This window comes from Dendrobates tinctorius, unplaced genomic scaffold (genome assembly GCF_039654945.1).
Source record: "Dendrobates tinctorius isolate UK_male_01 unplaced genomic scaffold, ASM3965494v1 ptg000028l, whole genome shotgun sequence".
NCBI classification, from domain to species: Eukaryota; Metazoa; Chordata; class Amphibia; order Anura; family Dendrobatidae; genus Dendrobates; species Dendrobates tinctorius.
In genome coordinates, this window is record NW_027361696.1 from 33,549,016 (window position 1) to 33,621,104 (window position 72,089).

Here is a 72,089-nt window from a genome sequence, read left to right on the forward strand (position 1 = left end):
CTAGCTCCATCAGGGTACTACGAGTGAGTTCCAGCTGTAGACAGATGTTTTTACAGGTCTCTCCCTCCAAGGCAGTCAAAGCGATGTCCACTTCAAGAACTGTGCTGATGTTATAAATCTTCAGGGTGCTTTGCAGACGGGACACCCAGTCAGACAGGGGCATATTATTGCCATCAAACTTTGGTAGCACACTAAATATGGTGCCCATAGGGAGTGTTCAATGCCCACAGCATCTCCACTAACATTAGCATTCCCGCCGTTGCTGCCTGCTGCCTGCATCTTGGTGATAGTCACAATGCTCGCAGCGCCACGTGAAGCAATGGCTGAGAGACCACCACAATGCAGGGAGACTACAGTATGCAAGATGAGGTGCAAACAACAAAGGGTTAATTTATTTACAGGCAAGGAATTCAGTGTTAGGAAGGTGTAAACGGGTATGCAATGACATAAAACAATTTACAAAAGTGATATTCTCTAGCTGGGCTGTTGTGAATTCGCTATCTGGCCTACCTCTGGTTACTAGTGAAGGTAGTGGAGCTGGTTATATTGACAGAGGGGTCGCGAGTTCTCTTTCCGGGCTCCCTCTGGTGGATACTGGAGGTAATGGAGCTGATCTAATTAACAGAGGCCTGCCACCTGATAATGAGGAAGATGACTAGAGATCTGGAGTTTCTGACTGGATTTAAGACAGCCGACTCCCTCTATCCCTGCTGGTGATTTTTTCCTGCCTCCTGGGGTCTTAGTTTCCAGCTCAGTGCCTGCATGTTCAGGTAAGTGTTCTTTTGCTATTGTTCACATTTGATCTGGTTTTGTCTATTTCAGTTTTGTGTGGTCAGCCAACTCAGGCTGGGACTGTGCTGAATTTTCATCCTTATGTTACTGCTTGTGCCAGTTTGTTTTTGTCCCTTATTAGATTGGCCTCTTTTTGCTCTGCTCTCAGAATATACCAGAGTGCTGATATAGTGGGCGAAATCTAGTGACTTCAGTATTTTTCTATCAGACGTGTTGGGCATTGTTTGCAGGGTTTTTTGCGTGATTGCAGACAGAGTCTTTCATTTTCTGTCTAGTTAGTGTGGGCCCCATCGTTTGCTCAGTCTATTTTCCTACCTGTGTTTGTGTTTTCATCTTGTCTCACCGACAATATATGTTTGGGGGCTATCTATTCCTTTGGGGTGTGCTCTGGGGCAGTTTAGATTTCCCCTTTCTTGCTTTAGGCTTATTTAGTTCTCTGGCTGTGTCGAGGCGTCTAGGATCATTGTAGGTACACTCCACGGTTACTGCTAGTTGTGTGGATAGGATCAGGGGTCTGCAATCCGCTTAGTTACCAACCTCTCTGGTTTTCTGTGGCTTAGCTTGGTCTTGCTTTCCTCCTCGGTGACCCAATCATAACACTGGGCCATCAAATGGCACGGTGCACCAACTATTACAGATCAGTGTATTTTTCCAAAAGGCAAAACAATACAATAAAGTACAGTATGCTGCTACTCCAACCATAGCCTACCTGGCCTCTGCTACACTGGCCACACAGCTACCCTGCTCTATCTATTGCAGCCTATCCTAATCCTTAACATGTGTGCACACGGGGTTAGCACTCACAGTAGCGTTGGTGTCTCAGTTCCTTCCCGGGGGCCCCCTGTAGTTCTCTGCAAGATGGTGCGACATCCTCTTGGAAGCTCTTGTCCTTGTGTGAAGATTCCAAGCCTGTTCCTAGAAAAGGTGGATTCCCTCCTCTGGATTCCTTCCTTGTATTCCTTCGTGGCTACTCACAGCAACACAGGAAAGCCACCATTGTTATCCCCAGAAGGATCTACACAATCCCACAAGTTCAGTAAGTTTCAAGCTGCACGTTTTCTCCTCGCAGCTCCCAGCAGGTCAGCTTCCAGCAGACTCTCAGCTCAGAACACACACAGGAAAAACAGCCCCTCCCCTCTCCATTGCTGGCAGAACAAACCAAAACAGTCTTATTGCAGGCGAGATCCTAATGTCTATTGCTCTAGCCAAGGGTATGCTGTCTCTTAAAGTGGCAGTTTGTCTCTACTGTCCATAGCAACGCCACTCCCTTACATATTATCTAATATAGATTGGCAGGATGACTCTTCTTTAGTTTCTATAGAGGAGCTTTGCACGGCGAATAAGCCTCCTTACCTTGACAAGCCAGAGCTGGTATGTCACTCTCCACAAGAAGAAACCTTACCCCTTAGACTTCAGTCCAGAGCCTCTCACCTAGCCAAATCAGTTCTCATACTTTGCACTGACGAGGGCCAATAGCCCGAAACACCGTGTCTGCAAATTGAGATCCTGATTTGGCTTTTATCCTGTCATATTACAAGACTCGTTAAAGGGTTGACTGTGACTTGTAGGATCGCTACTACCAATAGGTGGCGCTATAGAGTTCAAGTCCTCTTTCTCTCTGAAGAGGCAATTTGCGTATTAGTTTCTATAGACGTTGAATACTTGCACACCAGAATTCCTCAAAAAGTAGGAATAGAGGCCATTAAAAACATCTTAAATAACACAAATAAAAGTTCAGACTATATTGCATTTCTGAATAAGCATTGGAATTTGTTTTATTCCATAATGCCTTTAAATTTATAGATAAATGGTACCTCCAATAGGTTGATACAGCCATGGGCACTCCCATTGTATGTGTTTTTGCAAACCTTTTTTTGGCAATATTTGAGGATAAATATATTACTTCCCATTTTAACCTCTACCTTAAATATATCCGTACTCTTAGATATGTGGATGATATATTTATGGTATGGGCTGGCTCAAAGGAACAATTCAAAGATTTCGTAGTCTATTTTAACACCTCTAATATAGAAAGCATGAAATTTACATCGTATTACGATGGCAATCAGATAGAATTTTTGGATGTAAAGGTAGATATTATTAATGGACAAATCATTACAAAAACATACCGCGAACCAACTTCTACTAATACACTCTTGCATTACAAAAGTGCACACCTAATAACTACCAAGCGCTCCCTGCCCTATAGCCAAATGTTAAGATTATGTAAAATTAATAAAAATGAGAACAACTTCCTGGATCAGGTAAACGAGTTAAAAAGTTGCTTCTTAAAAAGAGGATACCTCCCGTCTATCTTAGAAGAAGTGCAAATAAAAGTCTCTCAATTTCTACAAACACAACTACTTAATAGAAATAAAAACAAAAATAAAATTATTACAAATTCATCAGTGATAAAAACACAGAGGCTTATTTTCAACTTTAAACATAGCCCAATGGACAATGTAATCCATATGACTATCCGAAAAAAACTGGCTATGTTAAAGGGTGATAAAGATTTGCGGTTTATGAGTCTACAAAAGTCTATTTTTTCCTACAATAGGTGTCATAATTTAGGTGATATTCTTGTCCACAACAGACTATTATCTACATCAAATAACTGGTTAAGAAACCATAATTCAAGGGGAAGCTACAAATGTGGCAATTGTCCAAGTTACCCTTTGCATATTACAACTAACCTATTATGTATACGATCAGTCTCGCACAGTGTTACTGATTTTAGCTCTAGTAGGACAAAATTTGTTGTATACATCATTCACTGCTCATGTGTTTTTTATTACCGTACATTTTAAAACAATTAGTCCATTAAAAGCGAGTTTTCATGAGCATTATTGATCCATGAGCTCAGGAAAAGGTTCATTGAGGCTTATTAAGCATGTGCAAGAAAAACATAATTCTGATCCTGAAACCCTATGATTTGCAGGTCTTGAGATGGTTAATTCCCCACCCTAAGGTGGTAACCATAAAAGACTTCTATTAAGACATGAAGCAAAATGGATCTTGGATATTGTAACAACCCTGCTGGCATCATTGCATGGCCTCCCATCTCCCGCACACCAACTTACTCACTGCTACAGGTCATGCTGTGATTTCTCTCTGCTGCCAGCTCCTTGCCTTGTCTCCTGTCTGCTGGGTTCATGTTTCCTGACTGTGTGTATAGGGGGGTGGTGCCTGAACTTTCTGCTTCTTATGGAGTCAGGGTGCACCTGGCTAATGTGTGCCTGACCAATTACCTAGAGCTCTCTACTATTTAGGGCTGCCCCACCCACTGGAACATTGCCTGTGCAATGTCTAAACTCAGTTAGTGCTTTGCTGCTAAGTAAGCCAGGCCCTGTTCTGTGTTTCTCCTTCTCTGGAGGCCACATTCCTAGCTTTGTCTTGTGCCTGTCTGTCTGCCCTCCAGGAGGCTGAATATCCTGGTGTCTGTGCTATAGCGCCTGACCTTGTCTTGCCTAGTACCTCCGTCCACCTTCCAGGAGGCAGTATATCCTGGTCCTTGAGTCTTTGTCCCTGTACCTTGTCTGAACTCTGTCCTACCCCTGCCTCCTTTTCTTTGGCTTCTTTCCCTGTGTCCTCTCTATCTGTGCTCAGCACCCTTGCAGCTCTTCCTGCTCTGCACACTTGCAGCTCTGCCTGCTCTGCACCCTTGCAGCTCTGTCTGCTCTGCACCCTTGCAGCTCCGCCTGCTCTGCACCCTTGCAGCCCTGCCTGCTCTGCACCCTTGGAGCTCTGCCTGCTCTGCACCCTTTCAGCTCTGCCTGCTCTGCACCCTTGCAGCTCTGCCTGCTCCGCACTCCTGTGGCTCCGCCTGCTCTGCACTCCTATGGCTCTGCCTGCTCCGCACTCCTGCGGCTCCACCTACTCCACACTCCTGCGGCTCCGTCTGCTCCATTCTCCTGCGGCTCTGCCTGCTCCGCATTCCTGTGGCTCCGCCTACTCCACACTCCTGTGGCTCCGCCTACTCTGCACTCCTGCCTGTATCCATACCTGCTCCTCCCGTGTGAACAGGTCCAAACCTGTCCCGTCATATTCCTCTCCCTCCTATCAGTACTCGTACCTGCACCTCCTGTGTGAACAGGTCCCTACTAGTTCCTTCATACACCACACCGGCCATCTTGCCCTGTGTCTCGGCCGTGCCTGCTTGCCCTGTGTGTCAGCCATGCCTGCTTGCCCTGTGTCTCAGCCGTGCCTGCTTGCCCTGTGTCTCAGCCGTGCCTGCTTGCCCTGTGTCTCAGCCGTGCCTGCCTGGGTACCAGCCGTGCCTGCCGTGCCTACCTACCTGTCTGTCTGTAGCACCTGTCCAAGTGACTTGTCCCCGAGTGGGATCAGCAATCACAGCCAGACACCACCCTGAAGTGGCACCCGGCAGCTACCTGCCGCAGAAGCCTGACCCACCATCTAAAATATGTTTCTCTGCATAATATGATTCTATATAATTGTTTTTAACAATTTTTTTACCACTTGTTTTTGTATTACTTATCATTGGGCTGTAATGCCTATGAAAGGGAGTTACCCTTAGTGATTACACATCTGGACCTGTAGAAGCGTTGGACTAACGAGAAACGACCATCGTCCACACTTTTTATCCTTGCAATCCTGTTTCCCTGCAAACCCTGTCCATGTCCTGAAGAATGGAATAAAGGATTTGGTGAGTTCCACTCTCTTTACTCTTCTCCTATCTGCATCTGTTGGTAGACCTTTCACTAGCTACTCAACATAGCAGGTCCCAGAAAGCTGACCTTCTTAATGTAGTTTTCATTCTTGACTGGCCGGTGGAGCGAGTTGAGGAAAAGAACTAATGGTGTCAGAGCCATACAAAGATAAAAATTATTGGAGACAGGAACAAGAACAATATTTTAGGTAAAATGTACTTAATGAAAGCCAAGAAAAACTGAGAAATAGATTAGGAAGTAAGAATGAGCAGACAGGGTGGCTAAGTAGTCATTTTTAATCCCTTTACTCCCAAGGGTGGTTTGCACGTTCATGACCGGGCCAATTTTTACAATTCTGACCTCTTTCCCTTTATGAGGTAATAACTCTGGAGCGGTTCCATGGATCCCTGTGATTCTGACACTGTTTTCTCGTGACATATTGTACTTCATGTTAGTGGTAAAATTTCATTTATATAACTTGCGTTTATTTGTGAAAAAATGAAATGTTGAAAATTTCGCAATTTTCCAAATTTCAATTTTTATGCTCTTAAATCACAGAGATATGGCACTCAAAAAACTTAATAAGTAACATTTCCCACATGTTTGCTTTACATCAGCACAATTTGGGAACCAAAATTTTTTGTTGTTAGGAAGTTATAAGGGTTAAAAGTTGACCAGCGATTTCTCATTTTTACAACACCATTTTATTTTTACGGACCACATCACATTTGAAGTCACTTTGAGGGGTCTATATGATAGAAAATACCTCAAAGTGACACCATTCTAAAAACTGCACCCCTCAGGGTGCTCAAAACAACATTCAAGAAGTTTATTAACCCTTCAGGTACTTCACAGGAATTTTTTGAATGTTTAAAAAAAAAATGAACATTTAACTTTTTTTCACAAAAAAAATTACTTTAGGTTCAATTTTTTTTATTTTACCAAGGATAACAGGAGAGATTGGACTGGAAAAGTTATTGTGCAATTTGTCCTGAGTACGCCGATACCTGATATGTGGGGGGGGGGAACCACTGTTTGGGCGCATGGCAGAGCTTGGAAGGGAAGGAGCGCCGTTTGACTTTTTCACTGCAAAATTGGCTGGAATTCAGATCGGATGCCATGTCAAGTTTGGAGAGCTCCTGTTGGGCCTAAACAGTGGAAACCCCCCACAAGTGACCCCATTTTTGAAACTAGACCCCCAAAGGAACTTATCTAGATATGTGGTGAGAACTTTGAACCCCCAAGGGCTTCACAGAAGTTTATAACATACAGCCGTACAATTAAATAATCATATTTTTTTCCACAAAAAGGAACTTTTCACCCCCAATTGTTATTTTCCCAAGAGTAACAGGACCCCAAAAGTTATTGTGCAATTTGTCCTGAGTACACTGATATCTCATATGTGGGGGTAAACCACTATTTGGGTGCATGGCAGAGCTCGGAAGGGAAGCAGCGCCATTTGACTTTTTTCCTGGAATTGAGATCGGATGCCATGTCGCGTTTGGAAATTCCCTGATGTGCCAAAACAGTGGAAACCCCCCAATTCTAACTCCAACCCTAACCCCAACACACCCCTAGCCCTAACCCTAACCCTAGCCCTAATGGGAAAATGGAAATAAATATTTTTTTTTTAAAGTTTTACTATTTTTCTCTAACTAAGGGGGTGATAACAGGGGGTTTGATTTACTATTTATGTCGGGTTTTTATTCTTGGCAGCTGTTGCACGCTAAAAGGCGCTTTTTATTGTAAAAATAGTTTGTGCATCACCACATTTTGCGAGCTATAATTTTTCCATATTTTGACCTACTGAGTCATGTGGGGTCTTATTTTTTGCGGGACAAGTTGACATTTTTATTGGTACCATTTTTGGGCATGTGACTTTTTTGATCGCTTTTTTTCCGATTTTTGGGACGCAGAATGAACAAAAACCAGCATTTCAAGAATTTCTTTTGGGGGGTGCATTTACACTGTTCCGCGTGCGGAAAATTGTTAAAGTGGTTTTATTCTTCCAGTCAGTACGGTTACAGCGATACCTCATTTATGTCTTTTTTTATGTTTTGGCGCTTTTATGCAATAAAACAATTTTATATAAAAATTAATTATTTTTGCATCGCTTTATTCTGTGAGCTATAACTTTTTTATTTTTTCGCTGATGATGATGTGTGGCAGCTCGTTTTTTGCGGGACAAGATGACGTTTTCAGTGGTACCATGTTTATTTATTTATATATTTATATCTTTCTTTTTGATCGCACGTTATTGCACTTTTTGTTCGGCGGTATGATGATAAAGCTTTATTTTTTGCTTCGTTTTTTATTTTTATTTTTTAAGGGGTTCAATAAAGGGTTTAACTAGTGGGACAGTTTTATAGGGCGGGTCATTACGGACGTGGCAATACCAAATATGTGTACTTTTATTGTTTTTTTTATTTTCAAAAAATGAATTTACTAGGGAATATTTTTTTTTAAAATTTATTAAGCGATTTTTTATAAATGATTTTAACACTTTTTTTTTTTTACTTTATTACATTGTCCCAGGGGGACATAACTGTCATGTGACAGATCGCTGATCTGTCACATCACAGATCGCTGTGACAGATCAGCGATCTGTCACAGGCAGTGCTGCAGGCTTCCTCATGCCGACGCTTTGCAGGCATGAGGAAGCCACCTCCCTGCAGGCCCTCGAAGGTCCCTGCCACCATTTTGGATTCGGGGACTTGCAGGGAAGGAGACCCCCACAGCAGCACTGCACATCTCGCTGCTGTGGGGGTGTCAGGGAAGCATGGAGGGAGCCCCCTCCCTGCCGATGCTTCCCTAAACCCTAGTTCACTGTGATCGTGTTTGATCGCAATGTGCCAGGGGTTAAAATGTCAGGGGCGCCCCTGACACATAGTGTCGGGTGTCAGCTGTGATAATCATCTGACACCTGGCCGCGATCAGCTGCGCTCCCCCCGTGAGAGCAGCTGATCGTGCTAGACATACTATTCCGTCCTTGGGACTTAGGTCCCAGGACACATGGACGGAATAGTACGTCTAATGTAGGAAAGGGGTTAAAATTCCAAAATTTCCAATGGATGTGTGCCAACAAGAAGACAAAGAAGCACTCACCACATTCTGAAGTATAAAAGTCCTTTAATGCAGGTGATAGGACATAGAGGTGCTAAACAGGGTGAGAGTGAGGGTGCCCCCACCTGTATGTCCTATCACCTGGATTAAAGGACTTTTATACTTCAGAATGTGTTGAGTGCTGTGCTTCTTTTTTTTTCTTATTGGCAAACTTTTGGAGTTTATGCGAGCACCACCGTTATTTCTGTTGCACTGCACATAGTTCATTATAGATGGAGTTTCATCAATCAAGATAAATTCAACTGGTGCCTGTTCAGCTTAATCTTGTGATTTATTTCTGATGGATTTCTAATTCAAAGCCACTCTACATCTGAAATGGTAAATAAAAAATTGGTTTTGCAAATTTTCTTGAAATTTTTTTAGAACAACTTTAAGCATTAAAATATTTTAGTAGAATGTGCGACAGCAACATCCATCTTAGAAGCAGCAGTTTGCAAATTTAAATGGCTGAATTTTCCCCCCAAAACATATGATCCAAAAAGTATATTTTTTTCTGAAATAAAATTTCAGAATCGCTTTAATAGCAAAATTATTCCAAAGTCATTACCCCATATTACCAAAACTGGAAAATTTCAGCTCTTCAAAACATGGCAATATCAATAACCCTTTATAAAATGGCTACTTTGAGCTCTGAAAATACAATTGTTTCGTTTTTATCGCTGTGTTTTTAGAGCCGTAGCTGTTTGATTTTTTTTAGTGTAGCTTTATGAAAGCTTGTTTTTTTTACATAAATTGTATTTAGGCACATGATTGTGTTAATAAATTTTGGAAAGGAGAAACAGTAATTTTATATTTTCATATTCATTTTTTGTTTTATTTTAAATAGTTTACTATTGCTGGTGATTACAGTGATAAAAAAAATATATTTAATAATCTGCTACTTTTGCACAATAACATAAGTTAAAAAAAATAGTTTTTCTACAGCTATTTTCAGACATCCAAAACATTTTTTTCTCATTTTCAGAGGATAGAGCAGTGTGAAGGCTTGTTTTTGTCTGATAGGTTGAAGCTGTCATTGGTATTATTTTGGGTGTATATTTATTTTATTATTTATTCTCTCATTTTTACAGTATATTTTATTTTATTATTTATCACTTTAATAGTATTATTACTATTATTATCATTTATATATTATAATTTATTTGGCTCTTTATTTATTATTTTTTGAGGAGGTGTTTAGATGAAAGCAATTCTTTGTAACATATCATTTTATAGATGAAGGTGCAATACCAATTACATTTTTAGTTGTTGTAATCTTTTCTAAAAATAATAATAATAATAAAAAGGGTAAAAGGTGATTATTTCAAAATTTTATTTTTCCTTTTACCATTTATAGGTGTATATCTATTTACCTTCACATAGATTTAGCCACAATTTTTTTAAACTCTATTTTAGTGTCGGGCTTTTATCAGAAACATTGAGATCCAATCCCTCCCTACAAAGATATATTGTGAATAAATCAGACATTGAATAAAAATGGCATTTAGTGTTGGAAATTTATTTTAGCCTTCCTAGAAGAGACACAAACGATAAGAATCTTGTGCACACCGGCAACGTGAACAAACCCAAAAATTCCTCCGGGAAAGTAAATATATTTTCTTGAGATATTTTAAGACAATTAAATATATTCTTTTTGTGTTGATTAAATCAACAAATACTCTTAATGCCTCGTATTATACATAGAACAAGTATTCCAGGAACAGAATCTTCATAAAAAAACACTTTTATTATATCAGTATTAAAAACACATTTGCAGAAAAAATATGGATAGTATAAATGCGTCACAACCACCATGGGGGATGTTATGGGCAAACGAATTTCACACAGAATTCTTTAATCATTGCATACAAAACGAAGGTTGACGATTTATGTTACGTCCTGTTTGGACACATGACCAGCAAGCTCCAATCAGAGAAAAAGTTAAAAACAAACATAAGTAAGAAGTATATAAAAGCTAAATAGCAATGATAAAGATAGCATTTCATACATAATGGTAAATCAGATTGCGTCTGATATTCATACCGAAAAGCAACCTGATATTTAACTTTCAGATCCACAATGATTCCCGATGATGTAACATTCTTCTATGATCTCCTACTTTATAGGGTTTATTAACCTGTTCCATGCCTGTGATAATACAAGAAGTCCATCATGTTCAATGGAAAAATGGTTTGAGGCTGCGTAACATTTAGATGTGAGCCGATTAGTCGCATCAGACAAATGGCGTCTGATACGTGTTTTTAAAGAACTTGTTGTGCAGACCACATCTTGTATGTCACTAATTTTACAGGTGATAGGATAGACTAACGTAGGTAAGATGAATTGCAATAAATGAAATTCTTAATGTCATATGCTTTTTTAGTGACCGAGAACGTAAATCTGGTAGTATTTTCTACGCGTCTGCAAAAAGCAAACACAGCATGATCTCATTTGTAAAAACCTTTTATAAGTATTCAGGTATTTTTGAGAGTTAAATCATCATTTAAATATAGACTGTAGGAAAATAAATTATCCAAAGTCACGGATTTTTTACCTACATATCCCACTGGACTAGATAGAATATTTGTTAGGTTTTTTTTATCTTGGAGAGCATAGGTAAATGTTTTTTTAATAATTTTATGAACCATTGTATACTGGGGACTATAGCTGGAAAGAAAAGTAACATTGTTAATATAAGCCACAGGGCAAGTGGGAAGAGCAGGTCAAAGCATCAGAACTAGTAGATGTGCCTTTTCTGGGGCAGCGGCGGGCTGCTATTTTTAGGCTAGAGGAGGCACCATCAATGGCCACTTACCAACCTGAGAATACCAGACCCCAGCTGTCTGCTTTAGCTAGGCTGGTTGTCAAAAATGGGGGGGGACCAAGGCAATTTTTAATTATTTATTTAAATAATTAAAAAACATGGCATGGGGATCCCTCTATTCTATCACAAAAGAGAGAAAAAGACCACTGTATGATAATCACAAACCACTGTAATCATGAAATAAGCAAACTTTATTAACACATATGAAACAATTAAAACACAAGTAAAAACATATGTGTCCCCCCATAATGTATATAATTCTAATAAGGTGCAAAAGTTCATGAATCAGGAATTAACATATAATCTCAATGACAAAAACACCCAAAAAATTAACACAGCAGCACAATCAAGTAAGTATGAGGGTCCATATATCCTGTGCATAAAATAACTCTCGTCCTGCTTACAATACAGCCCGTATGTTTAGAGCCCAGGGAAAAGGGGTGTCAATGAGATCGCCCCATATCAGACCAGTAGTACAAATGGACCTAGAATCTACCATTCAATACCATGACCCTACAATAGTCTTCAATGAGCAGGTAAAAAAACTATAGTGTAAGTGCTGTACTGGCCCATGTACTGGGTCTCTAGGGATGAGCCCCGCAAACACCAATATCAAATAGAGGCGACATGTGACCCGTCCAGACCGGAGAACGTGAGAACATGTACACACTTCTACTGATCCCAGACCTATATGATCAGCTTACTAGAGCTAAATAGTTTTCTAAACTGGATGTTAGAAGGGCTTAAAATTTGATAAGCATCTGACAGAGTGATGGGCGGGAAACAGTGTTTTTAATATCTGAGGGTCTCTTTGAAAATCTTGTCATGCATTTTGGGTTAACCAATGTGCCAGCAGTCATTCAAAACATTGTGAATTGCATATTTTCTGCTTATATATGAAGGTTTATTGTGGTTTACCTTGACAACATACAAAAAAAATCAGTTTTGTCTTAAATAAACTCAGGGAAAATTCTTTGATGTTAGAGAAATGTACTTTTTCTGTTCAGGAAATTTTATTCCTGGGGTTCATTGTATCTGCTGAAGGGTTTAAGATAGATCCTAGGAAGGTGCAGGCTATAATTGGGAAGTTTTTATCTCAATAAGATCCAAAGAAGGAACTATGGATAATGTAATCTGGAGTGTATAGACCATAAATAAGAATAGGGATAATCACACACATGTGGTAAGCAAATTAAAATATTCAATTTTATTAAAAATTAAATTGTCATGAACACCGCGTTACACTTGCTCACTGAGACAGTGCGCGTGTCCTGAGTAAGACAGACTATCATGTCCCACGACTAGGGAAATCATTTAATATTTGCATTGCTTGTGTTGTATCCTTGTTGCTAGGCAGAAGTTTGCCTTTCCCTGTATTTTGTCCCAACTCTCTCCCTGTAGTCCTGTGATGTATGTTTGTTCCCTCCCTTATTCTCCATTTTGTGATCGTCCCTCCATCTGTATGCATCTTCTTACATGTCCTCTGAAGAATATTCCTTTTTACCTGCTGCTTTCATCATAATACTAGAATTTCAGTTAAAGCTTCCCTTTTTTCCTGGAGTCTTCTTACATGAGATCGTGGCTGAGTTAAGCTGTCTGATTAATCGGTATGAACGTGAGTACAGGTCGATACGGAAAGGGCCCAGAAAGAGAGGTCTATCCAGGCACCATACGTTCTACATATCCATGAGTCAGAATAGTAAAAAGGAATAACCTGCCTTCAGAGACAGTAACTCAAGGTCTGTGCTGAATCTCAGTGGAAATGACATTTTCCAGATAGACTGTAACCCAGTTCCAGCCAGACCCCAGCGCGCATAGAAGCTACACACTGCAGCTGAACAGAGAGGAATATAACTCCCATCATTACACAGGACCCTGCAGCTGCTCCAGCATTAGATACAAAGTATCAACTCTGTGCAGAGTCTGTGTATTTCCTGTTGCTGAACAGTGAGAAGTATAACCCCCATCATCAACTCTTCCTGCCTGCAATCTAATCATGTCTGAAGCAAGGAATACAATGTCCCTACCAGACTTACAAGCACAGGAAAGAGACTCAGACCCCCATCCACCATCTAGCGAAAGGGGAAAACGTACAGTCAAACCCACATGGAAAGTCATGGAGAATTTAGAGACTGCAAAATGTGAATTATATAGTGATGTGTCTTCAGTATGGAAGAAAGTGCTGAGTCATATAGACACTGCATCAAGGCCTGCTTCTCATGAGTTACCACCAGAGGGAGTTCTAGAGCAATTATGCACAGCATACCAAATGTACATGCAGAAGAGTGACCAATATATTATTCTCCTGAAGAAACTGAATCTCCCAGAGACTTTAAATGAATTGCAAGGTTTCCAGCAGCTTAATTCTGAAAGAGACTGCACTGTACGTGACATTAAAGCCAAGATAGAGGCTAGAATCGCACGGACACCAGATGCATCAACTCGCTCTTCCAAATCGTGTAAGCACTCAAAACGTTCATCTAGGTCAAGTTCATCAAAATATTCTACTCTTACTGAGCAGCTTATAAGAGCACGTGCTAAGGCTGAAACTACTAAGGTACAAGCTGCCTTTGCACAAAAGAGAGCAGAAATGGATGCAGCTGCTGCACAAAAGAGAGCAGAAATGGATGCAGCTGCTGCACAAAAGAGAGCAGAAATGGATGCAGCTGCTGCACAAAAGAGAGCAGAAATGGATGCAGCTGCTGCACAAAATAGAGCAGAAATGGATGCTGAAGCGGCACGCATGGAAGCTCTAGAGAAGGAATGTGAGCATGCAACAGCCATGGCAGAATTAAAGGTACTCGAGCAGGCTATCAGCGGGAGTCAAAGAGACAGCGTCAGTTTGTGTGAAATGGAGGCAGAAGACCCTATTGAACGCACAAGAGACTACGTGCTAAGCCAAGATGGCGAACCGCAGATCATCACTAACACACCTGATGGTGTTGACGCTTCTCCAGAGTACCAGGATGCCGATCCACTTACAGAATCCTGCATTCAAGGTCAGTACAATGCTCCCAAACTTGAACTTCCTTCATATTCCAGTATGCGCCAAAACCCTGCATCTCACCAAACTCCACAGGCTAATACCTACATGCAACCCAATATGCCGGCAGGTCATTATACCCTCGACAACCACACAGTGCCACCTCCGCAGGTAGCAGAAACTATAACCACCAAACCAGTTGCTGGACTAAATGCATATGCCACTCCATACTTCCCCATGTTTCAAGGCCAAGACGTCTCCACCCCTATGTACAACACCACTCAGCCTACAATTGTGCATCCTAAGTCAGAAAGAACAGACATGTCCGACTTCGCAAGGTACATGATTCGCCGTGAACTTACTAAAACCGGTCTCACAAGGTTCGACGACCAACCTGAAAATTACAGAGGTTGGAAAAGTGCCTTTAGAACCGTAACTAGTGACCTCGGCATCACTGCTGCGGAAGAGCTGGACCTGCTGATCAGATGGTTAGGACCACAATCCACAGAGCGTGTCAAGAGACTCAGGTCTGTACATATCAGTAATCCAACGGCTGGTCTCATGGCTGCATGGGAAAGACTAGAGAGAAACTTTGGCAGTCCAGAAGCCATAGAGGATGCACTGTTCAAGCGACTACAGAGTTTTCCAAAGATATCAAGCAAGGACAGTTCAAAGTTCCTAGAGCTCAGTGACCTGCTGTTAGAGCTCCAGCTGGCCAAGGCAGACACCCACCTACCTGGCCTCAGCTACCTGGACACTGCTCGTGGAGTAAACCCCATTATCTCCAAGCTACCATACAATGTACAAGAGAAGTGGACTGCAATAGGGTCAAAATACAAGAAAGACCATCAAGTGTCATTTCCTCCGTTCTCCTACTTCTGTGAGTTTATAAAAAACATTGCAGAGCGTAAGAACGACCCAAGCTTTTCCTACGGAGAATCCAGTGGCCCAGCTTCACATAATTCTAAATACGTGAGCACACGCTCGAATGACAGAAACCGCAGGGGTCCAGTGTCAGTGAAGAAGACGGATATTCTTCCCTTACCAACATCAGCCCCAGGCAAGAACAACAAGGGTGAAAAGATAGAGAACCCAAATCGTGAGTGTCCCATTCACAAGAAACCACATCCCTTAAAAAAGTGCATCGGCTTCAGGAACAAAACCGCTCCAAGAACGCAAGGAACTTCTAAAGAAGTTCGGGGTATGCTACAGATGTTGTGCTTCTACTGAACACCTTGCTAAAGACTGTAAAACTACAATTAAGTGTATGGAGTGTGACAGTGAGGATCACGGACAAGCACTCCACCCATACCGTCCTGACTCTACAGGTACTCCTTCCCCCACCACGAGCCATGGCGGGGAGGACGCAGCTCAAACTGCAAGTCATACCACAATATCTTCTTCATGCACAGAAGTCTGCGGAGAAGGTCTCTGGGACAAGTCCTGTGCGAAGATTTGCCTGGTGAACGTATATCCCAACGGTCACCCAGAGAAAGCCGCGAAGGTGTACGTCCTCTTGGATGATCAGAGCAACCGATCACTTGCAAGGTCAGAACTCTTTGATATGTTTAACTTAAAGGGAAATGCTTACCCTTACACCTTAGGTACCTGCAGCGGTGTTACAGAGGTCTCTGGGAGAAGGGCCAGTGGTCTTATAGCGACATCCCTCGACAACACTGTGGAGATACCCTTACCCACACTTGTCGAGTGCAACCAGATTCCATCCAATCGAGAAGAGATCCCAACGCCAGAGGCTGCTCTTCATCACCCACATCTCAAGGGGATAGCAAACAAGATACCAGCCCTCAACAACAGCGCAGATATCCTAATTCTGCTTGGCAGAGACATTCTCCGGCTGCACAAGGTACGTCAGCAAATTAACGGACCACACGACGCACCATTTGCCCAACGCTTTGATCTAGGCTGGGTAATTATAGGCAATGTTTGCATACTCAAGATGAAGAGACCTAATAACATCTCCTCTTACAAAACACACATCTTGCCAAATGGTCGCAGCACTCATTTTCAGCCATGCCCACATCATTACTGGGTGAAAGAGAAAATGAGCAACACCAAGAGGCAACAGGAATCCTTCAACAACATGAACATGCTCCAGCCCTGGGACGAAAACCTCGGGTCAACAGTGTTTGATTCCACAAGTGAAGACAACAATTTAGCACCCACAAGGGAAGATAAAGAATTCATAAAGGTTATGGACAAAGAATTTGTTCAAGATGACTCCAACAGTTGGGTAGCTCCTTTACCCTTTCGTTTCCCAAGAGCGAGGTTGCCGAACAACCTGCAGCAAGCAACTGCAAGGTTCTCATCCTTAAAGCGTACCCTAAAGAGGAAACCAGAGATGGAGAAGCATTTCATTGACTTTATGCAGAACATCTTTGACAGAGATCATGCTGAACCTGCGCCACCACTGAAGGAAGGAGAAGAATGTTGGTACCTTCCATCCTTTGGTGTCTATCACCCTCACAAGCCTAACCAGATCAGAGTGGTGTTTGACTCCAGTGCTCAGTATGAAGGCCTCTCTCTCAACAACCTGCTACTAACTGGACCCAACCTGAACAACAGCCTCCTTGGAGTATTGATCCGCTTCAGACAAGAACCTGTTGCTATAATGGCCGACATTCAGCAGATGTTTCATTGCTTCATCATGAAGGAAGACAGCAAAAACTATCTTAGGTTCCTATGGCACAAAGACAACAATGTCAACAATCAAGTCATAGACTACCGGATGAAGGTCCATGTCTTCGGCAACAGTCCTTCACCTGCTGTGGCGATCTACGGACTGAGACGGACAGCCCAGGAAGGTGAGAGAGAGTACGGATCCGATGCTCGTCAATTCGTAGAGAAGAACTTCTACGTAGACGACGGGCTCAAGTCCTTGCCCACAAGTGAAGAGGCAATTGACCTACTCTCCAGGACACAGGAAATGCTATCCACATCAAACCTCAGACTCCACAAGATCATCTCTAACAGTCAAGAGGTAATGAGCGCGTTTCCATCTGAGGACCATGCCACGAACCTAAAGGACCTCAACCTAGGTTCTGATGTTCCTCCCACACAGCGCACCCTTGGTCTACTGTGGGATATCAAACAGGACACCTTCACCTTCCAAGTGTCACCCTGTGACAAACCCTTTACCAAATGAGGAGTCCTATCTGTCATAAACAGCATCTACGATCCTCTCGGGTTTGTAGCACCCATCACTATTCAAGGCAAGATACTGTTAAGACAGCTCACTGCCGAGAACACCGATTGGGACACCCCGCTGACGACTCAGAAACAGCAAAGGTGGGAGACATGGAAGAAGTCATTGAAGTTCTTAGAGCAACTCCAAGTCCCACGTTGTTATTCTCCAATGATTCTTACCCCAGCTACACTTCTTACACAGAAGATTGGAGCTGCTACAGTTCCTCCCGGGAATTTCGATAACAAGGACATTTACAAACGTCAGTGGAAGCAAGTACAACACATAGCTAACGTGTTTTGGCACCGTTGGAAGACCGAATACTTGCACCTGCTTCAAAACCGTCACAAATGGCAGACACCCAGTCCCAATCTCCAAGAAGGAGACCTTGTCCTCTTAAAAGACAAAGAGGCACATCGTAACGACTGGCCAATGGGTCTTATCACCAAGGTCATGCCCAGCGAGGACGGAAAGACGCATAAGACAGAAGTTAAGGTGACAAAAGGGGGCTCTACCCGAACCTTCCTCCGTCCGGTCACGGATCTCGTGCTGCTTCTACCAAAGGAGGACGTCACATGAACTGAACATTGCTCCTGGAACGTTGCTCACGGCGGGGAGCATTCCTACTCATCCCCCAGTTTTATTGAACATTGACATTTTCCATTGGATTGAACTTTGAACATTGCCATTGGATTGCTGGGTTGGTGGAAGAGTTGGCATGTTTGCGGCTTCCCCAATCCGAAGATGGGTTTAATAGACTTGGACTTATCTTCCGGTGTGATCTACGGGTCAACAACGAGTTGGACTTTAAAAATGTTTGTTGTTTATTATTGCATGCATGTTTTTCTTTTCTCTTGTTTTTCAGGTTCGAACGACTTCGAAGAGTTACGGACATCGTGAAATCCAAGGATTTCAGATGGGGAGTATCATGTCCCACGACTAGGGAAATCATTTAATATTTGCATTGCTTGTGTTGTATCCTTGTTGCTAGGCAGAAGTTTGCCTTTCCCTGTATTTTGTCCCAACTCTCTCCCTGTAGTCCTGTGATGTATGTTTGTTCCCTCCCTTATTCTCCATTTTGTGATCGTCCCTCCATCTGTATGCATCTTCTTACATGTCCTCTGAAGAATATTCCTTTTTACCTGCTGCTTTCATCATAATACAAGAATTTCAGTTAAAGCATCCCTCTTTTCCTGGAGTCTTCTTACATGAGATCGTGGCTGAGTTAAGCTGTCTGATTAATCGGTATGAACGTGAGTACAGGTCGATACAGAAAGGGCCCAGAAAGAGAGGTCTATCCAGGCACCATACGTTCTACATATCCATGAGTCAGAATACAGACTGTACTCAAAGATACCTGTGGAGCGGGGCAGCAACTGTTAAGATGTGTGCTTCAAACAAACAGGACCTGAAGCACGTGACTGATGGGGGCGGAGCCGGCCACAAGTCTCCCAGAGGAAGCAGGAGCAGAGAGAGATTGCTTCAGGCCAGATAGGACCTGAAGCACCTGACTGCTGGGGGCGTGGCCTAAACTCTGAGAGCTAGAAGCTGAAGGAAAACTAATGGAAGGGTAAATATGGGACAAATTACCAAGACGAATACAGAGACGTAAACCAGATCAGGCCGGGGCCAAAGCACAAGATAGCATGACAGTACCAAAGGATTAGACAGAATGGATAGTCAGGACATAGCAAGAGATCAGAATACCAGAATGGGAAAATACACCAAGACAGTACAAGACAGTAGACAAACTCACAACGAAGAGACGGACCGGGTCAAAACCAAACAAGCAACAAGATATCAGGCACAAGGCTTGCAAGGGGTCAACTAACTCAGCCAAGGGCAGGAGTATAACTGACACCAGACCTAGGTCAATTGGCAACTAAATAGCCGCCCTCTGCCAGAGAGAGGCAGAAACAATTAACCAGTGTCTGACCAGGACGGGACAAAGACAAAACCCCATCCTAGACCATGACATAAATAATAAGAATAATGTGGGAGAAGACGCTAAAACCGATGTGGGAACAGCTGGAAAATGTACACCACATCAGAGGGGAGATAAGTGTCTCACTCGTCTTGCGATCTCAACATTTACAATGCTTAGAATCTCTGTCAGGATGGTATAAAAAGTAGTAGTAATAGTGTACACCAAACTTAACCTCTTCCTTACCAATGACGAAATAGTACATCATTGGTAAGGATGCCCTGCTTTGAGGTGGGCTCCAGCGGTGAGCCCACCTCAAAGCTGCGACATGTCAGTTGTTATGAACAGCTGACATGTGCTCGCAATAGGCGCGAGGGGAATTGCCATCTGCCAGCGCCTATTAACTAGTTAAATCCCGCTGTCAAAGCTGACAACGGGCATTTAAATAGCACTTCCGGCCATTGGGCCGGAAGTGAGCTCATCGCCGACCCCCGTCACGTGATTGGGGGTCAACGACGCATTTCTCTGACAAACCAGAGGTCTCATAGAGACCTCTATTGTTGTTGCAGGCAGATCGCTTTGAGCGCCGCCCGATGGCCGGGGCTCAAAGCACAGCAGTAAATCTGCTACATATGGGTGATCTGCTCATCGCCATATGTAGCAGAGCCAATCAAATTGTGCATGCTTCAAGCCTCCTATGGAGGCTATTGAAGCATGACAAAAGTAAAAAAAAATGTTTAAAAATAAAAAAATGAAAAAAACTTAAAACTTCAAATCACCCCCTTTCGCCCCAATCAAAATAAAACAATAAAAAAATCCCACATACACATATTAGGTATTACCGAGTTCAGAATCGCCCGATCTATCAATAAAAAAACATTAACCCGATCGCTAAACGGCGTAGCGAGAAAAAATTTCAAAATGCCTGAATTACGTTTTTTTGGTCCCCGCGACATTGCATTAGAATGCAATAAAGGACGATCAAAAGTACGTATTTGCACAAAAGTCGTATCATTAAAAACGTCAGCCCAGCACGCAAAAAATTAGCCCTCACCCGACCCCAGATCGTGAAAAATGGAGACGCTGCGGGTCTCGGAAAATTGCGCAATTTTTTTTTTTTTTTTAGCAAACTTTGGAATTTTTTTTCACCACTTAGATAAAAGAGAGCATAGGCATGTTTGGTGTCAATGAACTCGTAATGACCTGTAGAATCATAATAGCAGGTTAGATTTAGCATCTAGTGAACCTAGCAAAAAAGACAAGCAAAAAAACAAGTGTGGGATTGCACTTTTTTTTGCAATTTCACCGCACTTGGAATTTGTTTCCTGTTTTCGAGTACACGACATGGTAAAACCAATGGTGGCGTTTAAAAGCACAACTAGTCGTGCAAAAACTAAGCCCTCACATGGCCATATTGACAGAAAAATAAAAAAGTTATGGCTCTGGAAAGAAGGGGAGCGAAAAACGAAAAATCGATAAAAGCTCCGGGAGTCATAAACAGTGTTAATCCAAGTCCAAGACCACACAGAGAATTTAGCATGATAGAACACAATTAAAGGAGAGTATTACCATGAATGGTCACCATCACTATCGCTGTAATTACTAAATCCTCTATGTGGGCTTTTTTTTATACTATTAATCAATTTAATGTTTAAAAAAATTGAATATTTTTACTAGTTTACCCCTTGTGTCTGGTTATCTCTCTTCTTATTTATGGTCTATACACTGCAGATTACATTATCCATAGTTCCGATTTGGATCTTATTGAGAAAGAGACTTTCTTCTTTGGTTATATGTTCCACCTAGCCGAGTGGATATCATTGTAGGTTAATATAATTGATTGGGTTCAACCTTGTGAGCTTAAAGCATTGCAACGTTTGCTAGGTTTTGCCAATTTCTATAAAACATTTATTAGAGGTTTGTTAGAGGTTTTTCGCAGATCGTTAATCCTCTTACTTATCTCACATGTAAGGCAACAAATCTTAAGGTTTAGTCTTCAGATGCTATTGAGGCTTTAATAAATTTAAAGATTGTTTCATTTCTGTTCCAGCTTTAATCCAACCTGATCTCCAGAAACAATTTATTGTGGAGGTGGATCCCTCAGGGTAGAGGCTTTTTTGTCTCATGGTCTCAAAACTCTAACCAACTTGTGGCCATGTGCATTTTTCTCTAAGATAATTTTCATTTGCTGAGAGAAATTATGATGTTGGGAATCGCAAGTTTCTTGTTGTCCAATTTGCTTTTGGAGAATGGAGACATTTTTTAAAGTGAGCTAATCATCAGGTCACTGTTGTAATAGATAATAAAAATGGAGCTTATATTGAATCTACTAAATGTTTAACCCCAAGACAGGCCAGATGGTCCTGATTTTTTACTAGATACAATTTTTTTACTTTTAGACCTGGGTCCAAGAATGTGAGGGCAGATTCGCTATTATGCAGCCTTGATTCTTTTTTTCCCGCAGAGCCTCCATCATCCATTCTTCCTCAGGGTATTGTGGTTTCTATGGTATTCTTGGAGTTGGAAGCATAGATCCATTATGACCAGACATTGGTCCTCATGCATCGAAGATTACATTTGTTACAGGAGTTTCAAGATTCAGTCTTGAGTGGTCATCCTGTGGTCACAGCTACACAGAGCCTTTGCTAGACTCTATTGGTGTCAATCCATGCTTAATGATGTTATAGATTTTGAATCCGCTTGTGATGTTTGCGCATGCTCTATAGTCTGTCATAACAGACCGGCAGGGGAATTGAGTCCTTTTCCTACTCCAGAAAGACTGCAGACTCATTTGTCCATGAATCTCATTACAGATTTGCCTTTGTCTGGAGGGAAGACATTTTCTTCCTTTATCAGGGTGACCTAATGGTGAAACAATTGCATAATGTACTGGCTTTTATGTGGACATCCATAGAGCGGGTGGAAGGATGCCCACCTTATCTCCACCTGCAGAGCCGGCACCGTCATGTTCTGACAGGACCGGTGTGGTAGGGAAAAACACCATGAGCATAACTTAAGTAATGGTGCTAAAGGTTAGGTTCCCAAACCAAGTAGTTACTGTATAAGTTATACACCTAGCACTCAACTTTAGGATATTCAGAAGAATATTTATTGTAGTACGTAAAAAACGTTTTGGTCAAATTTTGACCTTCTTCAGTTAGTTATAGAGGCCAGTGGATGAGGCAACATATGCACGTATGCTGTTTACTAGGGAGATCTGTCCCACAGCCTTGTGTCAGCCAGTAGATGGGGCAGGACGTGCCTCCAGACACAATATCCACTGCATAAACCAAGCACTTTCTTATAGAGACAGTGTTCCGTTTCTACCTCTGTGTCCAGCTGAGTGAACCAATCTACCACAGGACATAATAAGACATTATTTTGAAACATCTAAAAGTTTAGCAAAATAAATAAATTATATTTTAAATGCAATGAATGTAATATTCAAATTATGGTGATTTTTTGGGGGTGGTGAGATGGTTTCATATATTATACCCAAAAGTATCATCGGAAATGGATTGATGCTTAAAAAATATTTTTCATAATTTTCTCATGTATTTATTTTTATTTATGCTTTGCTTATAGGACCATCATATTCCACAGCAGTTTACAGACATCATCATATTGAAAAATATCTAGAAAAATATCAATGTTTAATTTGTGTAAACATCCAAAAAAACCTAAATGTAAAAAAGTAAAATACACAAGGCAGTTGGAAACATTTTTTAATTACTAATTTGAGGGGTATAATTTTTAGAGACAGATACTTTCAAATTTAACAAACTGCCCTGTATAGTCCATATTTTGTGCAGATTTTTATTTTTTGTAAATAAATGCAGCACATATGGACTTTAAATAATACAAAAATAAACGAGCAATGGAACAATATCACAATCGCTACAATAGATAAACTCATTCTAAGGCTAGTTTCACACTAGCATTTATTTCCTGCAGCGCACGGCGCCGCTAAGTCCCGCCCCCTGCCGGCTCCCTGCCCGCCCCATCCGGTCATCGGGGCCTACTAGCGCACATGGACGCTTGCGATCTGCGCACCCTATCTTTAGCATAGGGTGCGCAGATCGTGCTCTGGCTGTGCGCTAGTAGGATTTTAGTGTGCGCTGGGCACTTTTGAAGGTGCGCCGTGTGCGCCAAAATGCAACATGCTGCGTTCGGCGCACACGGGCGCACCTTCAAAAGTGCGCAGCACACGGCAAAATTCTGCCTGCGCACAGCCGCCGCTAAGCCCCGCCCCCTGGCGGGCAGGGAGCCGGCAGGGGGCGGGGCTTAGCGGCGGCCGTGCGCAGGCCGTCGCTGTGCTATAAAGCGCAAATGTGAAACCGGCCTAAGCTTTGTAACAGGAAAACAGCTCCAACCCCTTTATAATTATACTACTAATTAATCTGATGATGAAGACGCAGGTTCAGCATTGAATCATGTTATATGGCCTCTTTACCTCTCATTTCATGGCTTTTTGTTCTTTTTTTTTACCTTTGAGTAACTTTTTAATAATAAAATACTTATTCTACATCCTCTTGGTGCCACTTTTTATTGGTTTTGGAGGCATTTGAATAAAAAAAGAAAAATATTGTTCACTATTGGAAATGTACTCCTGAAAGAGAAGCAATAAGAAGCTTGTGCACACAAGCAAAATAAATCCACCCAAATACATTTACATAAGATATTTAAGATAATATGAATTGCACAAAACAAACAAGACACGGCATTCTCTTTTAGATGAGTTCAAATTGACCGATATTCTGGACTCCTCATTGTAACAGCCATCACGTCGTTGTTTTGTGCCAGAACTTTAACATTTGCTGAGAGAATTTTCTGCCAGGGTTATTTGGAAATTATGGTGTACCATGGTATTATAGGAGTGATCTTATCCATCCCATCATGTAATAGTTTCTTTACCTTTCCAAAGAGTATTTATATGGACCCAGGGTACAAACAACAGGACGAGCAGAAGAGAATTAGAGGAGACACTAATCATCCACGATGAAGAACCTGGTCGCTTTGCTTTGATGATCTCCGCTCTTGTCAGCACAGGTAAGACTTGATAAAGTCAGCTGACAGCATATACACATAGTGCACCGAGAAGTGGCGGCAATTTTATTGCATTGTTTCTCCTTCATTTTCAGCAAATATTTGCTAATGTGAAATGGAAATTCTGAGCCATTTTGGCTAATGTGGTGACATCAAGCCATAATCAGACTTGGAAAAAATTGTTGCAAAAATTAAACTATTAATAAATGGGCCCCCAAATAATACAGGATTCACTTCTTTGCCTAGTGAGGTGTTCCTGTAGATACCCATCTGTCATGGTGGTTTTATAGAGGTAGCAGGTTCTTACATCAGGCACTGCCACATTGTAACTTGATTTGCTTGAAACTTTTCACTCCGCTAAGAGTCCAATTATGGTTTTACACCAAGATATTTTTTCTGAGACATGATATTGCTACCGTAGTGTGTGTTATGTAAAAAATGACACACTTGTGAAATTTTAAGGATTAAAACCATGTCCTAATAGTGATATTCCTAGAAAAAAAGATCAGTTTCAATAAAGTACAAGTGGAACTTAAAGCTCATCTCGAGTCTCGCTGACTACAAATATGAAAAACATGGTTCTCATAACAACTAAAATATTCCCCCTTTCACTTGAATTCCCACTTTTGATTGTCTCTATTTAATATTACTGGATTGTCACCTCTTGTTTCCAGTGTTTTCCCATAGATGTATGTCGTGTGTGTCCTATAACTCCACAACATGTAATGTGTCCGAGATTGAATGTCTCTCAGCTGGATGTATGACCGTCTCCCAATACATGTACATCAGTGAGTAAAACTCAGTTCTTCCTTTTAACAAAAGTATCACCACCTCAGTTCAGGTTTCATGATGTCTATTTACTTCTCTTATAGATGGAACATTTTTGAAGTCAATATATAAAGGCTGTGCCAATGAATCTATTTGTGGATTCCCGTGTTCAGTCGTCTATGAGCATGTTACATATCGATTTCATGCAAATTGCTGCTCTGGAAACTTGTGCAACACTGATGGATATGATCGTAAGTGGCAAATTGTCGCTTATCATAAAGTATTATTTGACTAATGAGCAAATCCCAGTCAATGTGCTAATTTACAGGACAATATAGAGACCATATTTATTTGACCACTGGTCTTGTGACCCAAATCAACAGATTCCTAGGCAGACACAAGGCTGGTTGGGTCAGGAGATCTGTAGCCTGGCTGAGACTTGTAGCAAAAACACAAGATGAATATTCTTGTTCAGAGGCTGAAATGCTGTACAGACCTAGTTATTGTTGTAGGTCAGATCTCTCAAGTGTCACGTCGCCGTCAGACTCGGGGCCTGCTGTTCCGCCCTCAGCCACTAGGAGGCGACGGACTGTCACGCTGCCCTCGGGCTCAGGGCCTGCTGTCCAGGCCTCGGCCACCAGGAGGCGCCGGACTGACATGTCGTCGTCGAACTCGGGGCCTGCTGTTCCGCCCTCAGCCACTAGGAGGCGCCGTGGCTCGCGCCCAAGTGATGGCGGCAACAGTGAAAGGGCTTCTGCGCAGGCGTCTAGTGGACGCAGACTCCGCTCCTCTGTCAGTCATGAAGGGGTTGGTGCATCGTCATCAGGTCTGGTCCTGGGGGCGGTCCTGATGACATCATCAGCCCGGGAGCCTGTGAGGGATGACCTGATCCCTCAAATACCTTGGGACTGGGCTTGCAAGCCGCCGGATATATTCTTGGTTCCCCTGCGTGTTACTGTGTGAATTGCTATAGTTGACTGACTCTGACCTTGGCCTGGACTTCTGACTCTGCTTCTGCCTAACGATTCTGTACCTCTGCTGCCCTCCTGGTTTATGACTCTGACATTGGCCTGGACTTCTGACTCTGCTTCTGCCTAACGATTCTGTACCTCAGCTGCCCTCCTGGTTTATGACTCTGACCTTGGCCTGAATCTGACTCTGCTACTGTCTACTGTTTTTGTACCTTGCTGCCCGACTGGTTTAGACCCGGATACCACTACGTTTTTGTCCTGTTTTGGAACACCTTTCTGGCGACCGTCCTGCTCTGGCCACTGCTCCTATTCAGACAGCGCCTCCTGGGCTCTGCTATAAATCCAGATCCCTGTATAGGGGTAAAGGGTATCAGTGTTTCTCGGGGTGTTGGCTGGCTGCAGCCCAGACCGCAGACGGACGTCACATCAAGTTTGACCCCTTCACGACCTTTGACATACTTGTACATCATATGTCGTGTCCCTGCATTTGATGCAGGCTTTCATAGTGAGTCCACATCTTCACCCTCACATTATGGCTGATTTAACCAGCCATCATGTGCCTCTAATAGCCACTAGTGGATCCGAGAGATCTGGCCATGGCTGTTAAACTGTTAAATCCCTCTGTCTGTTGATGACCTCCTCTTTTTCCCCATTAAAAATTATAAAACAAGTAAAAAATATATGAGCTACACATATTTGGTATCGCTGTATTCAGAAAAGTCCAATCTATCAAAATATCAAATAAATTAATCCGATTGGTAAACAGCGTTAGTAGAAAAAAAATCAAAATTGTGCATTTTTAGCTGCCACTACATTACAATAAAATCATATCGATCTCAAAATTGTATTAATGAAAACATCAGCTCAGGGTGAAAAAATAAAAAAGCCCTCACACAGCCTCATATCCCGAAAAATGAAAACACTATGGGTCTTGAAAAATGGTGAAACAAGTGAAATGCTATTTCTTTGCGAATTTCTAAATTTATTTTTACAACTTAAATAAAAAAAATGTGGTAGTTGTATTGGCTTAGAATATCATATTGCCAGGTCAGTTTTACCATACAGTGAACAAGGTAAATAAAGAACCCTTAACCCCTTTACCCCGAAGGGTGGTTTGGACGTTAATGACTGGGGGTCAATTTTTACAATTCTGACCACTGTCTCTTTATGAGGTCATAACTCTGGAACGCTTCCATGGATCTTGGTGATTCTGACACTGTTTTCTCGTGACATATTGTACTTCATGATAGTGGTAAAATTTAATTCATATAACTTGCATTTATTTGTGAAAAAAATGGAAATTTGGCAAAAATTTTGAAAATTTTGCAATTTTCCAACTTTTAATTTTTATGCCCTTAAATCACAGAGATATGGAACACAAAAAAATTAATAAGTAACATTTCCCACATGTTTACTTTACATCAGCACAATTTGGGAACCAATTTTTTTTTTTGGTTAGGAAATTATAAGGATTAAAAGTTGACCAGCGATTTCTCATTTTTACATCATTTTATATTTAGGGACCACATCACATTTGAAGTCACTTTGAGGGGTATATGATAGAAAATACCCAAAAGTGACACGATTCTAAAAACTTCACCCCTCAAGGTGCTCAAAACCACATTCAAGAAGTTTATTAACCCTTCAGGTGCTTCACAGGAATTTTTTGAATGTTTAAAAAAAATGAACTTTTAACTTTTTTTCACAAAAAAAATATTTCAGGTCCAATTTTTTTTATTTTACCAAGGGTAACAGGAGAAATTGGACTGCAAAAGTTATTGTGCAATTTGTCCTGAGTACGCTGATACCTGATATGTGGGGGGAACCACTGTTTCAGAGCTCAGAAGGGAAGGAGCGCCGTCTGACTTTTTCAGCGCAAAATTGACTGGAATTCAGATCAGACGCCATGTCACGTTTGGAAAGGCCCTGATGTGCCAAAACAGTGGAAACCCCTCACAAATGACACCATTTTGGAAACTAGACTCCCCATGGAACTTATCTAGATATGTGGTGAGAACTTTGAGCCCCCAAGGGCTTCACAGAAGTTTATAACGTACAGCCATACAATTAAAAAATCATATTTTTTCCAAAAAAAATGATCTTTTCACCCCCAATTTTTATTTTCCCAAGGGTAACATGACCCCAAAAGTTATTGTGCAATTTGTCCTGAGTACGCTGATACCCCATATGTCGGGGTAAATGACTATTTGGGTGCATGGCAGAGCTCAGAAGGGAAGTAGCACCAATTGACTTTTTTGGCTGGAATTGAGATCGGACGCCATGTTGTGTTTGGAAAGCCCCTGATGTGCCAAAACAGTAGAAACCCCCAACAAATGACCCCATTTTGGAAACTAGACCATCCAAGGAACTTATCTAGATATGTGGTGAGCACTTTGAACCCCTAAGTGCTTCACAGAAGTTTATAACACCCGGGCGTGAAAATAAAAAAAATCATATTTTTTCCACAAACATGATCTTTTAGTCCCCAATTTTTTTATTTTACCAAGGGTAACAGGAGAAATTAGACCCCAAAAGTTGTTGTCCAATTTGTCCTGAGTACGCTGATATCCCAAATGTGGGAGAAAACTACTGTATGGGCACACGTTGGGGCTCGGAAGGGAAGTAGTGATGTTTTGGAATGCAGACTTTGATGGAATGGTCTGCGTGTATCATATTGCCTTTGAAGAGCTCCTGATGGCTTAAACTGGCCTAAACTGTGGAAACTCCCAACATGTGATGCCATTTTGGAAACTAGACACTCCAAAGAACTTATCTAGAAATGTGGTGAGCACTTTGAACCCCCAAGTGCTTCACAGAAGTTTATAACATAGAGCCATAAAAATAAAAATTCATATTTTTTTCCACAAAAAATGATATTTTTGCCCCAATTTTTTATTTTTCCAAGGGTAACAGGAGAAATTTGACCCCAAAATTTGTTGTGCAATTTGTCCTGAGTAGGCTGATACCCCATATGTGGGGGTAAACCACTGTTTGGGGGCATGGCAGAGCTAGAAAGGGAAGGAGCACCATAGAATTGGCTGGAATTGAGATCTGACGCCATGTTGCATTTGGAGAGCACCTGATGTGCCCAAACAGTGGAAACCCCCCAATTCTAACTTCAACCCTAACCCCAACACACGCTTAACCCTAATCTCAGCCCTAACCCTGAGGATGTGTGCACACGTTGCGGATCCGCAATGGATTTGGCCCTGCGGATCCGCAGTAGTTTCTGCTGCATTGTACAGTATCTTTATATTCAATGGCAAATGAAAAATGCAGTGCACATGCTGCGGATTTTTCTATGCGGATTTGCTGCGGTTTTAAATCTGCAGCATGTCACTTCTTTGTGCAGAATCCGCAGCGGTTTGACATTCGCCCCATTACCAGGTGTCAAAACGCAGGGGAAAACCGAAGGCTAATCCGCACTAAATCCGCAGGTGAAATATAGGTCATTTGACCTGCGGATTTACCTGCAGATTTAGCCAAATCTGCGTGGAAAAATCCGCAGCAGAATCCGCATCTTGTGCACACAGCTTTACCCTAGCTCTAACCCTAGCCCTAACCCTAGCTCTAACCCTAGCCCTAACCCTAGCCCTAACCCTAGCGGGAAAATGGAAATAAATAATTTTTTTTAATTTTATTATTTTTCCATAACTAAGGGGGTGATAAAGGGTTTTTTTTTTTTTTACTATTTATGGAGGGTTTTTATGTTTGCCAGCTGTCGCACGCTGAAAGACACTTTTTATTGTAAAAATAGTTTTTTCATCACCACATTTTGAGAGCTATTATTTTTCCAAATTTTGACCTGCCGAGTCATGTGAGGTCTTATTTGTTACGGGACGAGTTGACGTTTTTATTGGTACCATTTTCGGGCACGTGACTTTTTTTATCGCATTTTATTCCGATTTTTGGGACGCAGAATGAACAAAACCAGCATTTCATGAATTTCGTTTGGGGGGTGCGTTTACACGGATCCGCGTGTGGTAAAATTGATAAAGCAATTTGATAATTTGTGTTTTAGTTTCTAAGGGGTTCACTAAAGGGGTTAACTAGCGCGACAGTTTTATAGGGCGGGTCGTTACGGACGCGGCGATACTAAATATGTGTACTTTTATTGTTTTTTTTTTATATCCAAAAAATGAATTTATTAGGGAATATATATATATTTTTTTAATTTCTATTTAGCGATTTTTTATAAATTATTTTTACACTTTTTTTTTAACTTTACTACATTGTCCCGGGGGGGGGGGGAGGGACATCACTGTCATGTGTCAGGCGCTGCACAGGCTTCCTCACTGCCTGCTCTCTATAGGCACTGAGGAAGCCACCTCCCTGCAGGACCCCGAAGGCCCCCGCAGTCATATTGGATCCGGGGACCAGCAGGGAAGGAGGCCCCCAGAGCAGCGCAGCACATCGCGCTGCGCTGGGGGTCTCAGGGAAGCACGGAGGGAGCCCCCTCCCTGCCGATGCTTCTCTAAATCCCTGGTACACTGTGATCATGTTTGATCGCAGTGTGCCAGTGTTTAACGTGCTGGGGGCGGTCCGTGACCGCCCCTGACACATAGTGCCGGGTGTCAGCTGTGATAATCAGCTGACACCCAGCCGCGATTAGCAGCACCCCCCCCGGGGGCGCCGCTGATCGCTATGCCGTACGATCCTGTCCTTGGGAATTAAGTCCCAGGGCACATGGACGGGATAGTACGTCATATGTCAGAAAGGGGTTAAAAACTATTTTGGAATTGCCTTTTTTTGTAATTTCAAACGCATTTGGAATTTTTTCTGGATTTCAAGTGCATCACATTTTAAAATTAATGATGTCATTCAAAAGTATAACTCACCCCGCAAAAAACAAGCTTTAATATGTCTATATTGACAAAAGAAAAAAGTTATGGCTCTTGGAAGAAGAGGAGGAAAAAACAAAATCAAAAAAATCACATAGTCGTGAAAGGAGGTAAAGATGTGAAAAGAAAGAGATTTGTGCTGCTTGTGTGTTTGGCTCATACTTTGTTTTTACTTGGCAGAGGATTGGAGCCCAAACGATAAACAAGTTGCCACATAATGGAATGGTATTAACATAATTTCATGAGCGTGAATCATATCTAAAGAATATTTTTTAATGCAAACAATTGTATTTCTTTATCCAGTTCCTAAAGATGATCCAACACCTAATGGTAGACTATGTCCATCCGCCTTCTGTCCGGACACTGTGGAAGAATGTAAGGGTCACCACATGGTGGAGTGCACTGGAGCTATGGACAGATGTTTTGAGTATAGGGCGGAAGCCATAGTTTTTGGTGAGCAAAATATTTCTTAAAGTATGTGGACATGTTATTGGCCAATGCAGCTACTATAAAAAATAAAGCAAATAATAGTGCATTAAAGTAATGTTTCTGTATGAAGATGTCTAGTACAACATTTTTTTCCTAATGATTTCTGTTGTTTTTGTGTCTACAGGTCTAACAAGTAAGAAATATTCTGTGAAAGGTTGTATTACTGGTGCTGCTTGCAAAGTAATCTTTGGCGACTCTATTGCAATTACAGAAAAAAAAGAAATCTCCTGAACTGTACTGATCCTTCCATAAAACTGAATGATCTAATGAATAAACCTTCAATTTATTGATTTACTTTTGATTTTTTGAATCACAAATGTTATGGAAGGACACAATGTATAACATGTTCCAGATTATTTCTTTGCTTTGCATATGGGAGCTGGGAGTCCTTATTAAAGACTTAAATGTAAACAAAGCATTATTTTTGTGAATGTGAAACATCCTCACATCTGCTATGATGGTAGTTGTAGTATCCCAGGACCTATAAATTGTACGACATTGGTCTAACTAAAACCTGTAAACCCATAAACTGCTCAGAATACTGCAAAAAAAATCAATACATTTCTAATGAATTCTTAAGATTTATTTTAATATGTGATTATCTGGAAACTTCAATAAATGCTCACTAAGCAAGGGACTGGTTCTGTGTAATTTTATGGAAGGTGAAAATATCTAAGATTAAACTGTTGTTATCCACCACCTGTGCACTTGATCCCATCCCACTTCATCCCTAACCTCACCACAGTCTTCAGCCCAGCCCTAACCCATCTCTTCAACCTATCACTAACAACGGGTGTTTTCCCCTCAAGCTTTAAACATGCCTCAGTCACACCTATTATCAAAAAGCCCTCTCTTGACCCATCCTCTGTATCTAGCTATCGCCCCATATCACTTCTCCTCTATGCCTCAAAACTACTGGAACAACACGTCCATCTTGAACTGTCCTCCCACCTCTCTTCTTGCTCCCTCTTCGACCGCTTACAATCTGGCTTCCGGACGCATCACTCCACTGAAACTGCCCTAACTAAGGTCACCAATGACCTATTACCCGCAAAGGCCAAGCAACACTACTCTGCCCTCCTGCTCCTGGACCTGTCCTCTGCCTTTGACACAGTGGACCATTCCTAATTACTACAGACCATATCATCTCTTGGCATCACAGACTTCTCCCTATCTTGGATCGCATCATACCTAACAGACTGGACATTCAGCATTTCCCACTTGCATAGCACCTCCTCATTGTGCCCCCTATCTGTCGGAGTCCCACAAAGCTCAGTCCTAGGGCCCCTGCTCTTCTCCATTTACACCTTCGGCCTGGGACAGCTCATAGAATCTCATTGCTTTCAGTATAACCTCTATGCTGATGACACACAGATCTACATCTCTAGACCAGATATCACCACCCTACTAACCAGAATCCCACAATGTCTGTCTGCTTTTTCATCCTTCTCCGCTAGATTTCTAAAAGTTAATATGGACAAAACAGAACTCATCTGTTATGAATGAGTCACCGGAGGAGGAAAAAACAAAAACACAAGCTAAGTCCAGAAAACCGGAGAGGTTGGTAGCTAGCGGATTGCAGACCCCTGATCCTATTCACCACAACTAACAGTAGCCGTGGGGGGTTCCTACGGTGCCCTAGACCCCTCGTCACAGCCGGAGAGCTAAATAAGCCTAAAGAAAGAAAGGGGAAATCTAAACTGACCCAGAGCAGACCCCAAAGCAATAGACAGCCCCCAACATGTATTGTCAGTGAAAAACAGATGAAAACACAAACACAGACAGAAAGAAAGGCTGAGCAAATGATGGGGCCCAACTAACTAGATAGGAAAGGACAGAAAAGATGCTGGCTGCAATCACGCAAAAAACCCTGCCAAAAATAATGTCCAACACGTCTGATAGAAAAGGCCCTGAAGTCACTAGATTTCAAAATCACTATATCAGCACTCAGGTATATTCTGAAGACAGAGCAAAGAGATCAACTGATCAGAGACAAAAATGGAGTTCAGCCCGTCCCAACCAGGGCAGGCTGAACACAAACACTAAGTAAACAGACAAAATCTCATGGAAAAATAGCAGAGCAAAAACTTAGCTTTTAGTAGACAGGAACTAAACTGGATGCCAAAGCTCAGAGCAGAAAGGATCACCAGCAACCCTGCAGGGCGTCGGCTGCCTTATATCCACTCAGAAATTCCGGATGTCCAATCACACTCCACCTGTTCAGATGACAGGTTCTTCCCATCCAGATCAATTTCCCTACCTCCTTTCACCAGCAGAGGGAGTTCATCAGACATCAGAGGTGAAGGAGAAAATGAACTCATAACAGTACCTCCCCCTTGAGGAGGGGTCACCGAACCCTCATCTACGCCACCAGGGCGATCAGGATGGGCCTGATGAAAAGCTCGAACCAATCTTTTGGCATGAATATCGGATGCAGAGACCCAAGAATTATCCTCCTGGCCATAATCCTTCCATTTAACCAAATACTGGAGTCTCCGTCTAGCCAGACGAGAGTCCAGTATCTTCTCAACCTCATATTCCACATTACCTTCAACCAATACAGGGTCAGGAGGTGCCACCACAGGAACTCCTGGCTCAACAAACCTCTTTAACAGAGACTTATGAAACACGTTATGGATCTTGAATGTAACAGGAAGAGCCAATCGAAACGAGACTGGATTAAGAATCTCCAAAATCTTGTAAGGTCCAATAAATCTAGGTTTAAATTTTGGAGAAGGCACCTTCATAGAGATATTCTTTGATGACAACCAAACCATATCACCCACCTTAAACCTGGGACCAATGGTCCTATGCCGGTTGGAAAACCGCTGGGCCTTTTCCTGGGAGAGAGACAACTTATTCACCACTTGGTCCCAGATCTGGTGCATTCTCTCCACCACAGTGTCAACACCTGGGCAGGCAGAAGACTCCACCTGCCCTGAAGAGAATTGAGGATGAAACCCAAAGTTACAAAAAAAAGGTGACATCAAAGTGGCAGAACTAGCTCTATTATTTAAAGCAAATTCGGCCAAGGGCAAAAATGAAACCCAATCATCCTGATCAGCAGAAATAAAACATCTCAAATACGACTCCAAAGTCTGGTTTGTTCTCTCCGTCTGCCCATTGGTCTGAGGGTGAAACGCAGAGGAGAAGGACAACTGAATTCCCAGCTTGGAACAGAAAGTCCTCCAAAATCTAGAAACAAACTGAAATCCTCTGTCAGACACAATGTTCTCAGGAATCCTGTGCAAGCGAACCACCTGTTGCAAAAACAAGGGCACCAACTCTGAGGAAGATGGCAACTTAGGGAGTGGTACAAGATGGACCATCTTAGAGAATCTATCACAAATCACCCAAATAACAGTCATTCTCTGAGCGACAGGCATATTAGAGATAAAATCCATTGAAATATGGGTCCATGGCCTCCTGGGCACCGGCAAAGGCATCAACAACCCACTAGAGCGAGAACAAGGTTTAGACCGGGAGCAAGTCCCACAGGACTGCACAAAATTCCTGACATCACGAGACAAGGCGGGTCACCAAAAAGACCAACTCACCAAATCTCTAGTACCAAAAATACCTGGATGACCAGCCAATGCAGAGCAATGAACTTCAGACATTACTCTCTTCCTCCACTGGTCAGGAACATACAATTTTCCAATGGGACAATGCTCAGGTTTGTCCTCCTGAAACTCTTCCAGAGCACGTCTCAAATCGGGCGAGATGGCAGAAAGAACTGCCCCCTCACCTAAGATGGTAGCAGGCTTGGTCACAATAGGAGAATCAGCAAAGAAACTCCTAGAGAGGGCGTCTGCCTTGACATTCTTAGTGCCCGGAAGAAAAGAGACCACAAAATCAAAACGTGTGAAAAACAAGGCCCACCTAGCCTGTCTAGGATTCAAGCGTTTGGCCGACTCCAGGTAAATCAAATTCTTGTGGTCAGTAAGGACCACGACTTGATGTTTAGCTCCCTCCAACCAATGTCTCCACTCCTCAAATGCCCATTTCATGGCTAACAGTTCCCGATTCCCCACATCATAGTTACGTTCGGATGGGGAGAACTTTCGGGAAAAGAAAGCACAGGGATTCATTTTAGATGTTACAGGATCTTTTTGGGACAAAACAGCTCCTGCACCAATCTCAGAAGCGCCCACCTCTACCTGAAACGGGAGTGAGACATCAGGTTGCCGCAAGACCGGAGCAGAAGTGAACCTTCGCTTCAGCTCCTGAAAGGAAGAAACAGCCTCCGGAGACCAATTCAGCACATCAGCACCCTTCTTAGTCAAATCAGTCAATGGTTTGGCAATACCAAAAAAATTAGCTATAAATTTACGATAAAAATTAGCAAAACCCAAAAACTTCTGGAGGGCCTTCAAAGAAGTGGGCTGAACCCAATCATAAATGGCCTGTACCTTGGCCGGGTCCATTTCATTAGTTGATGGAGACAAAATAAATCCCAAAAATGAAAACCTCTGTACCCCAAAAAGGCATTTTGATCCCTTGACATACAGGGAATTCTCCCTCAAAATCCGGAACACAGTCCGAACATGTTCCACATGAGAGTCCCAATCCCTGGAAAAGATCAAAATATCATCCAGATAGATGATCAAAAATGTATCCACAAAGTCTCGGAAAATATCATTCATGAAGCACTGGAAGACAGAATTGGCATTAGTGAGCCCAAAAGGCATCACCAGGTACTCAAAATGTCCCTCCGGAGTATTAAACGCCGTCTTCCATTCATCCCCATGCTTAATGCAAATAAGATTATACGCCCCCCCTGAGGTCAAGCTTGGTAAACCAGCAAGCACCTTTAACTCTGGAGAATAGATCAGAAATCAGGGGTAACGGATACTGATATTTAACAGTAATTTTGTTGAGGGAACGATAGTCAATACAAGGCCTTAATAAACCATCTTTCTTGGCCACGAAAAAACCCCCAGCACCTAAGGGTGAAGAGGATGGTCTAATATGACCCTTCTCCAATGACTCCTTAATATAGGATCGCATAGCCTCGTGCTCGGGTACAGATAAATTGAAAAGTCGACCCTTGGGAAATTTACACCCAGGGCTCAGTTCAATTCCACAGTCTAAACTCCTATGAGGAGGCAAAGACGCAGACTCATTCTCACTAAATACATCATAAAAATCAGCCAAATAGTCAGGAACATCATGCGACTGGGGAGAGGTGGAGAAAGCAGGAGCGTCACTAAGGGCATATCGACAACCCCAAATCACCACAGACAAAGATTTCCAGTCCAAAACTGGATTATAGATTTGCAACAAAGGAAACCCCAGAACAATGGTATCATGCAAATTATGCAGCACCAAAAATCTGCAATTTTCTTGATGGTCTGGGGCGACCCGCATTACCACCTGGGTCCAAAACTGAGGTTTATTCTTCGCCAAAGGAGTAGCATCAATATCCCTCAAAGGGATATGTGTCCGCAGAGGTGTCATAGGAAACCCACAACGTTTAGCAAAATCCAAGTCCATCAGGTTCAGAGCTGCTCCCGAATCCACAAAAGCCTTAGTGGAAAATGTGGACAGGGAGCAGATCAGAGTAATTGCCAGAAGAAACTTAGGTTGAACACTACCCACAGCAAATGTGTGTGCAAAACGTTTCTCTCGTTTAGGGCAGACAGAAATAATATGAGAGGCATCTCCACAATAAAAACACAGCTTATTACGCCTTCTGAACTCCTGACGTTGCGCCCTAGACAAAACTCTATCACATTGCATAGGTTCAGACATTTGTTCAACAGGTGGCAACACCTCTCGCGCAGTTTTGCGTTCACGCAAACGCCGATCAACCTGAATGGCTAATGACATAGAATCGTCAAGACCAGAGGGAACAGGAAATCCCACCATAGTATCTTTTACGGCTTCTGACAACCCCTTCCGAAAGAGAGCTGCCAAGGCACCATCATTCCAGGTAGTAAGGACCGCCCACTTTCAGAATTTTCGACAGTACAACTCTGCAGAATCTCGACCCTGGCTCAATGCCAACAGGGCCTTTTCAGCCTGATCAATAGCATTAGGTTCATCATACAACAACCCCAAGGCTTGAAAGAATGCATTCACATTAGTTAGAATAGGATCATCAGGTTTTAAAGAAAACGCCCAATCCTGGGGATTGCGGCGCAGCAAAGAGATGACAATTTTAACCTGCTGCGCGGAGCTCCCCGATGAGTTAGGCTTCAAGGCAAAAAATTATTTACAATTATTCTTAAAATTCAAAAATTTAGACCGATCCCCAAAAAACACATCAGGAGTAGGGATCTTTGGTTCAGCAGCATGTGAATGAGCAAGATAGGCGGAAATTCCCCGCACTTCAGCCATTAGCTGCTCCACACGATCAGACAATTGCTTAATCTCCATTGAGAAAAAATTCCCCCTACGGCCTCAGAGAAATAGAGGAAAAAATATACACAAAAAAAAAAAAATTCTGACACTTTTTTTTTTTTTACAATTCATTCCTTCTATTGAGTACCCTAGAATCTGTGGTATGGCTGGTGATTCTGTTATGAATGAGTCACCGGAGGAGGAAAAAAACAAAAACACAAGCTAAGTCCAGAAAACCGGAGAGGTTGGTAGCTAGCGGATTGCAGACCCCTGATCCTATTCACCACAACTAACAGTAGCCGTGGGGGGTTCCTACGGTGCCCTAGACCCCTCGTCACAGCCGGAGAGCTAAATAAGCCTAAAGAAAGAAAGGGGAAATCTAAACTGACCCAGAGCAGACCCCAAAGCAATAGACAGACCCCAACATGTATTGTCGGTGAAAAACAGATGAAAACACAAACACAGACAGAAAGACAGGCTGAGCAAATGATGGGGCCCAACTAACTAGATAGGAAAGGACAGAAAAGATGCTGGCTGCAATCACGCAAAATACCCTGCCAAAAATAATGTCCAACACGTCTGATAGAAAAGGCCCTGAAGTCACTAGACTTCAAAATCACTATATCGGCACTCAGGTATATTCTGAAGACAGAGCAAAGAGATCAACTGATCAGAGACAAAAATGGAGTTCAGCCCGTCCCAACCAGGGCAGGCTGAACACAAACACTAAGTAAACAGACAAAATCTCATGGAAAAATAGCAGAGCAAAAACTTAGCTTTTAGTAGACAGGAACTAAACTGGATGCCAGAGCTCAGAGCAGAAAGGATCACCAGCAACCCTGCAGGGCGTCGGCTGCCTTATATCCACTCAGAAATTTCGGATGTCCAATCACACTCCACCTGTTCAGATGACAGGTTCTTCCCATCCAGATCAATTTCACTACCTCCTTTCACCAGCAGAGGGAGTTCATCAGACATCAGAGGTGAAGGAGAAAATGAACTCATAACACTCATCATCTTTCTCCCATCTCACTTGACCCCCCCAACAGACCAATCCTTTAAAGTAAATGGCTGCCCACTCTCCCCAGTCTCACAAGCTCGCTGCCTTGGGATTATCCTTGACACTAATCTCTCTTTCAAACCACATATGCAAGCCCTTTCCACTTCCTTCCGACTTCAACTCAAAAATATTTCACGGATCCGTATATTCCTCAACAAAGAATCTTCAAAAACCCTAGTTGATGCCCTTATCATCTCCCGCCTTGACTACTGCAACCTCCTGCTCTGTGGCCTCCCCTTTAACACTCTCGCACTCCTCCAATCTATTCTAAATTCTGCTGCCCAACTAATCCACCTGTTCCCCCGCTATTCCCCAGCCTCTCCCCTCTGTCAATCCCTGCACTGGCTCTCCATTACCCAAAGACTCCAGTTCAAAACCCTAACCATGACATACAAAGCCATCCACAACCTGTGTTCTCCATACGTCTGTGACCTTGTCTACCAGTACTTATCTGCACGCAATCTCCGATCCTTGATATGCAGGTGAACCTATTTGATGACATGTCTCAGGTGGTGTGACTATATGACACCTGAAGCATAGCACAAGACGTAAAGGGTACATGGTGGCATACGGTGTAAGTAATCTATATGATTATTGCCATTAGGTATATGATCGGTCAGTGCCTCATACAAATACTCCTCTACATCTTATAAATATATAAATATTTGCGCTAAAAATTGTGTCCTAAAGTTCAAAAACGAACACCCTAAAATTTGACATACAATACCCATAAAAAGTAATAGACGAGAATAAAACCCTAACGTGCCTGAAGAAATAAGCTCAGGGAGGTTTTAAGATAAAACACAATTATGTTAACCGGACAAATACCTTTCAACATCAGAATAAGACCATGTTCAGACGATGCTCTGTAATCCCAATTCAGGGCTGAATACACAGAGTGGCTGCTCCCACTGGAAGCCGAAAATCCTGAAGAAGTATTCCGTTGTAATCCAAGTGAAAAAACGTCCAAAATTGGTTTCGAGGGTTAAATGATAGAATGCCCCTAATGTGATGGCAGGTAAATGACGATGCCCCGTCCGGTGACAATCGTCCACCCTTTCAGCCTTTACACAGTGTGTCTGTTGCTGTGCTGCGGTGTGATTTTGCTAACAGGGTGGACGATTGTCACCGGCCGGGGTTTACAATTATTCTTAAAATTCAAAAATTTAGACCGATCCCCAGAAAACACATCAGGAGTAGAGATTTTTGGTTCAACAGCAGATGATTGAGCGAGATAGGCAGAAATTCCCCGCACTTCAGCAGCGAGCTGCTCAACATGATCAGACAATTGCTTAATCTCCATTAAAGAAAAAAAAATCCTCTTATGGCCCCAGAGAAAAAGAGGAAAAAATACATAAAAAAAATTCTGACACTTTTTCTTTTTTTTTTTTTTTACAATTCTTTCCTTCTTTTGAGTACCCTAGAGTTTGCGGTTTGGCTGGTGATTCTGTTATGATTGGGTCACCGAGGAGGAGAGCAAGCCCAAGCCAAGCCACAGAAAACCAGAGAGGTTGGTAGCTAAGCGGATTACAGACCCCTGATCCTATCCACACAACTAGCAGTAGCCGTGGAGCGTGCCTACGATGATCCTAGACGCCTCGGCACAGCCGGAGAGCTAACTAAGCCTAAAGCAAGAAAGGGCAAATCTAAACTACCACAGAGCAGACCCCAAAGGAATAGATAGCCCCCAAACATATATTGTCGGTGAGACAAGATGAAAACACAAACACAGGTAGGAAAATAGACTGAGCAAACAATGGGGCTCACACTGACTAGACTGGACAGGAAATGAAAGACACTGTTTGCAATCATGCAAAAAACCCTGCAAAACGGTCCAACATGTCTGATGCAAAAATACTTAAGTCGCACGAATTCGCCCACTATATCAGCACTTTGGTTTATTCTGAAAGCAGAGCAAAAAGAGGCCAATCTAATAAGGGACAAAAACAAACTGGCACAAGCAGTAACATACGGATGGTGATTCAGCACAGCCCCAGCCGGAGCTGGCTGACCTCCACAAAACTGAAATAGACAAAACCAGATCAAATGTGAACAGAATAGCAAAAGAACACTTAGCTGAGCATGCAGGGACTGAGCTGGAAACTAAGACCTCAGGAGGCATGAAAAAATCAGGGGATGAGTGGCAGCTATGTGGTCTGCAAGAAGGGCTGGCATGGCATGGTGGAGTCACAGTTTATGGTGTTGGCAGGAAGTGCTTGCATGGCTTGGTGGAGTGATGACTATGGAGAGCGTTGCACTCAGCATGCCGGACTTGGTTGCTGAGAGGTGGACTCAAGCATGCTTGACTTTTTGGGCAGGAGCTGAACTCATCTTTGGGACTCTGTTACTGGACTTCTGCAATTGGTGGTGGACTCTGTTCCAACGCTGCACTATGGTGAAGGATCCAGTTATGGTGATGGATCCGGGTGGAGGAGAAGATGCACACAGGTGGTGGGCTCTGTTGCTAGGAGCGTACGCAACAGAGCAAAACTAAGTGGTGTTTCCCCTGTGTTGTCATTTTCCCTCATGTGTGTTTAGTGCAGTGGTGGGATTAGTTTCCGCACCAACCAATTCCCTAGTGAGGGTTTAGGTTCAGGGCGAGCTAGGGTTTTTAGGTTCCTGTGCATCGCCCGGTGCGTAACCGGCATAGGGAACGTTAGGAGTGCAGGGACACTGGCTCAGGGGAGTACAGGAAGTTTCCACTTCCCTATTCCCTATTGCAGGGCCCACCATTGTTAATGTTACCCAGGTTCCCCCTTTATTATTTAAATTTGCCTTACTGGAGGCGGGGTTTCCAGACTACTGTATGTGTAACGTGTAATACCTAAATTCGCCAGTTGGAGGCGGCGTATCCAGCTGCACGTTTTATTATTTAAATTCGCCCCACTGGAGGTGCTGTATCCAGGGTCACGTGTGTCATATGGGTTCGCCTTGCGGTACTCGCTGCGTCCAGACATACGTGACTGTGACAGAATTCACAGGAGTTGGTTTCAAAACACACTTAAATATAAGAATGGTGACAACAAGCAGCACCACTCTTCAAGAGTGTATATCAGAATTAAGTAGCTACACAGTGGAACAAAGTCTTACCACAATGGTATATAGATATACAAAGAATCCTAATGAGTAGAGATGGGCGGACACCTGGATGTTCGGGTCCGGCGGGTTCGGCCGAACAGTTACAAAAAGAACAGTGCCAGAACAGTACCTGGATCCTAACCCGAACCTGGACCCCATTCACTTGAATGGGGGGGCCCGAACATCTTGTGTTTGCTGCGCTGTGATGTGCATTACAGCGCGGCAAACACCACTTCTGATCAGCGGGGAAATCATCCGGCCGGTCAGAGGGCCGCTGTTACCACTTTGTCAAAAGACAGCGTGAGCGCTCAGCTGTGATCGGAGGTATAAAGTTTACCTCTGGTCACTGGTGTCAGCTGATGGGACTACTGATCTCACTATCTGACACCTATTACCGCTAATTAGAGGGAGAGCAGGAGCGGTGGATGAGAGTATTCATTAGCCGCTCCTGTGCTGTAAATAAATAGTTTAAAAAAGCCAGCGAGGATTCCCCTGAATTTTTGCTAACCAGGCAGGCAAAACTCACAACTGGGAGCTGCAACCCTCAGCTGTCAGCTTCAGCAAGGCTAGTTATCAAGAATAGAGGGATCCTCATACTGTTTTTTTTAATTATTTAAATAAATAATTAGAGAAAACGGTGTAGGGTCCCCCCTATTTTTCACAACCAACCTTTTTAAAGCAGATAGCTGGGGGCTGCTATTCTTAGGCTGGTAAGGGCCATGGATATTGCCCCCCCAGCCTAAAAATAGTAGCCACAGCTGCCCAGAATTTAGATGCACCAATTCTGGCACTTTGCCTGGCTCTTCCCACTTGCCGTGTAGTGGTGGCAAGTGGGGTTGATATTTGTGAGGTTGATGTCACCTTTGTTTTGTCAGGTGACATCTGTCACGATGCCCGTCCTGTGTGATGCGACCAGGCCCGTAACTAAAACAAGAAGCCACGGGGAAAGGGGAAACAGTTACAACGGTGGGCCCTGCGATAGGGAAAGGGGATGTGGAGACCTCCTGCACTCCCCTGATTCAGTGTCCCTAACGCTCCTAACGTTCCCTATGCCGGTTCCGCACTGGGTGCCGCTCAGGAACCTGTCACCCTGGCACACCCTACACTTATCCCTTGCTAGGGAGCTTGGTGGCGCAGGCACTGGCCCCACCACTGTACTGCAAGGAACGCTCTCCAGCTACTTCCTCCACCAAGGATGGTTGAAATGAACACTATCACCAACACTGATTGCAACACCTGTGACTCTTTTATAGGTAAGAGCCAGCAATCACACCTGCATTAAATCATGTGCACTTAACTAAAGAAACAGTGTGCAATGACCCTAACGGCCACCGTGGGCAAAACTAGAAAAAAGACACCACAGTGCAATAATCCTAATGGCCACCGGGGGCAAAAACCAAACCTAAGCACAGAAAAAAAAGGTTACCTGTGCTTTATATCAGTCCTGATGCAGCATGGATCATGACAACATCAAGCCCACGGCTTAGTAGTGGAGAAGTGTCTATAAGATACCTCTCCATTACTAATTCTATAGTTGTATGGTAAATAAACACACAGCAAGAATAAAGTCCTTTATTTGAAATAAGACTAAAAACAGTGTACCATTTTTATTTCAACGCCTAATTAAATCAAAGCCCTCAATCTCTTGTAATAAAAGTAAAATAAAAAAACAACAATATACTATACCTATCTGTTGTTCTGTCCCAAGCTGTAAGCCATAATTGGGGGATAAACAGTTTTCAACTTGGACGGTGCAAAGATGCGACCATCCCAGCTGAAAACCACTGGTGAATGAGATGCTGGAGTGCAGCTTCAGTGACTAGCGGTAAAGTCACTGAGGCTGCCTTACAGCCAGCCTGAACTGCAGTGACCTCTGGATCGTGGGAAAATGCCAGTGATGAGGTGACCGCAGTTCAAGCTCAGTGTCTTTCCTGCAGATCACAGTAACAATTTGCGGTCTCGGCTCCGGAGAACATGATTTGGGTCATTCAAGAAATAACGGCAACCAAAATTAAAGCACGATCTCCCATTTATTTCTCTCTCCTTTGATATGATCTAGCACATCACAGGAGAGAGAAATAGGATCCCTGAGCCCCCTGGTGTCTCCGGTGTTCCCCGGTTACCTCCGACTCTGTCCCCTGTCCCTCGGCATCTTCTCATGGGAAGAAATTGGTGGGCGCATGCGTAGTGCACCCGCTGAGATCTGCCTTCCGTCACTTGGCAACAATAGGAGATTTTTCCTCTTGGTTCATTTTGATCACTGTGATAGACTCTATGACAGTGATCAAAATAAAAAAAATTGTAAATCAAACCCCCTTTATCATCCCCTTAGTTAGGTAAACATAATAAAATAAAAGAATGTATTTTCTTCCATTTTTCCATTAGGGTTGGGGCTAGGGTTAGGGTTGGGGTTAGAGCTAGGGTTAGGGTTGGGGATAGTGTTAGGGTTAGTGTTGGGGTTAGAGCTAGGGTTAGGGTTGGGGCTAGGGTTAGAGCTAGGGCTAAGGTAAGCTAGAGTAAGGGTTGAGGTTAGGGTTAGAGCTAGAGTTAGGGTTGGGCTAGGGTTAGGGTTGGGGTTAGGCTTGTGGTTTTGGGGTTAGGGTTGTGGATAGGGTTATGCTTAGGGTTGGGATTAGGTTTAGGATTGTGTTGGGGTTAGGGCAGTGTTAGGGTTGGAGTTCGAATTGGGGGGTTTCAACTGTTTAGGCACAGCAGGGTTCTCCAAATATGACATAACGCCCACCATTGATTCCAGTCAATTTTGCATTCAAAAAATCAAGCAGCGCTCCCTCCCTTCTAAGCCCTGCCATGCGCCAAAACAGTAGCTTTCCCTCACAGGATAAATTGCACAACAAATTTTGTGGTCCATTTTCTCCTGATACACTTGTGAAAATAAAAAGTCTCCTGAAGCACTTGAAGGGTTAATAAACTTCTTGAATATGGTTTTGCACACCTTGAGGGGTGCATTTTTTTAGAATGGTGTCACTTTTGGGTATTTTCTGTTATGTTGACCCTCCAAACTCACTTCAAATGTGATATGGTCCCTAAAAAAAATTGTATTGTAAATTTTGTTGGAAAAAGGAGAAATTGTTGGTCAAATTTTAACCCTTATAACTTCCAAACAAAAAAATTATGTTTCCAAGATTGTGCTGATGTAAAATAGACATGTGGGAAATGTTATTTATGAACTATTGTGTGTTTATAACGCTCTCATTTAAGGGCACAAAAAAAATTTGAAAATGGCAAAATTTTCAAAATTTTTGCCAAATTTCCATTTTTTCCATAAATATACGCAAGTCATATCAAAGAAATTTTACCACTAACATAAAGTACAATATGTCACAATAAAAAGTCTCAGAATCAGTGGGATCCGTTGAAGTGTTCCAGAGCTATAACCTCTTAAAATGACAGTGGGCAGATTGGTAAAAATTGGCTTGGTCATTAAGTACAAAATTGGCTCTGACACTAATGGGTTAAAGAAAAGAAAAAATGGGATGATGCGCTATATTGGAGAACAGTTAAGGGAGGTAATTTGGTCATTCTAAAAAAATGGGAATATTACATAGAGGATGCGTTAAAACAAGTACTGTATATGATGTCAATATTTAACTTCCACTAACAAGTGTCCCCACCTATAAATTTTAAAATTTTTGACAATTTTACTGAGAAAACATGTAAACAATTACATCTTATCCAAGAAAAAGGCTGAAAAATTGCTACCTGAATACCCTATAAAACCACACTGGTACAGTATTCCGAAGCTGCATAAATCTTTACAAACACACCCTGGTCGTCCAATAATTTCTGGTGTTGGTTCATTAAAGGAACCGCTATCTACATATTTAGATTGGATGTTTAGACCCCTCTTATTAAGAATTCCATTTTATTTAAAGGATTTAGGAGATATTTTGCAAGCATCACCTAATACAGATTGTCAGGATGATTTTTATTTAGTTTCTATAGACATTGAATGCTTGCACACCAGAATTCCTCAAAAAGTGGGAATAGAGGCTGTTAAAAACACCTTAAATAACACAAATAAAAGTTCAGACTATATTGCATTTGTGAATGAATCTTTGGAATTTATTCTATTCCATAATGCCTTTACATTTATGGATAAATGGTACCTCCAGCAGGTTGATACAGCCATGGGCACTCACATTGTGTGCATTTTTGCAAACCTTTTTTTGGCAATATTTGAGGATAAATATATCACTTGCAATTCTAACCTCTACCTTAAATATATCCATACTCTTAGGGCCCCGTCACACATAGCGACTCACTAGCGATCCCGACAACCGATATGAACTTGTCAGGACCGCTGGTGTGTCGCTACATGATCGCTGGTGAGCTGCCAAACAGGCAGCTTCACCAGCGATCAGCACAAGCGACGATGAGCGCGGGCATCACTGTGTACCTTAGATACCAGCGCGCTGGTGCAGGGAGCTGGTAACCAAGGTAAACAGTGGGTTTCTAAGAGCCGTGCGGCACTTAGAAACCCGCTGTTTACCTTGGTTACTAGCTCCCTACACCAGTGCGCTGGTAACTAAGGTATACAGAGGGTTTCTAAGCGCCTAGCGGTGCTTAGAAACCCACTGTTTACCTTGGATACGAGCTGGGAGCTCCCTGGTCGATGCTCTCCCGCCTGCCACACGTGATGCGTGCTGGCCAGCGGGAGGCCAACGACCCAAAAAAAGTCCAGAGCTTTCAAGAACGATCAGCGATACCTGGCAGGGGGGCCGGTCGCTGATAGATGTCACACACAGCGATTTCGCTGGTGAGATCGCTGTTGCGTCACAAAACTTGTGACTCAGCAGCGATCTCGCTAGTGAGATCGCTGTGTGTGACGGGGGCTTTAGATATGTGGATGATATATTTATGGTATGGGCTGGCTCAAAGGAACAATTCAATGATTTTGTAGTTTATCTTAATACCTCTAATATAAAAAACATGACTTTTACATCGCATTAGGGTGGCAATCAGATAGTTTTTGAATGTCAAGGTAGATATTATTAATGGACAAATCATTACAAAAACATACCGCAAACCGACTTCTATTAATACGCTCTTGCGTTACAAAAGCAAACACCCAATACCTACCAAGTGCTCCCTATCATATAGCCAAATGTTAAGATTACGTAAAATTAATAGTAATGAGAACAACTTCCAGGATCAGGTAAATGAGTTAAAAAGTTATTTCTTAAAAAGAGGATAACTCCCGTCTATCTTAGAAGAAGTGCAAATAAAAGTCTCTCAATTTTTACAAACACAATCTCTATATATAAAAATGAATGTGTGTGTGTGCGTGTGTGTATCACCAACTAATCACGAAGCATCTTTCATTTCACCAGAGCTGTTCAAAAGAAGCTGAACTGTGATTAGTTGCTATGACCAACAGTTTTCCCACTTAACAACACCACAGCAGACACTGACATGGCGGGAGAAATCTAGCATCCCTGGGAACATAAGCTCCCAGCCATTGTTTGACCCCCAGAAAGGAGCAGTGAGTACATGACAGAAATGAATCCCCCTCTCCTGTGCTTATATACACATCACACATCCTCCACCCCGTAGGCACATCTTCCCTCTTAAAGGGATCATTGGTATGGAAGTCAGAGCAAAGCCATCCAGTGCTTTGGTTTTGACTCCAGGCCTCTCTTAAAGGGATCCCCGGTATGGAAATTAGGACAGTTCCACTCAGCTCTGTGGTTCTGACCCCAGGGTCTCTTAAAATGATCATTGGTACGGAATTAAGGGCAAATCCACTCTGCGCTTTGGTACTGACCCCAGGCCCTTCTTAAAGGGATCTCCGGTATGGAAGTCAGGGCAAATCCATCCAGTGCTTTATTTCTGACCCCAGGCCTCTCTTAAAGGGATCCCCGGTATGGAAGTCAGGGCAATTGCCTTCAAATGCTCTGGTACTGACCCCAGGCTCTCTTAAAGGGATCTCCTGTATGGAAGTTAGGGCAAATCCCTCGGCGCTCTGATTCTGACCCCAGGGTTCTATTAAAGGGATCATTGGTATGCAAGTCAGGGCAAATCCACTCAGCGCTCTGGTTCTGATCCCAGGCTCTCTTAAAGGGATCCCCAGTATGGAAGTTAGGGCAAATCCACTCAGCTCTCTTGTTCTGACCCAAGTCCCCTCTTAAAGGGATCCTTGGTACAGAAGTGAGGGAAAATCTACTGTGCGCTTTGGTACTGACCCCAGGCCTCTCTTAAAGTATTCTCCGGTATGGAAGTTAGGGCAAATCCACTCTGCGCTTTGGTACTAACCCCAGGCCTCTCTTAAAGGGATCTCCGGCATGGAAGTTAGGGTAAATCCCTCAGCGCTCTGATTCTCACCCCAGGCTTCTATTAAAGGGATCATTGGTATGGAAGTCAGGGCAAATCCACTCAGCGCTCTGGTTCTGACGCCAGTCCTCTCTTAAAGGGATCCCCAGTATGGAAGTTAGGACCGTTCCACTCAGCGCTCTGGTTCTGACGCCAGGCTGACGGGATGATGTGGGATATTAGTGGTAGTAGTCCGGTGGCTCTGGCTGACGGGATGATGTGGGATATTAGTGGTAGTTGTCCGGTGGCTCTGGCTGATGGGATGATGTGGGATATTAGGAGTAATAGTTCATTGGCTCTGGCTGACGGCATGATGTGGGATATTAGTGGTAGCTGTCCGGTGGCTCTGGCTGATGGGATGATGTGGGATATTAGTGGTAGTTGTCCGGTGGCTCTGGCTGATGGGATGATGTGGGATATTAGTGGTAGTTGTCCGGTGGCTCTGGCTGGTGGAACGATGTGTGATATTAGGGGTAGTAGTCCAGTGGCTCTGACAGGAAGATGTGGGATATTAGGGGTAGTAGTCCAGTGGCTCTGACTGACGGGATGTGGGATATTATTGTGAATGTGGCTATGCAGAATCGGCGGGACTCTACACTCAGCTTTATATATAGATATAATCATTATAATTTGTTATAACTAACCGTAGTTACAGTAGTTACTATGCCTGGGCAGCGCCGGGCTCTTCAGCTAATTACTTAATAGAAATAAAAACAAAAATAAATCTATAAAAAATTCATCAGTGATAAAAATACAGCTGTTTATTTTCAGCTTTAAACATAGCCCAATGGATAATGTAATCCATATGGCTAGCCAAAAAAAACTGGCATATGTTAAAGGGTGATAAAGATTTGCAGAACAAGGGTCTACAAAAGCCTATTTTTGACTACAACAGGTGTCATAATTTAGGTGATATTCTTGTCCATAGCAGACTATTATCTACATCGAATAACTGGTTAAGAAAGCATAATCCCAGGGGAAGCTACAGATGTGGCAATTGTCCAAGTTACCCTTTGCATATTACACCTGACCCATTACATATAGGATCAGTCTCACCCAGTGTTACTGATTTTATCTCTTGTATGGCAAAATTCTTTGTATACATCATTTACTGTCCATGTCTTTTTCATTACATAGTAAGACGATTAGACCATTAAAAACAAGATTTTGTGAGCATTAGTGATCGATGAGCTCAGGAAAAGGTTCATTGAGGCTTATTAAGCATGTGCAAGAAAAACATAATTCTGATCTTGAAACCCTAAGATTTGCAGGTCTCGAGGAGGTTAATTCTCCACCCCAAGGTGGTAACCACAAAAGACTTCTATTAAGACATGATGCAAAATGGATCTTGATTACGAAAGCACAAGGACCCTTAGATTTAAACGATAGATTGGATTTATCTGTCTTCTTATGCAAAACCTTCTTTCTGAAATGATAGGGCCTCAATATTTAACACCAGAAAAAAAATAGACCTCTAAAAATTAACCTTTATTAATGTGTTTAAAAGGATCAAAAATACTTGATTACCTTAAGAAAGTGCAAACAATGAAGGGTCAATAGGGAAAAGAAGTATAGTAACTTATCTAAGGACTAATTTCTCCCTAGATGAGCCCTAAGATTCACCCTACCTGCCAGCGGAGGTTGGCACTCTAGTTGTAGACGTGATGGCGCCCCTGCTCCATGTTGGTAGCCCTGAGAACCCTAATGCACCCTGAACATCCTACATACTAAAATATTCACAAAAATCCACACACATACAAAAAATATTAGATGGTAGTATCCAAAGTCTATTAAAGAGATAAGTATCTCGTAGTTATTGCTGTATGTTTCAGGAGAGATCCAGCAAAAATTGCAAGATCACATTTGTACCCCAATAAAAATGATATATCCAAAGTATATAGTCACATTAATGGTCATCTTTGGGGCTACAGTTCAGACACTGACAATCATTGTTCAATATCGTTATTGCACAGTGCCCATAAGGGCATCTGGTCCTGTAACACAAATACACCAATGGAACAACATTCAAATGGTTGCACAATTAAGATAACAAATGACAGGGTAAAGTTAGATAATTATCTGAACATCAAATCACAGTTCAGAAATCCCACACAATAGTGGTATTAATCTACTCTTTTCCGCTCCCAATTTCAAAAGCCAGCACATAAATGGGTACATTGTCGAATATTAATAAACATGAAAAAAAAGTTTCTACACAGTCGTGGTACATATCAGCTATTCTTAGCTCCCTCTTATTCCCAACACGTTTTCCCGTTAGTATTAGGATCGATCAGGGGATCCAGGGTTTAGGGTTTCAGTTTCCCCCCTGGTCGTAGTCAATGCTGTGTGCGGCCATTTATCTGTCTTCTTATAAAATATGTTTCCCTGGATAATATGATTCTCTGTAACTGTTTTTAACCTTTTTTTACTACATGTTTTTGTATTGCTTAACATTGGGCTGTAATGCCTATAAAAGAGAGTTACCTTTAGTAATTATACACTGTCCTGGACCGGTAGAAGCATTGGACTAAAGCGAAACGGCCGTCATCCACACTTTTTATCCTTGCACTCCTATTTCCCTGCAAATCCTGTCCATGTCCTGAAGAATGGAATAAAGAACTTTACTTTTAATTGACTTGGTGAGTTCCGCTCTCTTTACTGTTCTCCTAGCTACATCTATTGGTAGACCTTGCACTAGTTACTCAACATAGCAGGACTCAGAAAACTGGCCTTCTTTATATACAGTAGCTTTCATTCTTGACTAGCTGGTGGAGCGAGTTGAGGAAAATTTTTTTTAAAGGTTTCAGATCCATACAAGGACAAAAATTATTGGAGACAGGAACAAGAACATAATTTAAGATACAATGTACTTAATGAAAGTCAAGAAAAGCTGAGAAATAGATCAGAAGTACCAATGAGCAGACAGGGTGGCTAAGTAGTCATTTTTAAAATTCCAAGATTTCTGATGAATTTGTGCCAACAAGAAGACAAAGAAGCACTCACCACATTCTAAAGTATAAAAGTCCTTTAATACAGGTGATAGGACTTAGAGCTAGTAGTAAACGGGGAGAGCGGGGGTGCCCCCACCTGTATGTCCTATCACCCTGATTAAAGGTCCTTTTTGCTTCAGAATGTGTTGAGTGCTGTGCTTCTTTTTTTTCTTATTGGTAAACTTTTGGACTTTATGCGAGCACCACCATTACTTCTGCTGTACTGCGTCTAGTTCATTATAGATGGAGCTTTGTCAGTCAAGATAAATTCAACTGGTGCCTGTTCAGCTTAATCTTGTGATTTATTTCTGATGGATTTCTAATACAAAGCCACTCTAGATCTGAAACAGTAAGTAAAAAATTGGTTTTGCAAATATTCTTGAAATTTTTTAGAACAACTTTAAGCATTAAGCATTTTATTAAAATGTGTGACATCAACATCCATCTTAGAAGCAGAGGTTTCAAATTTAAATAGCTGAATTTTTCCCCCAGTTTTCTGTAAATTTCGGTATTTATAAACACTAAACATATGATTCAGAAAAGTATAAATTTTCATGAAAAAATTTTCAGAAACGCTTAAATAGGAAAATTTTTCCAAAGTCATTACCCCGTATTACCAAAACTGTGTTCCTTAAGCCACAGTTCTTTTTTTCATCAGGGTAGCTTTATGAAAGCTTGTTTTTTTTCATACCATATGTTAAGCGCTGGGATTCTTCCCCTGCACAAGAGGGATCCCAAGCCTTGTCCTGTCCTGCAGTCTCCCATTCAGTCTCAACTGCAGTGGATGCTGCTCAGCAGAGACATCAGTCTTGGCGTCTTGCTCAGACTCAGACTGTGTTCTTTGCTACTGCTGCCTCTCCAAGTCCAGCTATGGTAACTTGCAATAGACAGCGGCGAGCAGTCATTCGTGAGGCTAAGTCCAGGATTGGGCGTTTATGATGGGCACTTGTAATGATCACAGGTGCATTTACCCGTAAATACACTGCGTTCCAAATTATTATGCAAATTGGATTTAAGTGTCATAAAGATGTAATTTTTTGTTTTTCAAATAAACTCATAGATGCTATTGTGTATCAGGGCTCTTTGGATCACTGAAATCAATCTCAAACGCCTGTGATAATTAGTTTACCAGGTGCGCCCAATTAAAGGAAAACTACTTAAGAATGATGTTCCACATTATTAAGCAGGGCACAGGTTTCAAGGAATTTAAGAAAGAAAACGGATCTCTCTGCTGCTGAAAAGCATCAAATAGTGCAATGCCTTGGTCATGAGATGAAAACATTAGATATTTCCCAAAAACTTAAACGTGATCATCGTACTGTTAAGAGATTTGTGGTTGATTCTAAGCACAGACATGTTTGTGCTGATAAAGGCAGAATGAGGAAGGTTTCTGCCAGGCAAGTTCATCGGATTAAGAGAGCAGCTGCTAAAAAGCCATTACAAACCAGCAAACAGATATTTAAAGCTGCTGGTGCCTCTGGAGTCCCTCGAACCTCAAGGTGTAGGATCCTTCAAAGGCATGCTGTGGTGCATTTACCTACTATTCGGCCACTCCTAAACAGTGTTCACAAGCAGAAATGGTTGCAGTGGGCCCAGACATAGACTAATTTTCAAACAGTCTTGTTTACTGATGAGTGTCGAGCAACCCTGGATGGTCCAGATGGATGGAGTAGTGGATGGTTGGTGGATGGTCACTATGTCCCAACAAGGCTGCGACGTCAGAAAGGAGGTGGAGGAGTCATGTTTTGGGCCGGAATCATGGTAGGGCTCTTTAAGGTTCCTGAAGGTGTGAAAATGACCTCTGCAAAGTATATAGAGTTTCTGACTGACAGCTGTCTTCCATGGTATAAAAAGCAGAAATGTGCCTTCAGGAGCAAAATCCTCTTCATGCATGACACTGCACCATGTCATGCTGCAAAGAATACCTCTGAGTCATTGACTGCTATGGGCATAAAAGGAGATAAACTCATGGTGTGGCCACCATCTTTCTCTGACCTCAACCCTATAGAGAACCTTTGGAGTATCATCAAGCGAAAGATCTATGAGGGTGGAAGGCAGTTCACATCAGAACAGCAGCTCTGGGAGGCTATTCTGACTTCATGCAAAGAAATAACAAGCAGAAACTCTCCAAAAAATTCACAAGTTCAATGGATGCAAGAATTGTGAAGGTGATATCAAAGAAGGGTTCCTATGTTAACATGTAACTTGGCCTGTTGTTTTGGAGTTAAATAGCTTTTTTGTTCGGTGAATGTGACCTCCTAATGCTGCAAATTCCACAAATGAGCATTTTCAGTTCTTTAAAACATATCAAATGTTTAGAAATTCTACTGTGCCTAATAATTTGGAACAGTGCAATTTGAGTTTTTATTCATTTTGGAGATTATACTGCTATCATTGGGAGGTTTCTTCAATAAAATTCGATGCATACTCTAATGGGTGATGACTTTTCTTAGACTGACTGTCATTTGTACCGACTATTTAGGAAAATCAGAGAAAAATATAATTTGCATAATAATTTGGAACACAGTGTAATAAAAAGTGTAAATGATTATTTCAAAATGTTATTTTTTTTTTACCATTTGTAGGTGTATATCTATTTAGCTTCACATAGATTTGGCCACAATTTTTTTAAACTCTATTTTAGTGTTGGGGGTTTTATCAGAAACATCGAGATTCAAACCCTACAAAGATATATTATGAATAAATCAGACATTGAATAAAAATGGCATTTAGTGTTGGAAATGTATTTTAGCCATCCGAGACGAGACACAAATGATAAGAATCTTGTGCACACCGGCAACGTGAATCCACCCAAAATTCCTCAGGGAAGGTAAATATATTTTCTTGAGATAATTTAAGGTAGATAAATATTTTCTTTTTGTGTTGATTAAATCAACAAATACTCTTAATGCCTCATAATATACAAAGAACAAGTATTCCTGGAACAGAATCTTCATAAAAAAACACTTTTATTACCAGTATATAAGTATTAAAAACACATTTGTAGAAAAAATATGGATAGTAAAAATACGTCACAACCTCCCTGGGGAGATGTTATGGGCAAGCGAATTTCAGACAGAAGTCTTTAATCATTGCATACAAAAAGAAGGTTGACGATTTACAGTGCCTTGTGAAAGTCTTCGGCCCCCTGGAACTTTTCAACCTTTTCCCACATATCATGCTTCAAACATAAAGATACCAAATGTAAATTTTTGGTGAAGAATTAACAACAAGTGGGACACAATTGTGAAATTGAACAAAATTTATTGGTTATTTTAAATTTTTGTGGAAATTCAAAAACTGAAAAGTTGCGCGTGCAATATTATTCGGCCCCTTTACTTTAAGTGCAGCAAACTCACTCCAGAAGTTCCTTGTGGATCTCTGAATGATCCAATGTTGTCCTAAATGACTAAGGATGATAAATATAATCCACCTGTGTGTAACCAAGTAAATGCACCTGCTCTGTGATAGTCTCAGGGTTCTGTTTGAAGCACAGAGAGCATCATGAAGACCAAGGAAAACAAAAGGCAGGTCCGTGATACTGTTATGGAGAGGTTTAAAGCCGGATTTGGATACAAAATGATTTCCAAAACTTTAAACATCCCAAGGAGCACTGTGCAAGCCATCATAATGAAATAGAAGGAATATCATACCACTGCAAATCTACCAAGACCCGGTCGTCCGAGAAGACTGAACAGAGATGCAGCCAAGAGGCCCATGATCACTCTGGATGAACTGCAAAGGTCTACAGATGAGGTGGGACAGTCTGTCCATAGGACAACAATCAGTCGTACACTGCACAAATCTGGCTTTAATGGAAGAGTGGCAAGAAGAAAGCCATTTCTCAAAGATATCCATAAAAAGTATTGTTTAAAGTTTGCATCAAGCCACCTGGACGACACACCAAACATGTGGAAGAAGGTGCTCTGGTCAGATGAAACCAAAATCGAACTTTTTGGCAACAATGCCAAAAGATATGTGTCACGTCCTCCACCGGTACCGATACTTACCTGCGTGACCCCGTGCGCACCTCCCGGCGTGCGCCCGCTCCACGGCGCACTCCCGCTCCTGACATCCGACTTCGGCGACGTTGGGCCCGCGCTCCTGCGCCCGACGCTCCATCTAGTTCCTGTGACACGGTGGCTCTGCCCCCTACATGGCGGCGCCCACCGTCTATTTCTTCCCGGCGACTTCCCTGGTAAGACGCCTGTGTATCGTTGTGGTCGCTGTCTCTTTGACCTAGCATTCACTACGTTCCCAGGCCCTTTGTCTCTTCCTTGTCTGCTCTGCTTGTGCCTTCCTTGGTGGCTGCTGTGCGCGTTTCCTCGCTATCGCCTTGTCCCTGTTCCTGTCTCGCCTCTGGCTCCTTCTCTTGCTCTGTCTCTAGTGTCCTAACTGTGTACTGCCTGCCCATTGTTCACCTACTCCTTTTTACTTCATGTCCTAATCTCTGTGGTTACTCTTCTCTCTTACAGTCTCCTACTTCCTCCAGTCCTGAGTACTCCACGTCCGTGTCCCTCTCCAGCTCCGTGTTCACTGTTACCCCACTCTGCTGCTCTGCTGATTCTCCACCCTTTTCTCCCTGTGCTCACCCAGTCGCCCCTTTGGCTCCGGCTGTCACGGTTCCATCCCTTGTGGGCTTGCCCCTAACACTCCCTGTATAGGGGGTGGCTCCACCTGGTCAGCTCGCCCGCAGGGGCTCTGGAGACGTGGCCCCGACGGTCCATTCCGGGTTGCGATAACGTTATCTGCCATCTTAGCCCAATCCGTAACAGATACACAGGCCATGGACCCCGCTGGAGTCATGGCTACTCAGAAGGAGTTAATTTTCTTACGGGAGAATCAAACGCAAATAATGTCCTTTATGAAATCTATGGACGCGCGCTTCTCCGTCCTTCAAACCTCTGATCCTGGTAATGCGGCTCAGCTGGCCGGCTTACAGCAAGAGCTAGCTCAGCAGCCTGATGCTCAGACTCCTATTCTTAGCTACATGGCCTCAGTTGATGGTCGCTTGCTCTCGCTCCAGGCAGCTGCTGCTGCTCCCCCTCCAGTCGTTACTCCTCATCCTCAACCGCGGTTGGCCAAACCACCCCGCTATAACGGTGACGCAAAATTATGCCGAGGTTTCCTGAACCAATGTCGTCTCCATTTCGAATTATTGCTGCAGCAATACCCCACCGACCGATCCAAGGTAGCCTTCATAATCTCCCATCTTGAAGGGGACGCTTTGGCGTGGGTGAACCCCCTTTGGGAGCCCGATGACCCCCTGGTTGCCCACTTAACCGATTTTTTGGATACTTTTCATCGAGTATTCGACTAGCCTGGCCGCCTCGCCTCCACTACAGAGTCTCTGTTCAGTCTAAGCCAAGGTTCCCTACTGTTGGTCAATATGCCATTCAATTTTGGACCCTGTCGTCCGATTTAGGCTGGAACAATGAGGCGTTGGTGGGAGCCTTTTGGTGGGGCCTTTTGGGTCGTATAAAGGACGAGCTGGCGGGGCGCGACACTCCCACTACCCTTGAGGATTTAATTTCTCTGGCCACTCGAATCGATCTTCGGTTCCAGGAACGGGCTTGTGAGAGACGACTCACGCACTCGGTGCTACCCACTCGCAGACCACCCAGTCCTCGTTCCAGGGCCCTTCCTTCTGCGTCTGTACCTGAGCCGATGCAAGTGGATCACCTCAAGCTCTCCGAACAGCGTCGCAAGGAGAGAAGTTCCCACGTTCTATGTTTTTATTGCAGCAGTAGGTCTCAATTGCTCCAAACTTGTCCGGAATGTCCAGAAAGCTTCTCCGCCTAGGTCAGGTAAGAGAGGCCTCCCTAGGTGTCCATGATTCCTCTCATCTCCCACCACAATTGGTGGACATCGCTTCGCCAAGACGTCTTGGACTTCATCGCTTCTTGTCCTTCATGCGCCAGGAACAAGGTCCCTCGACACCGCCCTCTTGGGCTCCTGCATCCGTTACCCATACCCCCGTCCTCGAGATGTACGGTTACCTTGGTGGTCGTAGATCGGTTTTCCAAGATGGCTCACTTTGTCCCATTGTCTGGTCTGCCTTCTGCCCCTGAGTTGGCGAAGATTTTCTTGCTCCACGTTTTCCGACTCCATGGCTTTCCTCAGCATATTGTCTCAGACAGAGGGGTCCAGCTTACCTCCCGATTTTGGCGAGCTCTCTGCGGATTAATGAAAATAACTCTGGATTTCTCTTTAGCCTATCATCCCCAGTCCAACGGGCAAGTGGAACGAGTCAATCAAGTGCTAACTTCCTACCTCCGGCACTTTTCCAACGCTCACCAAGATGACTGGGTTTCTCTTCTCCTGTGAGCTGAATTCGCGTACAATAATCATTCCAGTGAAGCTTCTTCCAAGTCTCCCTTTGTTGTGGCTTTTGGACAACATCCCGGTATTCCCCTTCCCGTTTCCCCCACCTCGGGTGTACCGGCAGCGGACTCCTTGTCTGTAGACTTCTCCCAGATTTGGAGGGACACCAGGGAGGCTCTAGAGAGAGCCAGTCACAGAATGAAGTATTATGCGGACAAGAAACGTTTAGACGCTCCTCCGTATACCCCCAGGGAGAAGGTCTGGCTATCCTCTTGGTATATCAGGCTTAAAGTCCCTTCCTATAAGTTGGGTCCACGTTTCATCAGCCCCTTTGAAATCTTGAAGCGTGTCAATGACGTAACCTACAAATTAAAATTGCCCGCTTCGCTAAGAATTCCCAACTCTTTCATGTATCTCTCCTCAAACCTGCTGTCTTTAACCACTTCCACTCAACTTCTTCCCAAAGTTTCCTACCCAGAAGTTCTGATAATACCTTTGAGGTTAAAGATATACTCGCTATGAAGACTGTTAGGGGTCAAACTTTGTTTTTGGTTGATTGGAGAGGTTTCGGTCCTGAGGAGAGATCCTGGAAACCTCGAGAAAACATTGATGCTCCTCTAATCATGAGACGATTTCTTGACAACCTCAGGAGGGAAGGGCGTAGAAAGGGGGGTACTGTCACATCCTCCACCGGTACCGATACTTACCTGTGCGACCCCGTGCGCACCTCCCGGCGTGCACCCGCTCCACGGCGCACTCCCACTCCTGACATCCAGCCTCGGCGATGTCGGACCCGCGCTCCTGCACCCGACGCTCCATCTAGTTCCTGTGACGCGGTGGCTCCGCCCCCAACATGGTGGCGCCCACCGTCTATTTCTTCCCGGCGTCTTCCCTGGTAAGACGCCTGTGTATCATTGTGGTCGCTGTCTCTTTGACCTAGCATTCACTATGCTCCCAGGCCCTTTGTCTCTTCCTTGTCTGCTCTGCTTGTGCCTTCCTTGGTGACTGCTGTGCGCGTTTCCTCGCTACCGCCTTATCCCTGTTCCTGTCTCGCCTCTGGCTCCTTCTCTTGCTTCTGTCTCTAGTGTCCTAACTGTGTACTGCCTGCCCATTGTTCTCCTAGTCCATTTTACTTCATGTCCTAATCTCTGTGGTTACTTCTCTCTCTTACAGTCTCCTGCTTCCTCCAGTCCTGAGTGCTCCACGTCCGTGTCCCTCTCCAGCTCCGTGTTCACTGTTACCCCGCTCTGCTGCTCTGCTGATTCTCCACCCTAGTCTCCCTGGTGCTCACCCAGTCGCCCCTTTGGCTCCGGCTGTCACGGTTCCATCCCTTGTGGGCCTGCCCCTAACACTCCCTGTATAGGGGATGGCTCCACCTGGTCAGCTCGCCCGCAGCGGCTCTGGAGCCGTGGCCCAGAGGGTCCACTCCGGGTTGCGATAACTTTATCTGCCATCATAGCCCAATCCGTAACAATATGTTTGGCGTAAAGGCAACACAGCTCATCACCCTGAATACACCATCCCCACTGTCAAACATGGTTGTGGCAGCATCATGGTTTGGGCCTGCATTTCTTCAGCAGGGACACTGAAGATGGTTAAAATTGATAGGAAGATGGATGGAGCCAAATACAGGACCATTCTTGAAGAAAACCTGTTGGAGTCTGCAAAAGCCCTGAGACTGGGAAGGAGATTTGTCTTCCAACAACACAATGATCCCAAACATAAAGCAAAATCTACAATGGAATAGTTCACAAATAAATGTATCCAGGTGTTAGAATGGCCAAGTCAAAGTCCAGACCTGAATCCAATCGAGAATCTGTGGAAAGGCTGAAAACTGCTGTTCACAAACAATCTCCATCAAACCTCACTGAGCTCGAGCTGTTTGCCAAGGAAGAATGGGCAAGAATTTCAGTCTCTCGATATACAAAACTGATAGAGACATACCCCAAGCGACTTGCAGCTGTAATGGCAGCAAAAGGTGGCGCAGCAAAGTATTAAGTTAAAGGGGCCAAATAATATTGCACGCCCCACTTTTCAGTTTTTGAATTTCCACAAAAATTTAAAATAAGCAATAAATTTCGTTCATCTTCACAATTGTGTCCCACTTGTTCTTGATTCTTCACCAAAAATTTACATTTGGTATCTTTATGTTTGAAGCATGATATGAGGGAAAAGGTTGAAAAGTTACAGGGGGCCAAATACTTTTGCAAGACACTGTATGTTACGTCCTGTTTGGACACATGACCAGCAAGCTCCAATCAGAGAAAAAGTTAAAAACAAACATAGGTAAGAAGTATATGAAAACTAAATAGCAATGATAAAGATAGCATTTCATTCATAATGGTAAATCAGATTGCACCAGATACTCATACCGAATAGCAACCTGATATTTAAATTTTAGATCCACCATGATTCCCTATGATGTAACTTTCTTCTATGATCTCCTACTTTATAGGGTTTATTAACCCATTCCATGCCTGTGATAATACAAGAAGTCCATGATGTTCAATGGAAAAATGTTTTGAGGCTGCGTAACATTTAGATGTGAGTCTATTTGTCACATCAGAAAAATGGCGTCTGATGTGTGATTTTAAAGAACTTGCTGTGCTGCCCACATCTTGTATGTCACTAATTTAATAGGTGATAATATAGACTATGTAAGATGAATTACAATAAATTAAATTCTTAATTTCAGTGACCGAGGATGGAAATCTGGTAGTATTTTCTACGTGTCTGCAACAAACGCAGACAGTATGACTGCATTTGTAAAAACCTTTTATGTGTATCCAGGTATTTTTCGGAGATAAAATATCAGTCAAATATAGACTGTGGGATAATAAATTACTCAAAGTCAGGGCTTTTTTAGCTGCAAATCTCACTAGACTAGATAGAATATTTTTTATTTTTTTTTTATCTTGGTAGAGCATATGTAATTTTTTTTTAGAATTTTCTTAACGACTGTAAACTTGAGACTATAGCTGGAAACAAAAGTAACCTGATTAATATAAGCCATCATGTCATAGTTGCGCTGCCCTAGAATTTTAAACTTTAGTAAGAGGATATGTCCTGCCAAGAAAACTTGGAATGTCTTGGGCGCCATAGTGCCATCCAATGACATGAACATTTTCTTACCTTTCCCTAAAATATTTATATGATCTCTGTACAGATAACAGAATGAACAGAAGAGAGTGTCGAAGGGACACTGTGAGTGATGGCTCTGCTGCCTCATCTGATGCCGAGGTATGTGTATTGATTGAAAGCTCTACTGTCCTATTTAGCACTCTGACAATTGGAGGTGATAAAGTTTTGTTGTCTTAAAAAAATATTCAGTTGAAAGTGCCAGCAGTGAAGTTGGATCCTTAGTTTATTGTCCTGTATGAGATTTTGGAGGTAGTTAAACGAGTGGCCTTTAGATTAAAACTTCCTACATCTTTTCGCATCCCGAATGTGGGTAGGGGGGATGAGGAGACAGGGTCTGGAACTTGAGAGGCTGCATCCACTGTTCGTGGGGGGAAGCTTGAAGGAGGCGGACCTTCCACTGCAGCTTGGGGGAAGCCTGAGTGAGCCGGACCTTCCTGCTGACCAAGGGGGGCGAAGAGAGCCTGTAAAGCACGCGCAGCAATGGAGGAAAAGGGGGAAAAAGTGTGCGAAGGAGGTCAGTGTGGGGTCAGCGAAGAGCAGTGAGGAGCGTACTCTGCTTCCCCCTCCAGAGAGTGCTGCAGCAGGCCTGAAGTACGGGGACTGCTGCATTGAGGGGAGTAGTGTGCTCAGCAGCAACGAGCAGAGCAGAGCCGTGCAGAGCGAGAGCCATCAAAGCAGAGCCATGAGGAGCAGAGTCATGCGGAGCAGAACTGTGTGGAGCAGAGTCATGCGGAGCAGAGCCATACAGAGCAGAGCCAAGTTGGGTGTTGCAGCAGCCAGAGAGAGTAGTGCTCCAGGCAGGAGCACCAGTGCCAAGCAGATCAGAGTTGCCAGCCACCAACAGCGGGGACCAGGGAGAGCGGGATATGTGGTGTGTATCCAGTGACCACCAGAGAGAACCAGGTGCCGTACACTACGTGACCGTGAGTACCGCACAAGCGCTGCCCCAAGAGAGACCACACACAAGACTGACACTTGCACCCTGATGTGGGCAGAGAATAGATGTCCTGACCCTTGTTACCTGACTACCCCAGTTAAGATAGTTAAGGAGCCGTGTGGGGCTCACACAGGACAGTGGCCCGTGCTTTTGTTAGCCACATCATTATATGGACAAGTGGCAGTGGAAGGTACCAGAGATCGACCACTGCCACCAGAAGACGGACCAACGATTATAGTACCATCCAGGAAAAAGCAATGAGGGCCGTTGCCGGCGCTATTGAGTTCGCAGTAGGAGCTGCAATTTTAGGATTTCCTGATATGCCTGCTACTGAAGTGTCGTTATTTGTACCATTGTACTTCACTTTTCCAGTCGTACTGTTTAACTCTTTACCTCCCTGCGTGGAGTACTCCCCTGTAAATAAACCTGTTAACCCCTGCTCTGCCTCCCATCCGTCACTGCATCCCACGTTCCAGCTAGAAACTTACATGTGTTCTACAGATCACTGCTAAAGGAGTTTGTCTCTTCAGTTTTCTCTCTATCATACCCTCCTTCTCCGGTTTCTGACAGTTTAGAATACAAGGTACATAAGATTGTGGATTCTAAAAAAGTTCGTAATTCTCTCCAGTGTCTCATCCATTGGAAGGGATGCAGCTCAGAGAAGAGATCTTGGATAAGAGCTTGAGCCTTGGGAGCCCTTCATCTGGTTAGAGTCTTCCATTAAAGGTTTCCTGGGAAATCTGGGAGTTCGGTGGTCCCCATTACTGTCAGTATTTCACCACTCATGGTGTCTGAGGTACATTGTGATTAACAGTTCTGCCGTCCTATGGGATCGAGGACTGGTTGAGCTGACAGGATTGTAGGTGGGACAAATCAATCTTTATTGTGTTTACCCTGATAAAGAGGTTTGTTTGACAATTAAACATATTGAGAATAAACTACAATCTATTTCTATTCATCTGAATCCTGTGAAGTCCTTACCAACAGCGCACCGACATTTCTCCATTTGCTACTTTTCATTATCAAGAGACAGAGGGTGAAATAAAAGAACATGCCTTCATTACAAATCTGCATCATTATCTTACCTTCTCCTCTTCCAGCACAGTGACAATACACATACTCACTGCTCTCTCCCAGTGAAGGTCAATAAGTCCTTTTTTTTACTTCAGCTTTTAGTACTTATGAGTAGAGTTGAGCGAAACGGGTCGAAAAATTTCAAAAGTCGCCGACTTTTGGCAAAGTCGGGTTTCATGAAACGAAACCCGACCCTAGGATGAGGTCGTCCACGAGGTCGGCGACTTACGCGCCAAAGTCGCGTTTCAAAAGTTTGTTTTGCACTCTTTTTCAGCCAATCAGGATCCACGGACACTGTGGGCAACGTGATGACATAGGCAGGGGTCACCACCATCTTTTAGAAGGGCATGCAAGTGATTGGCTTGCTTTGGTGGGCGTCACAGGGGGTATAAAAGGGCGTGCACGCCGACCGCCATCTTACTTCTGCCGATCTTAGCATAGGGAGAGGTTGCTGCTGCTGATTCTGTAGGGAGAGCATTAGGCAGGGAAGAAGAAAAAAAAACTGCTTCTGCTGCTAGCGATTTTGCCTGTACAACACACCAGTCACTGTGTGTGGAGGCTATATTTTGGTGGATCAGCGGTGTTGGTTGTTAGGCTGCCTTCTAAGGCTTCCTGACGGCTGCATTGCTGTTTACCCACTGCTCTGCAAACTGCTTTTTTAAAAGCAATCCCAATTTTTTTTTTTGTCCTGCTGAGGTACTGAACGTGCATTTTTTCACACCATACATCGGTGCACACTCCTCACACAGTACCGTGTAACTGCTGTTATCACAGCCACAGTGAAGGTATCTGTGTGTCACTCTGTGAGAATAAGTCGAGGACATGTTCCGTTCTTACAGACCTGCACCTTCTAGTTTTGTCTAGCTTTCAAACAGTTAAATATATTTGCTGTTTTATCACATTCAAAACTATAGAGACAGCCTGTGTCAGTCCGTATACTTAAAAAACACGGAGCTTGACAATTTTATGTACACCGGACAGCCGTGTACGTGCACGCTCCTCTCAGTACCGTGTAACGGCTGTTATCACGGCCACAGTGAAGCTATCTGTGTGTCACTGTGGAAGGATAAGTGGAGGACTTGTTCCGTTCTTACAGACCTACACTCTAGGGAGATTCCTATTCTGCCCAATTCTATATACACCTTGTAGTTTGTGATACACTAGCCAATTTCTGCTTGTGACATAGCGCTGTGATATTCAGTGGGCCTCACACAATCCAAAAGTGTCCAGTGTCCACTAGTGTGTGCAGAAATTCAAAATCTCCGTGATCCTGTAGTCACTTTTTTCACACCTGTGCCATCGAGCCTGTGACATAGCGCTCTGATATTCAGTGGGCCTCACACAATCCAAAAGTGTCCAGTGTCCACTAGTGTGTGCAGAAATTCAAAATCTCTGTGATCCTGTAGGCACTTTTTTCACACCTGTGCCATCGAGCCTGTGACATAGCGCTCTGATATTCAGTGGGCCTCACACAATCCATAAGGGTCCAGTGTCCACAAGTGTGTGCAGAAATTCAAAATCTCCGTGATCCTATAGTCACTTTTTTCACACCTGTGCCATCGAGCCTGTGACATAGCGCTCTGATATTCAGTGGGCCTCACACAATCCATAAGTGTCCAGTGTCCACAAGTGTGTGCAGAAATTAGAAATCTCCCTTATCCTGTAGTCACTTTTTTCACACCTGTGCCATCGAGCCTGTGACATAGCGCTGTGATATTCAGTGGGCCTCACACAATCCATAAGTGTCCAGTGTCCACAAGTGTGTGCAGAAATTCAAAATCTCCATGATCCTATAGTCACTTTTTTCACACCTGTGCCATCGAGCCTGTGACATAGCGCTCTGATATTCAGTGGGCCTCACACAATCCATAAGTGTCCAGTGTCCACAAGTGTGTGCAGAAATTCAAAATCTCCGTTATCCTGTAGTCACTTTTTTCACACCTGTGCCATCGAGCCTGTGACATAGCGCTCTGATATTCAGTGGGCCTCACACAATCCATAAGTGTCCAGTGTCCACAAGTGTGTGCAGAAATTCAAAATCTCCCCTGTCCTATAGACACCTTGTACCTTGTTTTACATTACTATATAGTTTGTTGGATTTTGTCTACATTTCTACCAAAAATGAGGAAGGCTGGTGGAAGAGGCCGTGGAATTGGGCGGGGGTTGGCAGCTGGTAATGATGGTGTTGGTGGTGGATCTGATGGTAGTGGCAAAAGCAAAATAGGACCGAATGCAGGAGGTGTTGAGCCTGCGTCATCGTCTGGCTCCACAAGGCCTCGAAGGCTTACTTTTCTAGGAGTTGGCAAACCGCTTTTAAAGCCAGAGCTGCAGGAAAAAGTTTTGTCTTACATTGCTGACTCAGCCTCCAGCTCTATCGCCTCCTCTTCTTCAGTTGTAAAAAGTAAAAGCACTGAGTCGTCATTGGAGGCTCATGTTCATGAACCACACCTTTCCTTGTGTCCTTCACCCCAACCAAGATTGAAGGATGACGCAGGCCATACTACTGATTACTCCATGGAGCTGTTTTCACATACCATGCCTGGATTATCAAGTCAAATGGTGAATTACCCAGGCCAAGATGAATCTGACATGGAGTGCACTGATGCACAGCCGCTGATAGATGATTCTGCTGGTACATTAACTCAGAGCACTACATTGTCCTCGCAGTGTACAGAGCCAGATTCTGACCCTGATGAGACTCAGGTGCCCCTTCCCGCACACTATACCACCATACACGGTGACACAGAGGAAGGTGCACATGACATTGAAGAGGAGGTGATGGATAACCCAGTTGTTGACCCAGATTGGCATCCATTGGGGGAAGAGGGTGCTGCTTCCAATAGCTCAGATGAGGAGCATCCACAGCAGACATCGACATCGCAACAGCTGTTATCTGGCAGGCACGGAGCACTCCAAAGACAGGTTCCAAAAATCAAAAGAGTTGCTGGACAGCTTGTCCAGAGGGTCAAAAGATCACAGCGTGCTAGGCCGCAAAATGTCTGCCAAAGTAGGAAGAGTGCAGTGTGGCACTTTTTTGAACAAAATCCTCATGATCAGGCCAAGGTTATCTGTAAGAAGTGTGCAAAGACCTTTAGCCGAGGGAAAAATCTGAAAAATTTGAATACCAGTTGCATGCTTAGACATTTAACCACCATGCACTTGCAAGCGTGGACACAACACCAAACCTCAAGTACCACATGTGCAACTGATCACAAAGAAGGTAGTCAGCAATGCTACATTGTTTCCCCCACTGTAAGCCCACTGGTTAGCACAGCAGCAAATGTTGAGGTGTCGTTGCAAGGCCACAGCAGTCAGGGAATCCCACTGTTATATCAACGAAAGACTGATTCTAGGCCATCAGAAAGAACACCAACTCCATCACCATCATCAACCCTCTCTCAGTCCGCCCTGTCCACCGCTACTTCCACCATATGCAGCTCTCAAGTCCAGCTCACCCTGCCAGACACTATGAGTAGGTCAAGAAAGTACTCAGTCTCTCATCCGCGTACACTGGGTTTGAACGCCCACATTGCCAAACTAATCTCGTTTGAGATGATGCCCTATCGGTTGGTGGAAAGCGCAGCTTTCCGCGAACTCATGGCCTATGCAGTACCACGCTATGACCTACCCAGTCGCCACTTCTTCTCTCGCAAAGCCATCCCAGCCCTCCACCATCATGTGAAAGACCGCATTGTCCATGCACTCAAGCAGTCAGTGAGTGGAAAGGTGCAACTCACAACTGATGCATGGTCCAGTCGGCATGGCCAGGGCCGTTACGTGTCCATCACTGCGCACTGGGTTAATGTGGTGGATGCAGGGTCCACAGGGGACAGCTGTGGTGGGACAGTGCTGCCTAGCCCACGGTATAGGAAACAGTTGGCTGTAGGCATTCGACCCGCCTCCTCCTCCTCCTCCTCCAGAAGCGAAAGCTCGTCCACAGAGCGCAGTCGTACGAGCACTCCATCTGCAGCTGCCACTGTTGCACACGAGGTGTCCCCCTATCGAGCAGCTAGTGGAAAGCGTCAGCAGGCTGTGTTGCAGATGATGTGTTTGGGCGACAGACACACCGCCGAGGTGCTGGCCGAGTACTTGAAGCGACAAACTGAGTCATGGCTGGGTAGTGTACATCTTGAGGCAGGCAAGGTAGTTAGCGATAACGGCCGTAATTTTGTGGCAGCCATAGCCCTTTCAAAACTCAGCCACATACCTTGCTTGGCTCACACCTTGAACCTGGTGGTGCAGTGCTTCCTCAATAATTATCCGGAGTTAACAGCCCTGCTCCAGAAGGTGCGAAGACTGTGCGCGCACATCCGCCGGTCGCCTGTACACTCCATTCGTATGCAGAAGCTGCAGCGATTGCTCCACCTTCCCAACCACCGCCTCATTATCGACATTGCAACAAGGTGGAACTCCACTCTGCACATGGTTGAGTGGCTGTGCGAGCAGAGGCAGGCCATAATGCATTTGTGGGAGGATACACGGCCAGGCACTTTGAGAGCAGACATGGAGTTGACAGGTGTGCAGTGGTCGAAGCTGAAAGACCTCTGTAAAGTCCTTCAGTGTTTTGAGCCGTGGAGCCTATCACTCTTTGTACACAGAGCTGCAGCAAAACTCGGAGAAGTTTTTTGACTACACAAGGATGTCGCAACAGAGCTTCCATGAATTGCTGCTACGTGTCCAAGGATCCATCGCCAGGCAGGACACACAGCTCCGTCGAGCAATTCCTGCTGAGGAATGTCTCTTGGTCACCCTGAGGTGCGTAGTGTTGAAAAAGAAACTCCTGTCACAAATAACCCTAACCCTACCCTATCCCTAACCCTAAGCAGTGTACTCATTTTTGTTTCTCATTTTCTTTTTCGCAGATTCCTGGCTACAGGAGAGACATTGTCATTGTTACATTTCCAATTCAGGATTGGAGTATCCACCCTTTCTGGGTTTATTGTAGACACTTGTCGTGCTTTAGTTGGCATTCTGCGGCAAGAATTCCTCCCCCAACCCACAAGTGAAATGTGGATTGAGAATGCTTCCAAATTCAATGAAATTTATAATTTTCCTAACTGTGTGGGGGCTGTGGATGGCAAACACATTAGGATTATGAAACAAGCTGGAAGTGGAACAGAGTACTTCAATTATAAAAAATACTTTTCCATTGTTCTAATGGCTATTGTGTATGCCGAGTGTAGATTTGTTGCCGTGGACATTGGCTCATTTGTATGAGGCAATGACTCGCAAACATTCAAAAACTCTGACATGGGCCAACATCTGTATGGGAATGATTTTAATTTTCCGCCGCAACAACCTCTTCCCAACACTGATGGTCTAACAATGCCTTTTTTGTTCTTGGGGATGAGGCGTTCCAAATGTGTGCCAACCTCATTAAACCATACTCAAATTGGAACTTAAATCACACACAAAAAAATTCCAAATACAGACTGACAAGGGCACAAAGAACCGTGTGCATTTGGATTGCTGGTATCGACATGGCGCATTTTGTGCACATCCATTAATCTAAAAATTGACACTATTGATAAGGTTGTGAAAGCATGTGTTGTTCTGCAAACTACATCATGCTAAAAGAGCAAGCTTACAACCTGAGGAACAAGTTACATTGTATGATTACCAATTTCACCTTCTGAGAACCAACGTGGAAGTTGCCCAGATGAGAGATAAGTTTGCAGCTAACTTTGTTTCAGATAAAGGACGTGTGGCATGGCAAGACGAAATGATTTAAGCCACTAAGTAAAATGTACCTGTTATATTTTGTACCTGTTATATTTAAAAAATACCTGAAATGTCGAATATTACATACCTGTTATGTTTAAATTTACCTGTGATGTTAAAATGTACATGTAATGTAAAAATTTACCCCTAATATTTGCTGAGTTAAATAATAAACTACCTTCCCTCAAAAATAAAGTGTGTTTGTGTCGGTGGCGGCGCATGAAGATACAAATAACACAAGATATAGTGCTAAGAAAATACAACTTTTATTTTCAAAACTTTAACAAAAAAGAAGGGTTAAGGTTGGGGTGATTGGTTTTTTTCTTAGGGGTTTATGTGAGGGTGAGATGAGGTGGACCTTGGAGATGTGGATTGGGTGGTAGTTGATGAGGAAGGGGTTACAGGGGAAGGGTCTACAGGGGAAGGGGCAACAAATTGAATGATTGGATCAGGGATGGCAGTGGAGACATTGGGGATAGATGACAAAGTGGAATCATGGGAATCAATAGACAAACTGGAAGGAACAGACAGAGACACAAGGGAAGGTGTTGTGAACTCTCTTAATCCGACTTTTGAGGCAAGGCTCCCTCTGGTGGTTACTGCTGGTAGTGGAGCTGGTCAACATGATGTTAACCCAACGGCTGCAGAAGATAATTGGAGAAGTGGGGCTAGTGACTGGGACTACATAAGCGCTCAGACTTCTCTCAGTGGCTGCCGGTGATACTCTTTTCTTTGCTTATTGAGTATTTCTGTCTCCTGCCTGATCCTGCATTTTTCAGCTAAGTGTCATTTGTGTCTATTGTTAGGGTTTTTGTGTGATTGCAGACAGTGCCTTTTCTGTCCTGTCCTATCTAGTCAGTGTGGGCCCCATCATTTGCTCAGTCTATTTTCTGTCTCTGTGCTTCATCTTGTCTCACCGACAATAAATGTTTGGGGGCTGTCTATTCCATTGGGGATCTGCTCCAGGGCAGTTTAGATTTCACTTTTCTGTCTTTAGGCTTAGTTAGTCCTCCGGCTGTGATGAAGCATCTAGGGCAACGTAGGAACGCTCCACGGCTACTGCTAGCTGTGTTGTTAAGATCAGGGGTCTGCAATGCGCTGAGCGACCAACCTCTCTGGTGTTCTGGTGGCATAGCCTATTGCGCTCTCCTCCTCGGTGACCCATTCATAACAGGAAGGTATTGACAAATTGGTAGGTGAGGGAGGAAGTTGTGGGTTCAATGTGGGCATAGTTTTTTGGCTCCTGGCTTTAGTCCTGGTGGAAATATTTTTTTGTGGACCTCGCTTTTCTTGGCCCAGTGGGAGTGGTGGCCTCTGTAGCATTCATCTGGCATGGTGCTGGACTGGGCCACATTGTGGATACTGCTGGCTGCTGGGGTGCAGGACTGGGCAGGGGTGTTTTAGTGGGCAAGGGTGGTGGACTGGGCAGGGGTGGTGGACTGGGCAGCATCGTTGATATGATACCGTGGGGTACTCGATGCCGGGCCCGTTGATTCCAATGGGAGATGTCACAGTGGCAGGGACATGGTCCATGGCCTCAGGCAGTCAATGTAAAAAGGGTAGAGTGATGCGGATAAAGTTATTGAGATGATTCGTGATGCCACCTGTGGTTTCTGGTCAGTTTGACCAGCGCTGCAGGGTAGCTTCTCTGGGACAGATGGTGTGGTGCAGCAATGAAGTTGAAGCTCCCCACAGGTGGAGCTGTAGTCCCATGGCAGTAGTAATAGGTGCAGTGTTAGGCACAGAGATGTAGCAGTGCTGGATCAGCGGCGCAGGAATAAGTGGAGGACACAAGGGCTTGTAGTTCCAAGGCTTTACTCACAGTCTGTTGCACATACAGATGCCCATTTCCGTGCCGTGTCCTCCAGGTCAGGGGCTCAGCCAGCTCCCAGGCAAGATAGAGTACACCTTTCCAGCACTTCTCCAACATATGCCTTTCCTGAACGTCTCCTCACTAGTGCCTAAACTGAAGTACTTGTAGTTGTGAATTAAACTCAAGTTCCTCCTTCCAGATGTTACTTGGAACTCCACTCGTATGGCAGACAGCTGTAGCCCGCTTCGGGGACTTCCTACTATCAGGTCCCGGCTTACACACGTTGCTATTGTGCCCCCGAGTCTTAGGTGGGAATAAAGTGGTGACAACTACTATTCCTCCGGTTTCTGCTGCAGGACCATAAGCATCCATACAACTTCGGATACCAGACTCCGAACCATGCGCTTTAACTTTTTGGAAGGGCTCTGCTCTCACCCTTGTCCTCAGTTCTCTTCTCCCCACGTTCCGTACTAATCTATCTTCCTTCTGAAGAATTAGGCTTTCTCTTGCTCTTTCCCGTGCCAACAGCTCCGACTCCCAACAGTCTGCTGCTGCACTTGCTTCCGCTCCATCCCTCTCTGGGGATCTTCTCTCACTAACTAACTCTTTCCTAACCTTCTTCTCTCTCTTGTGCAGTCCAAGCTCCACCCACTTCCCCAGCACCCTTTGTGAACCAAAGCAGCTGACTTACAGGGTGCTCCACTATTTTAAAGTGTCTGTGCTGGGTGCAGGTGTTGGAGTGTGGTCAGGCGTCTCCACCTTACCTGGATAGTGGGGTACCACATGTCAGGAGGAGGTGCAGTACCTCTGTGGCAATTGAACCCTCAGGGGCACCACAGATACTGCTGGCTGCATGGATGCTGGACTCTGGAGCAAGGTGGATGCTGCCGGCTGCAGGTTTGATGAACTTGGCAGCGTGGTCGCTCGGTAAACTGGAGGCGGTGGTGGTGGCGGATAGTTCGGTGCTGTGGGACCTGGAAAGTAGATTGGCTGCTGGTAATATTCTCCGGCCTGTTGATTGTAGGTTTGTGACTGCTGCTGCTGTAATGTGTTGCTGTAAGCAACCTGGCAGGCCTGCATGACATTCAGCTGGAGTTGAGGCATAAGGTTTTCTGACATGCTCCGCTCAATTGCAGAAAAAAATCATCATGCCAATCTCTCAAGGTCGGCTTCCAGGTGATCAAAGTGTTTGTTGACTTTCTTGAACCCATTCTTCACTCTGTCAGCAATCAACCTAATCCCATCCTGGAAGACCGAGCTTAATTGCATAAACTCGGTCATGCCTGGCCTCTCCCAGGCCCTTTGCCGCTGATGAGAAGACCCACCAAAAGCAGCGACAGAGGGCTGATGGACCTGATGTACCAGCTGCCTCTTCCCCAGCCTGTGAAGCCTGCATGGTTATCTAGGCCCCAGAACACAGCAAAATACTTCTGGGGCTTAGTTAACTGGTGCATGCGCAGTAAGGCTTTTCGGCTTTGCCCACAGTTGGGCAAAGCATACTGCACGTGCACGAGCCAAGAATGCTTAGTGCACGCGTGAAAGATGGCGGACACCTACTCCTATTCATGAAAAAACTGCGGACGGCGGCCAAGGATGGGGAGGCGGCAAAGATCCGAAACACTGTCCATCGGACCGGAGAGACTTCATTTAAATAGCCTGCCAAA

The 72,089-nt window shown here is 43.6% G+C and overlaps 1 pseudogene; it reads left to right on the forward strand.

The window, feature by feature from the left end:
* Nucleotides 1-24,495: 24,495 nt before the first annotated feature.
* On the forward strand, nucleotides 24,496-32,246 carry LOC141084882 (phospholipase A2 inhibitor and Ly6/PLAUR domain-containing protein-like; annotated as a pseudogene).
* Nucleotides 32,247-72,089: the final 39,843 nt, after the last annotated feature.